At 41.5% G+C, this 59,180-nt stretch overlaps 4 protein-coding genes across 4 annotated transcripts; 1 reads left to right on the top strand and 3 right to left on the bottom strand.

Annotated features, from left to right (window-relative positions):
• Positions 1–12,619: 12,619 nt before the first annotated feature.
• LOC141656305 (uncharacterized) lies at positions 12,620–19,092 on the bottom strand. The gene is made up of 2 exons (XM_074463145.1): positions 16,582–19,092; positions 12,620–12,993 (listed from the first exon to the last, which is right to left on the bottom strand). The coding sequence occupies exon 1, from the start codon at positions 19,010–19,012 to the stop codon at positions 16,886–16,888; it is 2,127 nt and encodes a 708-aa protein (XP_074319246.1). The 5' UTR covers positions 19,013–19,092; the 3' UTR covers positions 12,620–12,993; positions 16,582–16,885.
• On the bottom strand, positions 16,157–16,863 carry LOC141657925 (uncharacterized). The gene is made up of 2 exons (XM_074465317.1): positions 16,261–16,863; positions 16,157–16,171 (listed from the first exon to the last, which is right to left on the bottom strand). Exons 1-2 carry the CDS (start codon positions 16,861–16,863, stop codon positions 16,157–16,159), a joined length of 618 nt encoding a protein of 205 aa, XP_074321418.1.
• A 2,464-nt stretch (positions 19,093–21,556) lies between the features above and the next one.
• Positions 21,557–23,111, top strand: LOC141655771 (uncharacterized). Its single transcript, XM_074462829.1, has 2 exons — positions 21,557–21,696; positions 21,921–23,111. Exons 1-2 carry the CDS (start codon positions 21,622–21,624, stop codon positions 23,085–23,087), a joined length of 1,242 nt encoding a protein of 413 aa, XP_074318930.1. The 5' UTR covers positions 21,557–21,621; the 3' UTR covers positions 23,088–23,111.
• A 13,678-nt stretch (positions 23,112–36,789) lies between these two features.
• LOC141655772 (F-box protein CPR1-like) lies at positions 36,790–38,099 on the bottom strand. Its single transcript, XM_074462830.1, has 2 exons — positions 37,947–38,099; positions 36,790–37,706 (listed from the first exon to the last, which is right to left on the bottom strand). The coding sequence occupies exons 1-2, from the start codon at positions 38,034–38,036 to the stop codon at positions 36,882–36,884; spliced, it is 915 nt and encodes a 304-aa protein (XP_074318931.1). The 5' UTR covers positions 38,037–38,099; the 3' UTR covers positions 36,790–36,881.
• Positions 38,100–59,180: the final 21,081 nt, after the last annotated feature.

Genomic DNA, 59,180 nt, shown 5'->3' on the forward strand with positions numbered 1-59,180 from the left:
TTCGTGGTCATTGACGGTTCATCCGCCTATAACGTCCTCATAGGCCGAGACACCCTGAGCGCGGCTGACGCGGTGATGTCCATCCGGGCTCTGACATTGATGTATGTCTCGGACCGGGGGGAAGCGCATAAACTCATCTCGAAGAACGAGAACGATGAGCTCGTGAATATCCAAGTATCCGCCAGAGGGTGCAACCTGCAATCCTTCAAAACGGCGAAGAAATCAGAAAAGGGGAAGAGCCCATCCTTACGGCAGGATGGCGAACCCAAGGATACCACCGTCGGCATGGTAGAGGGAGCGGAGACCGAGGAGGTAGAGATTGACCCAGGCCGCACCGTGACTATCGGTGTCGACCTGGAACCAAAGTTCAGAGCCGCTCTCCTAGATCTGCTGAGGGAAAACAAAGACGTCTTCGCCTACTCAGCGGCCGAGATGCCAGGCGTGAGCCGGGAGGTAATCATTCACAAGCTAAACGTACTCCCCACCGCTCGCCCTGTCAAGCAAAGGATGAGAAACTCCTCAGCCGAGAAAGATGACGCCATCAAAGCCGAGGTAGATAAATTACTAGAAGCGGGCTTTATTATGCCTTGTACTTATCCTGAGTGGTTAGCCAACGTCGTGATGGTAAAGAAGTCATCGGGGGCATGGAGAATGTGCGTAGATTTTACCAACCTTAATAAAGCATGCCCCAAGGATTGTTACCCTTTGCCTCGGATAGATAGCTTAATCGACGCCACGGCAGGCTACACCATGCTGAGCCTGCTAGACGCCTTCTCGGGATATCACCAGGTATTCATGGATGAGGAGGACATGCCTAAATGCGCATTCATCACCGCGAACGGCACATACATGTACAAAATGATGCCGTTTGGTTTGAAAAACGCCGGTGCAACGTACACCAGACTGGTGGACAAAGTATTCCAAAGTCAAAAAGGGCGAAACATCGAGGCTTACGTCGACGACGCTATTGTGAAAAGCAAGTCTGACAGCGAGCACTTGGCCGACTTACGGGAAACATTTTGTTCACTAAGGAAATACAAGATGAAGCTCAACCCAATGAAGTGCAACTTCGGTGTCCGGGCAGGTAAATTCCTCGGTGTACTCGTCAGTGCCAGAGGCATTGATGCCAATCCAGATAAAGTCCAAGCAATCTTAAATCTGCCGGAACCAAGGAACCGAAAAGAGGTTATGATACTGACCGGGAGAATGGCGGCTCTCGCCCGTTTCATCTCTCGATCAGCCTACAAGAGCACCCCATTCTTCAAAGTGTTAAAAGGGAATAAAGACTTCAGCTGGGGGGAGGAACAGAGCACAGCTTTCAAACAACTAAAAGCTCATCTTCAGACTCTCCCGACTCTGTCCAGGCCGATGCTAGGGGAGACGCTATACCTATACATAGCAGTTACCTCGGCCACGGTCAGCGCCGTGATCATCAGGGAAGAAGACAAGCAGCAACACCCAATCTACTTTGTCAGCCACACATTGTTGCCCGCCGAAAGAAACTACCCGCTTGTTGAAAAAGCAGCCTTTGCTGTCGTCATCGCCGCAAGGAAGTTAAAACCCTACTTCGATGCCCATCCCGTGACGGTCCTAACCGACCAGCCATTGGAGAAAGCACTGGAAAAATTTGAACAATCCGGCAGACTCGTCAAGTGGGCGGTGGAGCTATCCGGCTTCGGCATTGAATACAAACCAAGGCCTTCGATAAAGGGGCAAGCACTTGCAGATTTCCTGGCCGAGTGCACATATCAAGAGGAGATACACCCCGGTGTATGGGAGGTATTCACCGACGGGTCCTCCACAACAAACAGCGCAGGCGCCGGCATCCTTATCATCAGCCCAAACGGGGACGAGTTTGAGTACGCTTTGAAATTCACCTTCCCGGCCTCAAACAACGAATCCGAATACGAAGCAGTGATAACGGGGGTCGAACTAGCCAGGGCCGCCGGAGCAGAACACATTGTGTTGAAGACAGACTCACTGTTGGTTACCAACCAAATCAGAGGAGAGTTCGAGGCGCGAGACGATGGGATGGTAAGATACCTGGAAAGGGTAAAAGCCGACACAGCAAAATTGAAGTTTTTCAAAATTCAGTGCATCCCCAGGTCCGAGAACAACCGGGCCGACGCTCTCTCCAAACTTGCCAGCTCAACCATCAAGAACATCAGCCGAACCGTGCTGGTAGATATCAGGAATACGAAGAGTATCACCGAGGACGTCGGCATGATGGGCAACGTAGAGACCGAGACAACGTGGATGACTCCGATAATGAAATACAAGCTCACAAGTGAGTTGCCGGATAACCGCAATCTCTCGGCTAAGCTCAAAAGGATCGCCGCCAGGTACTTGGTATTCGAAGGGGAACTATACAGAAGGTCCGTAATAAGACCACTCTTGAAATGTGTCGGTCCAACCGACGCAGAGCTAATACTGACAGAGATTCATGAGGGCATTTGCGGACACCACATGGGGGCAAGAACGCTAGCCCACAAAGCTCTCCGAGCCGGCTACTTCTGGCCCACCATGCTTCAGGACTCCAGAACGAAGACCAAGAAATGCGCAAACTGCCAGATGCATGCCCCGGTGATACACGCTCCTTCCCGAGACCTGCAACCGGTGCTTAGCCCCCTACCTTTCGCACAGTGGGGGATGGACATGCTAGGGCCATTTCCAACGGCCTCCGGAGGAAGGAAGTTCTTGATCGTCGCCGTTGATTACTTCACCAAATGGGTTGAAGCTGTAGCAGTACCGGCGAAGACCACAGCGGCCGTCAGAAAGGTAATCTGGGAAAATGTTATAACCCGTTTCGGATTACCCCAAGTCATGGTGTTCGACCACGGCCGAGAATTTTGGAGTGACCTGATAATGAACTGGTTAGAAGAGCTTGGCATCAAGTATGCATACTCCTCCGTCTGCCACCCACAGAGCAACGGACAGGCGGAGGCAGCCAATAAAACGATCCTCAACGGTTTGAAGAAGACAGTGGAAGACCTTAAAGGAAGGTGGGCCGATGAACTACCCGGCGTCCTGTGGTCCCTACGGACCACGGAGAAAGAAGCAACGGGGTACTCCCCTTTTCACTTAGTCTATGGATCCGAAGCAGTCCTACCAATTGAAGCGACGGTGCCAACATTCAGAACGGCTACCTTTAACCCGGTCGAAAATGAGGAAGGCCTTAAAGCCTCCCTAGATCTGCTCGAAGAAAGCCGAGATACAGCACGCCTCAACTTGGCAGTATACCAAAACCGTATGAGAAGAGCCTACAACCGAAGAGTCCACAAAAGGGACTTAAAAGTAGGAGACCTAGTCCTAAGAAAGTCGGCCGCCACCAACAAAGGAAACATTCATGGTAAACTGACGGCCAACTGGGAGGGTCCCTACAAGGTGGTTGAAGAAATGAGGCCGGGTACATACCGGCTGACAGACATGGAGGGTGTGCCTTTGATGAGCCATTGGAACACCGACAACTTAAGAAAGTACTTTGTATAGCGGCGGAGGTGTCCAAACCCAATGTGGACACCCCAACGCGTGATCTTAAATGAAGAAACAACCAAGTTTTCCATCCAAGCGCTTGTCCCCTCCATAGTTGCCACCCAAAGAGAAGAATTGCTATCGAGCCATAACCCCGTTACCTTGGCAATTGGCCGAGAGCGACGGGGATACAATGACCGGTACGCTAGAAGAATTGCTACCGAGCCATAACCCCGTTACCTTGGCAATTGGCCGAGAGCGACGGGGACACAATGACCGGTACGCTAGAAGAATTGCTACCGAGCCAAAACCCCGTTACCTTGGCAATTGGCCGAGAGCGACGGGGATACAATGACCGGTACGCTAGAAGAATTGCTATCGAGCCATAACCCCGTTACCTTGGCAATTGGCCGAGAGCGACGGGGATACAATGACCGGTACGCTAGAAGAATTGCTACCGAGCCAAAACCCCGTTACCTTGGCAATTGGCCGAGAGCGACGGGGACACAATGACCGGTACGCTAGAAGAATTGCTACCGAGCCAAAACCCCGTTACCTTGGCAATTGGCCGAGAGCGACGGGGATACAATGACCGGTACGCTAGAAGAATTGCTATCGAGCCATAACCCCGTTACCTTGGCAATTGGCCGAGAGCGACGGGGATACAATGACCGGTACGCTAGAAGAATTGCTACCGAGCCAAAACCCCGTTACCTTGGCAATTGGCCGAGAGCGACGGGGACACAATGACCGGTACGCTAGAAGAATTGCTATCGAGCCATAACCCCGTTACCTTGGCAATTGGCCGAGAGCGACGGGGATACAATGACTGGTACGCTAGAAGAATTGCTATCGAGCCATAACCCCATTACCTTGGCAATTGGCCGAGAGCGACGGGGACACAATGACCGGTACGCTAGAAGAATCGCTGTCGAGCCATAACCCCAGTCACCTCGGCAATTGGCCAAGGGCGACGGGGACGCATCGGTCAGTACATAAAAGACGTTACTCAGTTGAGATATGCATTCAAACCGCCTCGGCCATACCAAAGGTAAAAACGAAGGCACTCAATTAATAACGCAAAAGGACAAACAAAGGTGGTTGATCAATGCCTCGGCCAAGCCAAAGGCCAAAAGGATAAACTTTGTTAAAAGAGTTAAAAGAGGAATACAGACGACGACCGTCCCCATAAGGGCAAGCCTAAACACAACCTACCAAGAAAGTTTTTTTACATACAAGGAAAGAAAAGCAAAAATTACAAGCATATCAATTGAAGCGCCAAAAGATGGCAGGGAGGAAAGGCTCAATAGTTGGCCCCCGAACAGCTAAGGCTATCCGAGACGCCGGGTGAGTCTGGTGACGACCGTCCGTCTCCCTATGCCTGATGCTGCCCTCCATCAGAGGCAGCAGCGTCTACGGTGGCCGGCTCAAAAGAAGGCCCGACATTCTCAGCCTCCTTTTCGGCCTCCTTTACCTCATAGTCCACCTTGGACAACGCTATCTGAGCCGCCTTCTCCGCCTCCGCCTTCTCTGCAGCCGCTGCTTCCGCAGCATCAGCCATTTCATCCAGGAGCTGGTCATATTTATCCCACGGGAAGGAGCCGTCGGTGACGAGCGTTCTGATTGCCTCCTTGGCCGCCTCCTCGGCCTGGTCCCGGAATTGGACACACATTTTAGGGAGGAGATCGTCTTGAAGCATTTCAATATCCTTCTCTTTTTGAGCAAGGATAGCCTGTGTGTCCCTGAGCACCTCCGCCTGCTTTCGGAATAGATCCTCCCACTCGTCCCTTTTGGCAACCACAGCATCGTAGGCATCCTTATACCTGTCCCGCTCCTCCATCATCTTGGCCGTGGCACCATCAGCCTCCTCAACTTTGGCCCTCTCGGCCTTCAGCAGCTTCTCAGCCTCCTCCGCACGCTTCTCGGCAATACGAAGATCCAACTTAGCCTTCCCGGCTTCCCCTTTCGCAGCAGAGAAATCAAGCTTGAGCTTTGCAATCAGTGGCCCAGATTGGGCCGCGGCCTTTTCCTGCTCCATGATGAGGGAGGCGGCTAGACGGCTCCATTTCCCCAACCTCTTGTATATTCTCTCACCCTCCGCCACGAGCTCGGAAGGAGTAGCCTTCTGGGGTGTGGAGTCAACGGTGACATTCCTGTCACCCGCCTTCTCAGTCGCCTCCTCAGGCTGCTTCCCTGCTTGCCGTTCAGTGAGAACGCCGGCTGCCGATGATGGATCTACAAAAAATTTACACAGGGCATCCATGTCACCGTGCATTGACACATCAGAAAGTCTGTCATCAGGAACGTCCAATGAACCGGCTAAATCCGAACCACAAGTTAGATCCGTACCGGTTTGGACCCTCTTATGTGGAGGGCTGGTGGAGGCAGGTTTCTCCCCGGCAACGTTGGAAGCAGGCGGTGGATCTTTCCTCTTCTTCGGAGAAGGGACCTTAGCAACGGTCACCTCCCCCTCAGTAATAGTGATGACCTCCGCATGATCCTTTTGGACCACTGGGGTCGAAGAGGGAGTTGGGGTCGAAGCGGGAGTTGGCGTTGATACAGCCGCCGACTTGGACGCTGCCTTCTTCGATCTCCTCGGCACGCCTCCGAGAACCCGTGCTTGGGCCGTCTCCCGATCCAACCCCCTCGTCTGCTTTTCCATGATTTCGTTGGGGGCTAGCCTGCGATCTTTCGAATCAGCCGTAGGACGCCGCTGGACAACCTTCCCGTCCTTATCAAGCCCTAGCCTCTTCAAATCCTTCTCAGACAGATCCCGCCCAAACCGATCTGCAAGAAATCAAACAAGGGTTACATAAAGGAAGTAAAACAAGGCTCTGAAAAAGGAACATAACAAGCAAAGGTGGGCCTCACACCGACCCCACTCACCCCAGCTGAGGGCCGGTATGAGGCCGACGCGGCATAACAGCTCATCCTGAAGAATAATCTGAGTCGGGGGAAGCCATCCCTCCTCAGCATCAAATAGCCGCATTGTCCGCTCCTCATCCGAGGTAAGAGAGACAAACGAAGCGTCCATCTTAACCTTGCTACCCCGGGAGACGTGTTTCTCATACTCTTCCCAGGTCTCACACCGTAAGTAAACGGGACTCTGGAAGGACCGAGGCAAGGGGTAGTCCTCCGGCACTTGGACGTACACCCATCGCCCCTGCCAGTCCTTGCAAGAAGTAAGCTTGTTCACAGAGACATAGCCTGGCTCCGTCTGTACGCTGTACCACCCCACCTTGCCAGATTTTGACGGCCGAAGACTGTGGAGGCGACGAAACAAGTTAACTGATGAGACCTCCCCCCTAAAGAGACAGATCCATACAAAGCTGACTATCGTCCTCATGACCAACGGATGCAGTTGGGCCACGGCAACGTTCATAGCTTTGATGATGGCCATGACGTGTTCATTCAAAGGAAACCGGAGCCCATACTCCAGATGCCTAATATACACGCCGATATGACCCGGGGGAGGACAGCAGACCGCCTGACCCTCCGTAGGGATAACAATTTTATACCCCTCACCGAAGAAGAAATGATCTCCGAAAAGAGTCTCTCCGGAGCTGCTTGCGAATTTATTTGTAAACGCACGGTCGAGGCCAGTCGTGCAAGCCTCACCATGATCCAAGATAGTCGTCCTTCCACCATCAACGGGAGCCCTCTCAACATCATCATCATTAACAACATCAGCATCATCCTCATCCTCCAACCCCTCCACGAGGGGCAAATCAGCTACGGGAGAAGGAGACCTAGGGCCCCAGTGTCTTAACGGGACGGCCTCTAGCATCCCCTCCTCGTCGAGACGCGGCGGGGAACCCCCCGGCGCAGAAGCACTAGTCCCGGCATCAACAGAAGACATGTTCACAACAAATCACTAACGAAATAAAAGAAAATTTGTTTGATTACCTTGAAGAAATACACTCGCCGGATCGAAGACCGAAGATTTGAAGAAAAGAAAGCCCTTGAAAGTTTAGAGAGATGAAGATTTTGGGAGAAAATTTTCGAAAATTTGAGGAAATAAAAGTAATGGCCAAAATCACGGAATAAACTGCCCTATTTATAGGGAAAAGCCCACAAAGAGGGACCAATCAGGGCACAGCCCATGAAGCGTCAACCAATCAGCGAACAGACACGTGTCAGACATGCAACCACGGAATGTCAATCGTTGCAACAGTTGAATGTCAATCAATGCTACAGTGACCAAGCGTATTCAACACGCCCATTCACATCTCTTCACCTGTTCATCTCCCTCAACAAATTCCTAGGTACCTGCTCTCCGCCGGCCACATGATCGACCAAGCCAGGAAGCACCGGCCGGGGGCAATCAAAAACAACCGGCACTCCCAACCCCGATCTCGGCCACCGTCACTTCCTTTTCCACATCGGATGCCCTTTACACATCCATGTGGAGGGGGGATATGGTAGGCCTACGAATGATCAAGCCGATGCATCAGAAGAAGCCGATACAGAAAATTTTTGCAAATTACTTGCGCAGAATATACGCTCAACATACATCGGAGCCCATACCACGGCATAGACTACGCTGGGGGCAAATTGATGGGGCATATTCTGCACCGCTGACCAAGTCAACATATTGAGCAAAGTCAAGGGTATCCACAGCAAAGTCAACGACTCAGACAGTCTAGCCGATGGAGCTCATCGGCCTGTCACCTGAGTCTCGGCCTGGCAACCAGCCAGCCGGGGCACATATCCGCGTACTCATATCCAAGACCCCTCGGCCTGCCTGCCATAGGTCCATCGGCCGAGGGTGAAACGGTCTTTTCACCTGCTAGCCACTTGGCCACTTGGCCACTACGTGACAAAAGGTAAAAGGTCTATAAATACTCCTCAACCTTCATTGAGGAAAGGATCCACAAATTGACCTAATAACCACTATTCATCTGGTAATATCTTCCTTATCTCTCTACAATACACCCTTAGCCAAGTTACAACAACTTCTCTCTAAGTTTACTGACTTGAGCGTCGGAGTGAGTACGCTCGGCCAAAGCCGAGCCCTCAGTTTGTTCATCGTTTCAGGAGACCGCAAGGAGGATTCAAGTAAGGACATCATTCTACTAGCTACGAGTGGAATCAAATATCTGCTCTGGAATTATACCCGGAACAATATTGTTCCTACAGGCATCCGTTTTACTAGTACAATGGATATTATAGTACAGATGACATGTCTCACTTTTATGAAAAAAAAGATTGTACATCAGATGTATTACATCATACTTAATGACTTTTTGAGTTTTTATGTATTTTTTTCAAGTACTATAGATTTATAAATTACATTTTAGTTTTATGACGTCAAAAATCAAATTTTTTTGAGTTTATATGTAATTTTTTTGAGTTATAATGTAACTTTTTGAGATTAAAGTTTAAGTAAATAAACTCAAAAATTTTAGAATAAAACTCAAAAAGTTTATCTTAATGCTCACAATCTATACCATCTGATGTACTAAGGCCTTGTTTGGTTGCCCTTTCAATTCATGGGAAAATAAAAATCCCATGAATTGTAAAAAGTGGTGGATGTTTGGTTGCCAATTTTTTGGCAAAATGTAGGCATTCAATTTTCCAAGGAGTTTTGAATGCCTACATAATGGTGGAATTGAATGACCTAGCCCCCCCTAGGTAGTTCACAATTCCTGTGGAATTCAACTCCCGCATGCGCAACCAAACGACTTTTCCGAATTCATGTGAATTCGTATACAGGAAAATAATTCACATGAATTGGATATTCCGGTGTCGATTAAATTCCTAGATGAACCAAACGAGGCCTAAATCAAATGTATAATCCACTTAATGCACTTTTATGTCTCATCTTGTATCACATACTCATAAGATCTTGGCACATCACACTTTAAATAATAAAAATGATAATATTATATCTTAAAGTGCTAATGTGTCATTATCAGAAGTAATGAGACACAAGATGAGACATGAAATGAGACTTCTTAAATAAGAATCCGTGATTAAGGAATACTAGTTTTCAACCCGTGCAAAATTGCACGGGTATGAACTTATAATCACTGAAATCACGGTAAATATTTAAAAATTGTTAAGTAATATACATGGATATTTTATTTTGTATTTTTTTTATATATTGATAATAGAATAAAACGCGTGCTAAATTTGCAAGGGATTGAAACTTGCACATGTTTTAAATATGTGATATAAACCCACAAATTCGGTGTTGTAACATGAAACACAGTATATAGTATATAATATATAATACTCCCTCCAATTTCCTATTATCTTCCCTCTTTCCTTTTTCACACAAGTTTGATTATCTTCCCTCTTTCCTTTTTTGGTAAGTTTCATTCATTTTTTATTAATTTATCTCTCCTAAAAAATCAACAACTCTCATTACTTTATCTATTCTTTATTTATCATTCATTCTTTATTATTTTCTCCCACCTATAAATTTCACAACTTATAATACTTTATTCTACTTTATTCCTTCTTTCTTCCCCTTTCTTAATTTTTGTGCCCAAAAGAAAGGGGAAGATATAAGGAAATAGGAGGGAGTATATAATATATAATATATAATAAATACAATATATGGAAAATAATAAAAAGCAAACAATATAAATATCGCTATAAAATGGAAATAGTTATCAAATTTGAAAAGGGTTTACAATCAAATTGAAGAAACATAATTGTAGAATTAACGAAAATAGTCCAATATCATTCCAAATGTTGGAAAATTTCATGGTAGACTACATTAGTTGTTGTATTTGAATAATTAAATCAGTACGTTTTGAACAATTTCGCAAATAAAATCAGAACAGACGTTATTTTTTAATTAATTACGTAGTTTTCTCCGCGGGACCCGTATTTCCGGAATTTAAAAAAAATTAAAAAAACCTTGCTATGATGACGTGGCTGCACAGAAATCCTTTAAATGTTCTTGTTTTTATTAAGATAAGATGGGATACGTATTTTATTTCATCTACTTTCAATACAGTAGGCACACTTTCATCATCAACTGAGCCCATCTACGAGCTCATTCGTCAAGTATGTATGTACGCCGCAGAGGCCGACTGAATTAACCTATTTTTATTCATTCAAAGTTTCACCAAATCCGTTTGAAGAAAACTGTTAAGATTATAGAAGGAGGGAATGCATAAAGGAATTGTATTGATAATCGTTGTTGTGTTACATCGATATGGTGAGATATTTATAATACCTCCCAACCTAATGAAACCCTAACCCTAATATGACCAACCCTAATGGTAGCCGGGCCTATTATAAGCCCAATCTCCTAATACCCTCCCGCAATCGTAAATGCAGTACATAATACGAACTTTACGATTGGAAAAATACAAAGAAAAAATATAAAAAGAAAATGTCATCTATTCTTCATCATCATTAAAGATCTCCATCTCCGCAAGGTTGGTAAACGAGTATAATACTCGCTAGAAAATTTCTCGAACAAGAACGTTAATTTTTTCGGACTTGTCGAAAGTATGAGTCAATTTGCAGGAACCCTAATCGAACCCGACAAATATCAATAAAACGGAGAATTATCCGTTAATTTTAAGATCTGGAGCGAATTTAAAGATCACTAATTAAAATGTCAAAGAAAAAGAATGAGCATTTACGAGTGGCTCAAATATTGTCAAACTTCTCGTCAAAAAACATCCATAAAATCTAGCTTGGTCCATGCTTTCTCACCCACAACTTGCTCCGCTATTTTTTTTTTGATATTTTAATATTTGGAAAAAGAATATTAATATCACAAATTGTTCTATAGGACCGTCTTATAACATAAGACCAGCCTATAATCCAAAAGCCCAAATAATTAACTTATAATTCACCTTTTTAATCAAATAACCAAAAGCCCCAAAAAAGTAATTAATAAACTTGTAAAAAAAATATTTTATTTTGATAACCTAAAATTTTATATTAATAACTTGTATATTTAAATATGTTAGTTTTTATCATAAAATATCGTGTCGTTAAAATATAAATTAAATTAAGTTTTATCTTTGGGCTTCTCTTCTTTTGGGCCAGTCCTATGCTATAGGACGGTCCTATAGGAGAGTTGTTGTATTAATATTGGAATTTTTGTTTTTGATTGAAAAATCCCACCGGTGGGCGCCATGAATTTTCGCCCACCGGCAAGATAGCGGAAGCGATTTTAAGAGTCCTCTTAGGAAAGAGGCTCTGATACCATGTTAAGATTATAGAAGGAGGGAATGCATAAAGGAATTGTATTGATAATCGTTGTTGTGTTACATCGATATGGTGAGGTATTTAATACCTCCCAACCTAATGAAACCCTAACCCTAATATGTCCAACCCTAATGGTAAACGGGCCTATTATAAGCCCAATCTCCTAATAAAACAAAATCATCCGCAAATAAAAGGTGTGAAATTCCGAGGTTGTACGATCATAGTACAATCTTACGGTTTTAAACCTAAGTCATGGCTAGCGATTCCTCGGTGAAATCAAGGTTGGTACATAGGGGTAAACATAGGCTTGCCTTCGTGCAATTTCTTGACATTTTAAGCTTTCTAACATCAGCAGCCCAATAAAAATCAATCTCTAATATAATCACTCTCGTATGATCCAAACCCCAAATTTGTTCAAAATTTTAAGCTTCCTAATTTGGTGTTCTTCCTAAAAAATGTATTATAAATACAATACAAACACATTAATTCCTACATCTGTTCTTCCCCAAATTGAATGAAAACAAAACAAAATCAAAAGTTTTAAAAACTCACAAGCTTTTCGATCTTCATTAATGAAAATGAGTGTTGATTTTGCAAAACCCTAACTGAATTTGTTTTTTTTTTTGGTGAACAACGGAATTTAATTGTTGTGCAACTATTTAATCATTATTATCATCATATCAAATTAGTCTCGTGTAAAACGATTTGACCAGACGCACTATTGTTGGCAAATAGGCAAATATCGTCTTTATTAATTATCTGTTGTTTTTTTCCGTATTGTACGAGGGATTTCAAACATAAATAACTATTGATTTTGAATCGGATTTTCTATCTTGCGCGACGAAACAAGCACAAGTAGTAAACATTCGAGAATGCGCTCGCTCCAGTGGAATTAGGTGCAAGATCGATCAAATGGAGTTAAACGATCCTCAGTTCATCACCAATAGTGTCAAGTACTACAAGTCTATAAGAATGACAAAACGTTAATTATAATAATAAGTTATAAAATACTCGAACACAATACGAGTACATAGGAAATTGGAATTTAATAAATACGGAGTTTTTTTTTTTTTTGGATCAAACGGACATAAATTAATTAAAAGGAAAACCAGTTCAAGAAGTATACATCAAGGGGGCGGGTCGGGGGGAAGCGGCTCAATGGCCGAAACAAAGTCTTTAGTGCACAAATTACTAACAAAAGAAGGGGCTAGGTCCCAGGTAAAACATCCATTACAAGAGGTAGTATCATTTAAAGAAAACTTGGCAAGAGAATCCGCAACTTCATTAGCCGATCTCTTCTCAAACATAAGCTTCAAATGGGGAGAGTCTTCCAAAAGATCCCTACACTCAAGGACAATGTTAGTAATAGGCCCACATAGTGGGGTACTACTCAAGATGTTAGTGACCGCAATAAGACAATCAGAGGCAATAATACACTTATCCAAGGATTGGGCGCAAAACCGGAGTCCCTCCCGAATGGCAAGGATCTCACAAACAAAGGGGTTAGGGCCAAACAGACGCGACGACCAACCCTTGACCCACGACCCAACATCATTCCTGACAACACACCCAATACCAGCTAAAGAAGAGGAAGGGGAGAAGGCCGCATCAACGTTGACCTTAAGCCAACTATGCGGAGGGAGAGCCCAGCTACACGGGTAGCAAAAGGCAGAGGGAGGGGCACAAACGGGGACGGCCGGGCTGGAATTGGCCACGGTCCAGGCAGCAGAAAGGGCGGATGTGGAGTCACAGAAAACATGACAAGGGGTGAGCGAGGGGGTCGAGAACAGGAAGTCGCATCTTCTGGTCCAAAGACGCCAAAGAAGGAAAGAGAAGTTAGTGGGCCAAGAGGGGTTAGAAGAAGTACAGTTCGAATGGATCCAAGGCTGGAGGTCAAGGGAAAAGAAGGAGGGTAAGACATCAAATTGGGCCCAAACAGATGAGGCGAAACTACAATCGCGAAGGAGATGAAGAGTCGATTCCTCGAGAGAAGGGCTAGAGCAGATGGAGCAGGAATGAGATAGGATAATACCGCGATGGAAGAGGTTAAGATTTTGGGGAAGTTTATCCCACCAAGTAAGCCAGAGGAAGAATTTGATTTTTGGTAGGGTCGGGAGGTCCCAGAGCCACCCCAGATCAGGTGTGACACAGGGCGGGCAGGGGGTTTGGCTGGTAAGGGAGGAGTACATGGAACCAATAGAAAATTTATTTTTGGGGGCGAGAGAGGTAGTTAAGATGTCCAACCGACCAGGGGAGGGGAGGGGTATGGCTGAAATGGAGTTAATGATAGCACAGGGAAAGACAAAGTCAAGGTTCTCAAAGCTCCACGAGCCATTGGAGATAATGGAGCAAAGATTGGCATTACAAGAATATTTATTAAGGGGGCCATGAATGACACTCCTTAAAGGCCCAAGAGAAGACCACCTATCAGTCCAGAGAGAGATAGAAGTCCCATCTCCAATGGACCAAATGAGGTGGCTTTGGAGGAGAGGGGCACCAATGCCCACGTTTTTCCAAATGTGGGACCCGGTTCTAAAAGAAGTCAGGCGGGGGAAATAGTATTTACTACACAAGGCTCTAGAGGCAAGGGAAGATTTTTCATAAAGGATTTTCCAAGTCAGTTTGGCTGAGTAAGCATCATTGAGGGGACGGGCAGCTTTAATCCCAAGACCACCCAAAATCAAAGGTTTGGTAACCAGATCCCAGTTAGAAAGGTGAAGCTTTCGTGAGGAAGTGCCCGACCAGAGAAAGGTGCGAACACATTTATCAATTTCAGCAAGGGTTAGGGCAGGGAGGCGAATACACTGCATGATATGAGAGGGGATAGCGTTTAAAGTAGACTTAATGAGGCAAAGTCTGCCCGCCTTGGAAAGGAAGCGGGTTTTCCAATTTGCTAACTTGGACTGGATGTTATCTAAGATAAACCGGAGATCAGCCTTCTTGGGCTTGGTTCCTTTAAGGGGAAAACCAAGGTAATTACCGAGGTTGGAGGTTGTCTTGATTCCGAGGGAAGTCTCAAACATGTTAATATTCTCCACAGAAGTGTGTTTAGAAAAAATGAGTTTGCTTTTAGAACAGTTAATTTTCTGTCCCGAGGAGGAGCAGAAGCTCAGGAGAGTGTCTTGGAGGGCGCAGAGGTTGTTTTCAGAAGCACGCCCAAACAGCAGAATGTCATCCGCAAAAAGAAGGTGAGAGAAAGAAGCACCCCCCTTGCCAAGAGGAAACGGGGTCGGTCAAGATCGAGCAGGATCGATGGATGAGGGTGGAGAGAGCCTCCATACAAATAATGAAGAGGTAAGGGGAGAGGGGGTCCCCTTGTCTAATGCCTCTAGAGGGGGAGAAACTAGGCAGAAGCGACCCATTGAAGGAGACATGGGTGGAGGGGGAGGAGATGCAGCTCATGATAAGGGAGATCGTGTCTCCATCAATATGAGCCTTAGAGAGGCAAGAGAGGATAAAGTCCCATTCAAGACGATCAAAGGCTTTTTCAAGGTCAAGTTTGAGGGCGAACCAACCTGTTTTGTTCTTAGAAGTGTGCATAGAGTGAAGAATTTCAGTAGCAACGATATAGTTAGTATCCGTTCCCCTTCCGGGGATAGAACTACCTTGGTTGGGAGAAATTATCTTGTGCATCAAGGGTTTCAGACGGTTGACAATGATTTTTGTGACAGTTTTATAAGTGGTGTTACAAAGGCTGATTGGCCGGAAATTTGTAATGGTTTGGGGGGAGGGGATTTTAGGGATAAGAGTAATGGTTGTTTTATTAATTGCTCCCGGCATACACTTGGTGAGGAAAATGGATTGGGTAAATTGGACAAAGTCGCCTTTGATGATGTGCCAACAATTTTTGAAAAAACCCGCATGAAACCCATCGGGCCCCGGGGCTTTCTTAGAGCCAAGAGAAAAGAGAGCAATGCGGATCTCATCTTCAGAGGGGACAAAGAAGGACGTAAGGGGAGGGTGATGACTCGGTAAGACACGGGTAGCAAAGGATTTTTCAGAGGTGTAGAGTTTGGCGAAGAAATTTGTGATGTGAGTAGAGAGGTTGTCATGACCGGAAATGGTAAGGCCGACATCGTCGACTAAAGAAAGGATCCTGTTGAAACTGCGACGTAAGGTGACAGTTTTTTGGAAGAAGGACGTGTTTCTATCACCATCCACCAACCAATTTATGCGAGAGCGATCTTTCCAAAAGGAGTGTTCCAAATTAAGAATGTGGTTCAGCTCATTGAGGAGTGAATCATTGAGATTATTGAGGAAAGTCGAGTTGGGGTAGCGGCAGAGGTCACGTTGGACTCCAAGCAGACGGCCATTAAGGGATTTTTTGCTTTTGAAAATGTTACCAAAGGCATTAGCAGCCCAGTTCCCCAGGACCACACTAAGTGAAAAAAGCTTGATGGGGACACAGTCGGAGGAGGAGGACCACGTGAGGTCAACGAGTGGGAGAAAGTTAGGGTCGGTGGCCCAAAAGGATTCGAATTTAAAGGCTTTAGGTTGATGGCAATCACTCAGAGAAGACCTAAGAATAATTGGGCAATGGTCAGAAGAGAGGCGGGTGAGGTGGGAATTATGGGAGTTGGGGTAATGGTCAAGCCACGATTGATTAACCCAAACCCGGTCAAGGCGCTCAAAAATTGGGTGAATACGTCTTTTATTAGTCCAGGTAAATTTGGGGCCAGAGAAACCAAGATCAATCAGGTTACAGTCATTCATAGTCGATTTGAACAGGTTTACTCTATTCCATTTAATACCACAACCTCCTAATTTTTCTAAGGGTCCAGTAACCTCATTAAAATCACCAATGCACACCCAAGGATGGTTAAGATTCACTGACAAAGCTTTTAACTCGTTCCACAAGTTAACTCTACGTTTAAATTTGGGGTTGGCATAAACAGCGGAAAGAAAAAAAACAAGTTTAGAAGACCGAACCTGAGCCACCACATTAACCATCTGATCGGCCTTGCCAACAAGAGTGATATCTACATCCAAAGAATTCCACAACAAGATAATACCGCCAGTAAAACCCGCAGGGTCGAGGATTTCCCAAGAATCAAAATGAAGACCACGCACAATAGCCAAAGAATTAGGGGAGCTGACACGGGTTTCAGAGAGAATGACGATGTGAGGTTTATGGGCATTCACAAGATAGGAGAGATGGGTGGTAAAGGACGGGCGGGCAATGCCACGACAATTCCAATAAAGGATATTCATGTTGGGAGGAAGAGGAAGAGAGTTAACAGGCCCTGCCAGAGCCTCTGGATTTCCCGCGTCCCCCTCCGCGTCCAATTCTCTGCCTAGGAGGGTGCTGGAGACCTTGATGTTTGACCCCGTCAGAGACAATAAGACTTCTCTGCGATCCCAATCGAGGGCAACCCAGCTTACCCAAATGTTCAGTTGATTCAATGGGATTGCTGTTCTGAAAATCTTCACCGTATTGGAGAAGCTTGCAACTAGGAGGTCTTTCTCTAAAGAGGTCAACAGTGAGACTGTCCTCAATCGAGGCAAAATGGGAGTGGGGTCCGACAGGAACTCCAGGGCTTCTGGCAGCACGGGAGCAAGGGGGGAGTGGTCTTTGTGGTTTACAAACCATTTCAGGAAGCAAAGGAGAACATGGGGCAGATTCAAGAGGTCGGTTAAATCTGGAAGATGAGCTGGGGCGATGAATCTGTTGGGTCTCCGGGAAGTGAGTAGGCTTAAGGACAGGCAATGTGGAGGAGGCTGGAACGGATTGGCAAGGATGGCTCGCAGGACAGGTGCGGGTACTCGAAGCGAGACGAGGAGGGGTTCGAACATGAAGATAGTTTGGTTTACTGGTACCTCTGGCAGAGTGAGGGGTGGGGGTTGGGAGGAGGCCTTTATTGGAGCCTCGGGGTGGAGGAGGAGAACGAATAAGGGTGAGGGAAAGGTCTGATCGTGGTTTTGATGGAACAGAAGTTGTGGTGGGTGGTAGGTGGATGGGAAGCAGCAGCGGAGGAGAATGTGGTCTGTCATTTTGGGTTGGCATGGGATTTTTTTTGAAGATTTTTTCTTTGCTGGTAGTATGGGTTAATGTTAGGGGAATGATAAAAAAAGGGAAGGGAAGGGGTAGGGTAGGCTGATAGAGGTAAGGATTAAAATATTGAAGGTCGAAAAGTAACTTGAGTTTCACGGGCAGGGACAAGGGAGTACTAAGAATTATTTTTGAATGGTCAGGGTGAGTTGGTGGAGTGGGAAATAAAGTGGTAAGAATTATTTTTGAATGGTCAGGGTGAGTTGGTGGCGTGGGAAATAAAGTGGTCTTTGGCACATTTTTTGGAAAGAAAAAGGGGAATTTGCTTTTTCCTGGGAATGGTACCATGGTCCAGCTTTTGTCAGAAGACTCTTGACTAGTGGGAAAGGGAGCCTCAGGAACACTACCAGAGCCAGCATGAGGGGGACCACACTTAACCTCGTTAGTAACCCCGCATGCCCCATTGCATCGACTTTGACAAATAAAACAGAAAATTTGCTTTTCGGCAAGTCGAACCTCTTGGCAGAAGGAACCAATCCAAACTCTAGTTGGGGGAGGTTGAGAGTGGTCCAAATGAACGGACAACCGCGCAAATCGCGCATTATTGTTACTCAAGCCATTCGGATCAAACTTGATAAACCCGCCTAAAGCATTTCCGACAGCCTGAAGAATGTCGGTGCGGTGGTATTCAATAGGCAACTCAGGGAGAATAACCCAAGTAGGGACAAAGTTGATTTTCGCTGATGATGGTTGAAAATTGGGGCACCAAGGTTGGATATGGACATAGTGACCAAGAACAAACCATGGCCCGTTGCTCCTGATATTCTGAAGATCAGACACGTTTTCAATTTTACATGAGTAAAACCCACGTCCCAACCCAATCAACCGGACATGATTTTTGCACTTCCACAAAGAGCGAAGGGACGATGATAGGTGAATAGAATCAATCGATTTTCCAGTGAGCTTGATAATTAAAGTGTTTTCCCATGTTGTTTTTATGGAATTAACAATCACCGGAGGGAGAACAATTCTGGGTTCAACACGATTTTGGGGAAAAATCGGGTCTTTTGATTTGGGGGCAGAGGAGGAGAAGACGGGGTTTTTTTGTAGTTGTGGGTGAGGGATAGAATTAATTAGGGCAGTACGGTAAGAAACCGCCGCCGGTGGCTGGGTTAGTGGTGGAGAGGAGGTGGTTGGCAAGGGTGGGTTAAGGTTTGGAGGGGCGATTCGATGGCTAGTGTGCGCGGTGTTCCTCAAATGACTCGTGGTGGCGGTCGGAATTCTGGGGATGGTGACAGGGACCCTTGGTGGCCAGGGAGAAGGTGGTGGTGGTGGGTCGGGGTGGTTCATCGGGGGTATTGTTTTGGGCATTTTCCTTACTTTATCTCTCTAACTCACATCTCTCTAAGTTCTTGTTTTTTTATAAATACGGAGTTAAGGCCAGCAATTCTACGGTGAAACAAAAGTTGGTACATGATGTAAAACGGTGGCAGTACGATACGACATCTTGACTACAAAAAACACAAAGCTTTCGTTGGCCAGATTATAACGAATCAACCAGGAGGACCTCTTGCTTACACCACAATAAAAGCATAATTCTCCATTAATCAAGCTTACAGGCTTTATAGGCAGGTCTTCATAGGTCGTCCATTTACCATTACTAACCTTGCTAACCATTGCTCCAATATCGATCATGCCAATTTCAGTCCACTCACTAGATTTTACGTCTGTCAATTTTAGAAGCTTCCATATACTATGCTTAGTGTCGACTTCGACCATTATGCCTAGAGCATTTCCCATACTTATAAAATAGATTTCATAAAGGTCCCCATCAAAAACTGACCTATCTACGTTGTTCGAATAAGAAATCAAATATAGGGTTTCTGTATCGATATCCATGGCCAAAAAAGGGAAAGTACTTCTACACCAATACATAATTCCTGCGATAAGGAGCGGCCCACAAATCTCAAGTGGACCAGTCAGGGGTATACGTCTCCAAGCTTTATCAATACCGATAGTAAACACACTTACATCATAACTAGTTGGATGCTCACAAGCGCACAAATGCACCATTTTATACTGACCAGAGGAATTAACTGCGAAACTACACAAAGAAGTACTTGAAAGGGCGGATCGCACCACATGAACAAGGACAGAAGGCAGACGAATGATTCGTTTACTAAGAGGATTCGCAAGATAAAACTTTTGTGAATCCCGATAATCAAAAAGCAAGACTAAGCCATTAGATGAACCGTTAATCATGGCCGGGAAGGGTAATTCGATTTTTGTTACGTCTTTATCAAAATAATATACCTTATGGCGTCTCTCAAACTTCTTACGTTTCTCAAGGAAAGATTGTATGATGAAAGAGGCAGAAGTAGCAGTAGTAGTAGTAGGCATTTGGCAATGCGCTCTAATAAAAAAAGGGTCGCTAATTATATCGTACCACTGCTTGCACACGTATCTCATAACGTCCTGTAGGACGTTAGCAGGAAGAAAACGTAGGATGTTAAATATGACCTCTCTAGGAAGGTAGATAACACGAGTACGTCGTCTTTCTCTGTCTCGTTTTCGCTTGTTGGGAGCAGAAACTTTGTTTTTCACTTTGTCGTCTACTCTCGGCTCCTGAAAAGTTATAAGCTATAAATAAAATCTTTACGTTTGATTAAAATACTCCTAATACAAGAATAAAAACGAGAAGAATCTTTTCTTAATGAAGCTTCGTAGTCTGTTTCGTCGAGCAATTCTAAGGCTTAAAACAACTATAAACGTAACATGAATTTTGATGATGGAATAAAGAGAGAACTAAATATAAAAAGTAAAATACAAAAATAATGATGTACCTGAGAAAGAGAAGAATGAGAATTGTGACGAATCGTACGTGGAACTCCGGTATCCATCGTCGATTTTCTTCGAATTAGTCTTATGTACGAAAATTGCAAAACCCTAACAGTGTAAACCGTCCCCAAATTTGGTACGTTAATTAATGGTGGGACAACTATTTAATCATCATATATATAAATATATAAATAATAATAAGTTTCCTAAAAAACGGTCTCTCACTACATTAATGAGAGAGACAAATCTTAAATCATACGGAGTAATTTTTTTTTGTAGGAGTATCCTACAAAGTCACAACTTTCCCTTAATTCCTTATACTATTATGGAAATAATTATGATTGGTGGATCCATAGTAGAAATCCCCGGGATTTCGAGACATCGCAAACCGAAGGTTTTCTTTTTTTTTCGTGTTCTAATTCAACCTTGACTACTAGAAACTCCTTCGGTTTCAATAAATAATTAATATTAAGACTACTCAAATAAAACTGAACTAAAATAAATAAACCTGAACTTAATAAAAATATACGTAAAATTTTTTGACTGGAAAAAATAAATAAGAAATTTTTATTTTATTTTGGCCTAAAAATTGAATAGACAAACGTATAAAAAAAATCTGTCTCGGGATCTCGGGTCTTTCTACTGGATCCGTCTCTTTAAAGTTTTTATGATGATTATAATCCCATAATATGGTTACTAGTTTAGATCCCGCGCAATGAAGGCGCGGTATTTATAGAATTTTTATTTTTAGAAAAACAAAAAAATAACTATAATACTAATCCAAAAAATTGAGTAATGTCATGAAATGTGTATAGTTTTAAACAAAATTAATGAAATTGTTTATAAATTTTTTATTAGCATATATTTTAGGTACAGTTTAGCACACAAAGAACGAATTTTTTTGTCACAACAAATTTAGAAATGAATTTTAAATAAAGGATTATATCAAAATAGGAAAATAAATAAGAGATTTTATAAAAATAGGAAATGTGTTTTAGACCGGAAAACTTGAAATTTTAGGTTAAATATATGGGGGATCAAGGAAAGTTATGATTATAATCCCATTAAACCAAAACGCCTTATAAAAGTTGGCGAGGGTTTACGCTGTTAAGGTTCTGCAATTACAGTACGTAAGAAAATCGATGATGAAGACTGGAGTTCCACCTACACATCGCTATCCTTCTCGCTCGAAACTTGGTCGCCACAATTCATCTCAGGTACTTCGTTAATTTTGTACTCCGTATTTAATTTTCTCTTTTCGAGAAATTTATGAAACTTAGGAGCTCTTTTTAATACGAATAAATTCTTGTCGTTTTTATTCTTGTATGAGGAGTATTTTAATTAAACGTAAAAAAAAAAAGAAAATTATTTAATGAAAGGGAGTAATTCGTAGCACAACTCTGTTTCGTGTGTTCCATTGTTACACCTTATAATTTTTCAGGAGCCAAAAGTGGAGGACAAGGCGAAAGACAGAGTTTTTGTTCCTAAAGAGGTCATATTTAACATCCTACTGTTTCTTCCTGCTAAACTCCTACATGACGTTGTGAGATACGTGTGCAAGCAGTGGTACGATATAATTACAGACTCGTTTTTTGTTAGAGCGCATTGCCAAATGCCTACGACTACTAATTCCGACTCTTTCATCGTACAAGCTCCCTATACGAGACATAATATGTATTTTGTTGTTCATGAAGACGTTGCTAAATCAGTCATGCTAACAAAAATACAATTACCCTTCCGAGGCATGATTCAGGGTTCATGTAATGGCTTAGTCTTGTTTTGTGATAATTGGGATACAAGCCGAAAGGTTCATCTTATGAATCCTCTTAGGAAACTAATAGTAAATATGCCTCCCGTCATACCTGTGGTGTTGGGGTACCTTTTCTATACAACGTATGGTTTTGCAGTTAATTCCTCCGGTCAGTATAAAGTGGTGCATATTTCCTTCTATATCTCCCCTACTTATAGTTGTGAAATGAGTGTGTTTACTATCGGGGTTGATAAATCTTGGAGACCGCGGCCTATTGATCTTCAACATCTTCTAGGTACACCCCTGAACTACGGAGACATGCCTTGTCCACTTTGGAATCCCGGGCTACTTATTGCAAGATTTCTGTATTGGTGTAGTACTTCATTCGTATATTCTTTGGCTATGGATGTCGATACAGAAACCCTTTATTTGATTACTTGGCCAGCGAGCGTAGATAGGGAACGTTTTAATAGGTACTTTATAAGTATGGGGACAGCTCTAGGATTAATGGCCCAAGACGACTCTAATCCTGCTATATGGAAGCTTTTAAAATTGACAGACATAAAATCTAGTGAGTGGACTGAAATTTCCAAGATCGATATTGGAGCAATAGTTAACAAGGTTACTAAAGGTAAATGGACGATGACCTATGGAGTCGTGGCTATAAAGCCTGTAAGCTTGATTCATGGAGAATTATGCTTTTATTGTGGTGTTATTAGCACGAAGTGGTCCAGGTTCGTTCGTTATAATCTGGCCAACGAAAGCCTTGTGTCTTCCAGAGTCAACATATCGTGTAATGGAGCCTCTAGTGTTCATCATGTACAAACTTTTGTTTCACCGAAGAATTGCTACCCTTGACTCCTTTAAATAGCCACGGAATACTCGTTTGTCCCAATGAATAGTTTACACTTGCTTTATTTTGTGAGGTGGAAAATAGAGCAAGTACATATTATTGACTGAGACGGAGACTATAGTTAATTATTATTATTAAGAAACTAATCCGTATTAGTTATGAAATTCTTATGTACTCGTATTGTTTTCCGTCTATTTATAATGTTTTGTCATTGTTATAGTACTAGATCTTGCACCTATTTCCACACAGAGCAGATCCTCCGTCCCATCTGGTGTTCCATTACTTTTTATAGTGACACATTAGCACTTTAAGATATAATATTATCATTTTTATTATTTAAGTGTGATGTGTCAAGTTCTTTAAGAGGATGAGACATAAGAGTGGGACAAGTGATCTCTACTGATCTCCACGGGTTGTTTTCTTATGTGTGCAAATTTGTAGAAATCATTTTCATCTACTTATGCTAATTAGTTAAGCTTAGTTCAATTCAGCCGAATTTAACCACGATCTCCTAGCAACACCTTCGTTTCCATTATTAAATAAGGGACGTGCTAAATCCCGCACATCATTTTACTCAATCCCGCACTTAATTCCACCTTATTCCAAAACTACCCCTCTCATTTCTCCCCATCATCAAACGAGAAACAAGAGAGAGAAAGAAGAGAAGTAAAAAAACCCCAAATATCAATCTCACTGGCACCCTCCTCCCTCACCGCCCGTCGGCACCCTCCTCCCTCACCGCCTGTCCCTGCGCCGGCGACCACCACACCGCATTCTTATCCACGCGACGACCATCACTTCACGCCCTTGTCCTCGCGCCGACATCCCCTTCCCCGCAGCCGACCACCCTCCCCGCAGCCGACCACCCCTCCCTTGTGGAATGTCGAGCAACTCGTAGAAATCCATGCCGGATTTCTTAGCTGCCCGAAAGAGAACCTGTTCTATAAGGTGTTGTGCAGGGTCCCCTTCTGGTGTCGCTTCCATGAAGAACTGAACTTCAGAGACTGCTTCTTCGTTTGTGAAGTATTGATAAAGTCCGTCTGAGGATCCTTTACAGGCTGAATCTGAGATATTCTCCGAGTTTACTGCTTTCGGGTTTACTGCTTTCGAGTTTACTGCTTTCGGGTTTACTGCTTCTTCGTTTGTGAAGTATTGATAAAGTCCGTCTGAGGGTCCCCGTCTGAAGTATTCTCCGAGTTTACTGCTTTCGGGTCGCTCAGGGACTTTGCTGAGATCCTTTACAGGCTGAATCTGAGATATGGAGCATTATTTGGAGCATTATTTGCAGAAATTGGAGCATTATTTGGTTGGTGTTGCAGGGAAGTGTAGAAATTTGATATATGCATCAGAAGAACAAGTCTTTACAACGCTGAATCTCGCTGAATCGATTTTTGCTAAGCTAGATATCCAACATTTTATTCCTCCTTGCTGATATTGATTTTATTCCAATTCAACTACTGATATTGTAATCAGCTGTTTGTCTACTGGTTTGCCTTGCTGTTTGTAATCAGCTGTGATGTTGGTGCCTAATGTGTGGGTATGATAAGGAAGGAAGGGTGGAGATTAAATGGTCAGATAATTTGTCATTATTTGCTCCATTGTTTCTGCCTTATTACACATAAACGAGCAAACAATTCAACTACTGATATTGTATCATTTGGGTTGCTGTTTCGTCTTTCACTTCTCTTGATGAAAGACTACAATATAAGACATGAGCATAAGACGGAATTATGAAACGTAATCATGTAATGTAATTAATAATGTAAAACTTGATGAAGACAAGAGTCATAAACAAATAGCTAAAAGTGCCCACTTAAAAATATGAGTACGAGTTCGAAACAGTTTTCACTAAAATTCATTATGTGGAAGATGATATGGTTTTTGCTGGAGAAGCTTCTCCAAATTGTGGTCCTTGAGATTGAAAAGATATTATTTTTTGCTCAATTTGCTTGAAGTCGGGAACTCTACTCTTATCAGCATGATGTCTCCAAAGCGGGTGCATGGTTGGCAATGGTGACCCATTTCTAAGACGCACCTAGAAAAGGGATTAACAAACTTGTTAGGGAACTTCATATAACACATTAATTAAGAAATATAATGAATTCGAACATACCCATATAAAGTGTCTGCCATAACTTATAAATACAATGGAAATTATTTGTTTCGGCCCCTGTGATATTGCACTCGTTCGCGTCACTGGTAAGCATGTAAAACTATTCGTAGGTGACAAACATGTGAAAATTGCATCATAGCAATTAGCTATGATGAATCCCATATCGGCATCCATCCAATGTATCACTGGTGCATCTTCATCTCTTTTCCACCATGAAATTCTCTTAATCAATTTAGCGAACTCCATTTCGCCTCCATATAATCTTATATAAATATGTCTATTTTTTTCTAACTCATCCACCATATCACGTCTAACTGTTGGCCACTTATGTTCATCACCATAAATCTCTTGAGCAATCGCCGATACCCACGATTCCCATCGCTATCGACATTCACCCAATCAATTATCCATTGTACCATGAAATTAGGAACCGCATTTGGACAAGGAAAAAGTGACGTATGTTTGGTTCCCTGTCGAATTTAGCAATTAAATTAAGCAATTGAATTTAGTACAATTTTAAACAAAACATTTATTAAATAGTATTTACTTACTTGTGGAGACGACATATAATGTGGTATGTTTAAATCAGGAATGTCTTTTGAAACATTAGTAGCTGCGGCCGTGGGTCTAGTGACCTGCAGATTTATAAAAGGTAGCTAAGCAAACTACGATAACAATATAATGGTATATTTTATGCCCGATACGCTCTAAGAGCATCCGCAAAGGTGGGGAGGTGCCTCCCCATATGTACTCTCTCTCCTCAAATGGGGAGCCTCATTATTGCACACACCTCCCCTTAATTAGAGGCTCCACCATTTGTAGGGGAGGTTCCCATATGAAAAAGTGGGCCAAGTTCTATTAAAAAGTGGACCAAATATATCCATGTGAGATCTTGTTTGATTCGTCTTTACGAGTACATTAAAAATATCGAACTTTTATAATTTTTGCAAATACGTAGCTAACGATATTTACCGCGTAAAACACGCGTTGACAAACATGAAAAAGTAAAGTGGTAAAGTGGAGTTGAAATGGGGAACCCCATTGTTGCAGAGATGTAGTTATGAAATGGGGAGGTTAAATGGAAAAGTTAGTGGAAAATTAGGTGGACGAATAAGAAAAGGAAAGAGAAAATATGGGGAGCCCCATTGTTGCGGATGCTCTAAGGCCGTGGCTTCTCTTTTGCTTTAGCATCTCAAGTCAGTGTCTGTCTATAAAGCTGCAAAGGCTATTTGTTCCTTGTTGAGTTCTATAAGATTAGTAGCATAGGTTGCTTACATGTGGACAATTCATAGGTTGTGGTATATTTAGATCGGGTACTCTTTGTTATTCAGTTTTTTTTTTCAAAGGGCAAATATGGAAAATTAGGGTAAAATGTGTAGGACTTAGCAAACAGGTGTGCGGGATTTAGCATATACGTTAAATAATTAACCATTATGCTTTTTTTTTTTAAAAAAAAAAACCTACTGAATAAGACGGATAAAGTATTCAGTCAATAAGTTTCCGATTTAGAGCCAATATACATAGAACATTCGTGAATCGTGATGCGCTCTAACAAAAATTGGGTCGCTAACTATATCGTCCCAGTTCCCGCTGCTTGATGCAGGACTTCAGCTGGAAGAAGAATTAGGATGTTAAATGTCACCTCTTTAGGAAGATTGATAAAACTTCTACATACGAAGTATGTGTTTATTTTTCACTTCGTTTTCGCTTTCAGGGAACAAATTATTTGTCTTTCACCTTGTCGTCCAGTCTCGCCTCCAAAAAAATCAAAAACTGTAACAAGTGAGCAGACAAAACAAAATAATTATGCTAAGAATTACTCAAAATAATTATGCTAAGAATTACTTACTCTAGTTTAATAAATTTTTTGTGTTTAATTAAAATACGGCTCATACAAGAATCTAATCTAACACCTTTATAAAATATGAGAGCACCCATGTTACTATTCATTAATGAATAGTAATTTGCCTAATGAATAGTGCTTCGTAAACGGGTTGGGCTGGGTATGTTATTCGGTTTTGGGCTCCTATAGGTCTGACTTGTGAATTCTCCTCTTAATGGCATAGTGGGCCGTTTTTAATATCTCAGCATCCCAACTATGTCTCAATGTCTAACTCTCCATCATCTTTAACCCAACACCTTGCCTCTTCATACCCCTCCACTCACACCTCATCAGTTGCTAAGAAAATAAAGCGTAATTATCTTCATTCGCATCACCTTCGATGGCCTGCTTTCAACGAAGGACTGTGATTATGACCATGTTGACTGAATTAACACCGTTTTATAGTATGTTATTGTATAGGTCATGAATGGAGTGCTTGATTCTATCCATTACTTTTCGATAATCATAACAGTAATTTAAGCCCTTTCTAAACACTTGATGTGCCAGCAACGCGGAGGATAAACCCAAATATTTTGAGCAAAATGATTACCAAGAATTAAATATTTTCTAAAACTTGTCAACAAGATGTCCAAATTTCAAGTAAACAAGTTCAAGGTTAGACGTGGACGAAAGTGAAGATATAAAAAGAGGTGATTTTTGAGTTTTATTACATCGCGAGAGTTTAGGTTGAGAAAAAAATTGTAATCAGCTAAATTCCATACAAAGTGAGCTAAATTGTCGATAAAAATAATCACCAAAAGCAATAAGTAACACAAATTCTAACATAAGACGGAGATATCCGTCTTAAGCTTAAGACGGGTCAAGTATACTTATGTGAGATGAATAAAACAAAGGCATAATGCATAGGGAGATCCAAAATATTTATCTCATTCAAACAAGTGGTGATTACTTAAACCGTTTTATTCTTAGGACATATATATCCGTCATATACGTCTTAAGAGAGGCTTAATGAGTAAATAATTGCGACAAATTTTCACAAAGAATATCTTAACAAATTGTACATAATTAATACATCATGATCATTAAGTAAGAAGCAATTCTCTTGAGTAGTAAATAACTTCTCTAAACATTATAAAAGTGTAGATGTTGGGTAAACATGACGGATAAAGCAACGAATTCATATTAAAATAAATAAATAAATAAAATGAGCAATATGAAGGAATTGAGAGAAATTTAAAGAAGGAATAGTTAGAAAATAATACTAATTAACCTATACCGTACCCGCTTGAAATCTATATATGATGTTATATGCCCTAAACCACCCTATTCTGAAGCAATCAACTCACAATATCTATCATAATTGGTTTGATTATGTAACACCAAATCATCGAATGCGAGCTATAAGAGGAAAATGAGTGAGAAAAGGATGGGCAAGAGAAAGAGGAAAGGAAAGATAAGAATGAATAGTTCGAGGATAAAGTGGAGGAGGAGTATTATGAGAGAAAGTGAAGGAGAATTGAGAAAGAGGGGGGAGAAGGACGTGTTTGAGGATGCAAGGACGTCTTAGAGAGAGAGAGAGGGAATGAGAGAGAAGTAGGGGAAAGAGGAGGAGGAGGAGGAGGAAGGGGAAAGAGAAAAAGGACAAGTAGTACGAGAAGAAAAGGGAGGAGGAGGAGGAGTAATAATAAGAAAAATGATTATAATGAGAAATTTAAAAAATTATAAGAAAACTCCACTTAAAAAATCTAATTAGTAAACGTATTGATTTTAGTTTTCATTAATGTATCAATTAATAATCAGGATGTCATTTTCTTCTAATAATCATAGAGAGGCTAAACATAAGAGGCCGAGAAACATGAAAATAAAAGGGGAAGGAGGAATAAGAAAGGAAGCAAGGAGGATGAGAAGAAGGGTGAGGATCAGGTTTAGGAGGCGACAACACTAAAGAGAAAAAAATAGGGCAAAAGAAACGAACGAGGGGAAGAGGATGAGGAATGGAGGGAAGATAAGGAGGAAGGGTTAAGGGAAGTAGGAGAAATAGTAGGAAGAGAAGAGAAAGAAGGATAATACGGACAAGGGAAAGGGTGAAGGTCGAGGAAGTGAACAGTACAAGGGGAGAGAATCGGATGTAAGGAAAGGGAAATGGAAAATGTGAACGGTTAGAGGAAAGAAAAGGAGGAAGAGAAAGGGAGGAGAAAAAAATGAATATATGGAGCAGTAGAACAAAAATGATTAGAGTAATAATACGAGAGTAAGTGGAGGAGGAGGGAAACTGGAGGATATATAAGAGGAGGATAAGAGGCATGAAAGGTATAAGGGAGGAGGAAGAGGAAAGGGATGAAGATCGAGAGAGAATAAGGGGAAAGAAGAGGAGGTAGAGAGAGAAAAATGGATGGATGCGAACGATAAGAGGAAGGGGAATAAGGAAGGTGGGGAGGAGAAATGGGAAGATATGGAGGAGCAGTACGAGGAAAAATGGGAAGAAACGTAATATAAGAGCACGTGGAAGAGGAGAGGAAGCGGAGTATATATAAGAGGATGATGGGGGTCAAGGAAGGTTTATGAGAGGATGAAGGAGAAAGTTAAGGAGGAGGACTAGAGGATGAAAGTGGGTGGTGGCTTAGGATGCAACGAAGTTGGCGAGAAAACGGAGAGAGAAATAGAAGGATGAGGGAAAGAACGAGGGCGAGGGAGATAAGGCGGGAAAAAATGAGGAGAATGAGTATGAAGGGTGAGGGGAGAAGGCTGAGTAGTATGAGTGTAAAGGGAGAAGGAGAAGAGGTGTTTGAGGACGTGAGGATGTTGGAGAGAAAACGGAGAGGGAAAAAGGATGAGCAGTGAAAGGGAGAGGAATTGGAGAGGGAGAGGAATTTGGAAAAGAGGGAAATTAGGAAGGGGTAAGGAGGGAAGGGTTAAGGGGAGGAGAGGGAAGGGTTAAGGGGTGGAAAGGAAGGAGGAGGAATGATTATAACGAAAATAAACATTATAAAAAAATTCAACCCAAAAAAAGAATTTCCAAATGAACTGTTTCTAGGCATGTTAGCGTGGCATGAGACTAAGCGTGTTGTGTTTTCGTTACTCAACGTTCATTTTGTCTTTTCGCATTGTTATCGTTTTCTTTTGGTTTGATTGCCATGAAAAAACCCAAACTATAAATAAATCCAACATTAATTTGCACATAAAACCTCAACAATCAATATACCTCGGTAATTTAACATTGACGGTGGCAGTACGCTTATCGAATGATCCTTACGCAATATAATAATGCAAAAGAATACTAAAGCATTTACTATATCTAAGAATAGCCACATTGAATATGAATATAGCTTTCCCGAAATTAGGATAGAAACAAGAAGCAAATGGAAAACATTAAGCAACTTAACAATCTAATCAATTATAGTATGGTATTAATACCCTCAGAAAATTACACACAAAATTTTAAAGTTGGATTTAAAAATACAAAAACAAGAGAATTTGTACTTATAATTGTAAAGCAAAGTATATACACCCTCTATCCCGGTGATATGTTTACACTTTCTTTATTTTATAAGGGAGAAATAAAGCAAGTATAAACATATCACTGGGACGAAGGGAGGAAAATGCTAAAACAAATCAAAAGACGCTACTATGCTTAAGCAAACGTCAATAATTAAAATATCTTGGGGTACCGCGCGCTTGCGCACGCCGTGCAACCAACTAGTAAAAACAAAAGAGAGAATCTACTCGTATCGAAAAGGGCTCGCAATTCTACGGCTTAACTATAAACATTAACTTTTGATAGTGGAAAAGAAAAAATAAATTAATTACAAAATCGAAGTACCTATAAAGAACACAAATTTTCATTGAAGACGGCACATACCTCTTTCAATATGCAAGTGGCATTATTTATAAGGACTAGGGTGCTCCATTTCCCTCTTATCTGCCCTCCCACTTTACGAGGGACACTATCCGTCTTCAACTTGTGACGGATAATGTCCGTCACAAGCAAGACTTATTGGATAAAGAAAACAAGAATTGTGAGGACAAAGATTCCATTGAGTAGGTAGCCATGCGTAGTAAGTGGTCCATCGTCGATTTCTGTCCAATTAGTCTTTATGTACTCCACTATTTTACATACTAAAACTGCAAAACCCTAACAGAGTAATTTCTAAATAATATAATGCGAGTTTGGGAAGTACGGAGTGTACGCTTGCATAATTATTTACGGGATTACGGTTTAGTTTTCGTTTGAATAACTATGACGGGAAATGAAGGATGAGAAGGAAATTTAAACAGGAAATTTTCCATCTTTTGCATCTAAGAAATTATAACAAACTACACAAAATACTTCTATATTACGTCTCTGATTTTTGTGCAAAAATCAGAGGGCACCGTTTTATCTCAGTAGAAAATTTGCTTCCACTCAGGCACTAAAAGGGGTCGAATTATTATTCTATTAGGAATTCGGGGTCGATTCGGTGCGTTAATTATTGTCAAATCTGGTTCGTGTAATACAATTTCCTAACAGTGTTAACTCATCATTCACTAATAATGTCAAGTATTATAAGTCTATAACAATGACACAACGTTATAAATACTCGAAAAACAATACGAGTACATAATAAGAATTTCATAAATAATACGGAGTAGTAAAATAAAAAGGTTACAAGTTTGTTAATAATTACGTCAAAAATTCTTGGGTGAAACCAAGGTTGGTACATGATGAAATCCAGAGGTAGCATGGCAAGGTATGTCGACTTCGATAGACACAAAGCTTTCGTTGGCCAGATTATAACGAATTATCCAACACGACTTCGTGTTGACACCACAATAATGAAAGCATAACTCTCCATGAATCAAGCTAACAAGCTTAGGGTAGTAACCATAGGTCCATTTACCATTACTAACCTTGCTAATTATTGCTCCAATATCGATCATGTCGATTTCAGCAGTCCACTCACTAGATTTTACGTCTGTCAACCTTAGAAGCTTATATATACCACGCTTATGTTAGATATTGTATATGCACGAAAAAGGAATTGACAATAATAATACCGCACCGAATCGCCGCACCGAATCGACTCCTGCTTTCCTAATAGAACAATTCGACCCTTACTTTAGTGCCTGGGTTGTATCGAACTTTCTATTGAGATAAGACGGTGCCCTCTGATTTTTGGCACAAAAATCAGAGACGTAATATAGAAATATTTTGTGTTGAATGTTATACGTTCTTTGATGCAAGTAGAAGATTATGTTTTTTACTCTAACTTTTTCTTCTCATCCCTTTGTCTATTTATAATGACAAAACAGGGTACAGGGAGATGTATTTCTGAAGAGTTACAACTCTTGTAAATTCGGATACAAATAATTAAAATCCGAGTAGTGAGACCCCTTTCATAGTTATTCGAACCGAAAACTATACCGTAATCCCGCAAATAATTAAGCGAGTGTACACTCCGTACTTCCCGAACTCGCATTACATTATTTAGAGATTACCCATCTATGAACCAATCTTAATTACGCCAAATGAACCGGTAATTACTCTTAAATCACCAACAATCCTCCCCCATTTAAGCGTAATACAGATTAAACAGCTAACAAACATACCAATTTATGCATAAATGGAAATGTCACGAAGATTGAATTTCCACTTAGTGAAATTACACATTCCAAATATTCGAGTATCGGGGTGTGACTACGCATTGAACCCTTTCTACCCATTTTGAATACATGAAGATAACTCACACATAAACTAATTTACTTCTAAAAATTACATAAACCGACACTTATTTACAAGCCTAGTGTCCCATATCTATTCATGAACATTTGAGGAGCCAAACTCAATCTCCTTTGAAGCGGCTGAACTTCATGTTCATATAGGTTGATCTTTTCATCGTGTCCTTGCAAACACACTTTTTCAAAAGATCAACCTTACAACATGCAAGTCTAAGCACACACCTCGGGATATAAATTATTGTGTGCTTCAATCTCTTAACAATAGGCCTTCCACATTGAATTCAGCCTCTAACGTTGTATTAGAAGGGAATTGGGTATCCTATCGCCAAAGATCTTATACGAGTTTTAGTTTCATCCCGTCAACCGACTTTATAACCGGTCAAGTCCTTAGTTGACCCTTTATGCAAAGTGATCAACTAAAACTGAGATCTCACAAAAGACAACCAATATCAATTCCCATTTATGATAGTCTATAAACCGTGTTATAACAAACACCCCGGTGCGCACCGTTATTCACTATCAAAATTATATGAATGAAATTGGTCAAATACTTAAGGAAAATCGTAGATTATTTTCTTCAGCTACTTAGCCTTTTAACCGGCTATGCTAACACTACGCATACCAATTCCAATGTCAAACTCATAATGCAAATTCGATTTTGGAAATCCATATACTCATGGTACCTTCCCAAGTAAAATACACTACCACTAGTAGAAAATCACCTTCTACATTTGGTACTTCAATTTGCAAAATACTATCCCTCTAAAACCGAAAGAAAATGACATAGGACAAACCATCATAATTCATGGTTTAGTTTATACATTGTCACACTTGCTTAATCCCTTGCCAAAGATGAGTACTAGCTATACTAGTATACTTACTCAACTTGTCAAACCGCAATAATTAAGCCCTTGTGAAAACCCGAGTAATAGCTCCACTTTCATATTTGAATAAAAGCGTCATACTCGACCATTATTGAGAGTAATAATCATACTCTCACCCTTGATCTTAATACCAAGGATCATATTTCCTCCCCCATGTCCTTCATAGAAGAACACGATGACAGAGACACCTTTTACAAGGTAAATAATCTTTGCTTTGTGTCAAAGACCAACTTGTCAATAATCCTACAACACATGACAACTCCATAACCGGATTGTCAATAATTGAATATTCAATGCTATTGATTTACCTCTTACATGATAAACCACCATGACCCCATAATCTTATCATGGTTATCACAAACCATCATTTATATGGTAAATAAATCAATTAAATAATCAAACTTTAAAATGCTTTACACAAGATATTAACATGTTAAACAATCATACAAAACAGTTAGCACACTAACAACATTATTAAATAACCGATCACCACATGTTAAATAATCGATCAAGTATTTATTCATCTAAACACTTATTTCCATAAACATTATTATGGTCATGTATGTTCATCTCACATAATACCCAATGTAAGAAATAACATAATTTAAACGACCTTCTCATATGATACACTTATATTTCTAACAAGCCACATATGTGAACCATATGTTACCACTCAATATACATAATTCTGTGTATTACATTCAAGAGAGCATGTCATGATGACACTCATCTACAACACAATCATTTCATAAGACAATGCACAATAACTGCATCACAAAGGCATGATCATTATCATTAAATCAATTGATCAACAAATAAATATGTCAACAAACATTCTCAACATGGCATACATCATAGAAGATCGATCAAAAAACAACTTCTATAAAATTTTGATAGTTATACCCATAACATTAAACTTGCCCGAAATAAGACACAAATTTACATAACAATGAGACGGAAATTGACACAAAATGTGTCTCCAACCTAAGATGTCTCAAGTTACCATAAAACGGGAAACATAACAACATCCAAAGAATCAATAAACTATGCTATTAAGTTATACAAACACCCGTATAATGTCTCTTAATTTCGCATGGCCGTGTATAAAATCCAAAACAAGTTTATTAATAATATGAATGACATTCACACCCAACCAATTTCGTTATTATGGAGTACAGTTACATGGTAAAATGATAAAATAAATGAACTAAAACTCAATACTCACAACATGTGGGTGTAACAACAGAATATAGTCCATGCTTTCATGCATTTCAATACCCACCAAATTAGCATGGTGTCAAACATGATTGTGTGATAATATAATCCTTAATAATCACAAAGCATCATATTGTAAAACATCATCATGCTATTATCACCATCAATAAGGACAAATAAACATTGAAAATGCACAACATAATCCATCCATGAAACCTTCATTTCAGGCATAGTATACCATACTTCATTCATGATGATTATTGCATTTATGTGAGAAACAAAGTTCATATATACTAATAAATTGACATGTTCTTATTAATAGTGGACAGAGAACTAAATCAAGACATTATGTACACACCAATCAGTTTCCATCATATTTCTCATGTTGCATATACAATTTACTCATCCAAGATTAGTACGACTTTGACTTTGTCATTAACAGAGACAGTTATAAAGACTATTCAATCAAGGGTGAATAAATCCGACAAAACAGCGAGAGTTACCACACTATTAGACCACTAATTAGCCTTCACGCCGATCAAAAAAAAAATTCATTACATATATACAAGATATATAATGTTAAAGTGAATACACTGGCTAATATCAACCACACTTTATGTTGCCATTTTATATAAAACCAAGTTGTATCAATATCTTCATCATCATCAATACTGATCAATTGATGGTATACAAGCAAAGAAACTGAAAAATACTTTTAACTTTTAAATACTTTATTATATTCATGATATAAGTATTGTAGAAATTAATCATTATGCAACAATCAACTTGTAACTATAATCTCATGATTAGTCAAAGTTTCAACAAAAAAATAATGTGCAATTCATAAAATTACAAATACTAAGTGCTAGTATTACCAATAAAACATATCGCAATTTGTGATAATCATCGTGCATTATAAGATGGTATCACAAAATAAAGGCGCACACACTGACACACATGGCAAGCATAATTTTATTATTAATCATAGATATCAGAGATACGAAAGAAAAAACTTATCTCGCGATGCCTTTACAGTTAGATGCCCGAACTAAATTCCGTTTGCTTGATACGCACACTCACTCTTTTAAAAGACCTCGCGTATTTAAAGCATTCCAGATTTTGAACCCATGTATCAAACTTATAAAAAATTGGTCTTCCTAATCTACTCCATCGATTCACCACTAAATTTTTGGAATTTACAAAATTGCAATCATTGCAACATATTCCAAATTTTGACACCATCTCGTTTACTGGTCACAATACAATATAACCAGATTTCACTTATTTGGTTGTTATACCACACGCTTGATGCCACTGTGCAATAAATTTCAAGACCCAATCTTCTTATCACTCTGTACCGAGGATAAGAAGTACTCACACGCACAACATCAATAAAATGTAGATAAGAAATGCATCTTCATATGCCTCTTCTGAAATTAACACCGCCATTATTGTCATTCCTTAACATTCGTCTTGAAAGATTTTGAGAATTGTTCTATTAGATTGTTAGATATTGTATATGCACGAAAAAGGAATTGACAATAATAATACCGCACCGAATCGACTCCTGCTTTCCTAATAGAACAATTCGACCCTTACTTTAGTGCCTGGGTTGTATCGAACTTTCTATTGAGATAAGACGGTGCCCTCTGATTTTTGGCACAAAAATCAGAGACGTAATATAGAAATATTTTGTGTTGAATGTTATACGTTCTTTGATGCAAGTAGAAGATTATGTTTTTTACTCTAACTTTTTCTTCTCATCCCTTTGTCTATTTATAATGACAAAACAGGGTACAGGGAGATGTATTTCTGAAGAGTTACAACTCTTCAGAAATTCCGGATACAAATAATTAAAATCCGAGTAGTGAGACCCCTTTCATAGTTATTCGAACCGAAAACTATACCGTAATCCCGCAAATAATTAAGCGAGTGTACACTCCGTACTTTCCGAACTCGCATTACATTATTTAGAGATTACCCATCTATGAACCAATCTTAATTACGCCAAATGAACCGGTAATTACTCTTAAATCACCAACAGCTTATTGACTTTAGCCATTAAGCCTAGTGCAGTTCCCATACTTATAAATTGGCCTTCATCAAACTTTGTATTTGGGTCGGTTGGCCATGAAATCTGATAAAGGGTTTCTGTATCGACATCCATGGCGATAGAAACGGCTTGAATATTACACCAATACATAAATCCTGCGATAAGGATCCCACAACTATTAATTGTATGAAATGTGTTTCCGAAGGTCAGGGGTATACCTTGATGATCTTGAACCTCGATACATGATCTCCAAGCTTTATCAACACCGATAGTAAACATACTCATTTTATATCCCTGATGGTAGTCAAGGAAGGAAAAACGACCCACTTTATACTGACCAGAGGAATTAACTGCAAAACCATATGATATACCAGGAGCGACAGGTGGCAGACTATGTATTAGTTTCGTAACAGGATTCATCACATGAACCATTCGTTTATCTCGATAATCAGAAAGCAAGATGAAGCCATTACATGAACCTTGAATTTTGGCCTTGAACGGTAAATGGATTTCTGTTACCTTGACGGATTTAGCACCGTCTTGGTCAGCACAATATACGCTATCTTGATTAAGGTAAGATTGTACGAGGTAAGAGGCGGTAGTAGTAGTAGTAGTCGTCGTCATTTGGTAATGCGCTCTAACAAAAGACGGGTCACTAACTATATCGTACCATTGCTTGCACACGTATCTGACAACCTCGTACAAGAGTTTAGCGGGAAGAAAACGTAGGATGTCAAATATTACTTCTCTAGGAAGGTCGTTAATAACTTTGTCTTTCGCCTTGTGGTCCACTCTTGGCTCCTGAAAAATTACTCCCTCTAATTAAATAAATTCTTTACGTTTGATTAAAATACTCCCAATACAAGAATAATAAAAACGAGAAGAATCTTTTCGTAATGAAAAAGGCTCCTAAGTTTCATAATCTGTTTCGTCGAGCAATTCTAAGGCTTAAAACAACTACTGTATAAACGTAACATGAATTTTGATGATGGAAAAGAGAGAACTAAATATAAAAAGTAAAATACAAAAATAATGAAGTACCTGAGAAAGAGAAGAATGAGAATTGTGACGATGACGACCAAGTTTCGAGAGAGTTGGATAGCGATTCGTAGGTGGAACTCCGGTCTCCATCGTCGATTTTCTTTGAATTAGTCTTATGTACAGAAATTGCAAAACCCTAACAGTGTAAACCGTCCCTAAATTTGTTACGGTAATTAATGGGGTGACAACTATTTAATGAGAGACAACCCATAAATCATAATTTTTTTTTTTTGTAGAGTATCATACAAAGTCTAACTTTCCCTTAATTCCTTATTCCTTATACTATTACGGAAAGGAAAATGAGATAGCGAGACATTGCAAAACAAAGGTTTTTTACGTGTGTTTATCCAATTTTTAGGTCGACATAAAATAAAAATCATATTTTTATTTTAAAAAAAAAAGTAGGTAATATTAGTATTTTCCTCAGCAGAAAATTATATTTTTTATTAAGTTTATCTCAGCAGAAATGTAGGTAATAACATGTTAGAAAAACCCTTATTATATATATTTCCCAAATTTAGTGAGGGTTTACGCTGTTAGGGTTTTGCAATTATAATACTCCGTACTACGTTTTACATAAGACTAATTCCAAGAAAATCGACGATGGAGACTGGAGTTCCACCTACACATCGGTATCCTTCTCGCTGCAAAATTGGTCGCCACAATTCTCATTCTTCTCTTTCTCTGGTACTTCGTTAATTTTGTACTCGGTATTTAATTTTCTCTTTTCCTGAAATTTATTAAACTTAGGAGCTCTTTTTATTTTATTTTTTGGTTAATCGAAGCACGCACTTAGTCGCATTACAATAAAGGGGAGTGGGGATTCGAACGTGGGATGTAATGTCCACAATACCTCCGTCTTAACCACTAGAATAAGACATCTTTAGTAGGAGCTCTTTTTATACGAATAGATTCTTGTCGTTTTTATTCTTGTATGAGGAGTATTTTAATCAAACGTAAAAGAAAAAAGAACAAATTTATTAATGAGAGGGAGTATTTTAATTAAACGTAAAAGAAAAAAATTTTATTAATGAGAGGGAGTATTTTAATCAATCGTAAAAGAAAAATCATTTTTCAGGAGCCAAGAGTGGAGGACAAGGCGAAAGACAGAGTTTTTGTTCCCTGCAAGCGAAAACGAAAAGAAAAAGAAGCACATACAAGTATTAACTACCTTCCTAAAGAGGTCATATTTAACATCCTACTGTTTCTTCCTGCTAAATTCCTGCATGACGTTGTGAGATACGTGTGCAAGCAGTGGTGCGATACAGTTACTGACTCGTTTTTTATTAGAGCGCATTGCCAAATGCCTACTACTACTTCTGCCTCTTTCATCATACAATGTCGCGATAAGAGAAATAAGGTATATCGTGCTGTTGAAGCTGATGCTAAATCAATCAAGCTAACAAAAATACAATTACTCCTCCCGTCTATGAAGATTGAGGGTTCTTGTAATGGATTAGTCTTGATTTGTGATACTCGGGGTATGGTTCGTCTTGTGAATCCTCTTAGGAAACTAATAGTAAATCTGCCTCCCGTCGTTCATGTGGTGTTGGGGTACCCTTCCAATAGAATGTATAGTGTTGCAGTTAATTCCTCCGGTCAGTATAAAGTAGTGCATATTTCCTACTATGATTTCAGTGCGACATTTGAAATGAGTATGTTTACTATCGGTGTTGATAAAGCTTGGAGATCTATCGATGTTCAGAATCAAGGTATACCCTTGAACTACATAGACATGACTATTCCACTTAAGAGTCATGGGCTCCTTATCGCAGGATTTCTATATTGGTGTAGTACTACTTCCCTTTATTCTTTGGCCATGGATGTCGATTCAGAAACCCTTTATTTGATAACTTGGCCAGCGAGCGTAGATAGGGTACTTTCAAATAGGTACTTTATAAGTATGGGAACTGCTCTAGGCTTAATGGCCGAAGTTGACCATAAGCGTGCTATATGGAAGCTTCTAAAATTAACAAACGTAAAATCTAGTAAGTGGACTGAAATTGACATGATCGATATTGGAGCAATGATTAGCAAGGTTAATAATGGTAAATGGAAGACTTATGAAGACGTGCCTATAAAGCCTGTAAGCTTGATTCATGGAGAGTTATGGTTTTATTATGGCGTTGTTGGCTCGAAATCGTCCCGAATGGTTCGTTATAATCTGGCCAACAAAAGCTTTGTGTCTTTAGGAGTCAACATATCGTGTGATGCTACCTCTAGTTTTCATCATGTACCAACTTTTGTTTCAACGAAGAATTGCTATTCTCGACGCCTTTAAAACTTGAAAATCTCATTTAATACTTTCCTTTTTTGGTTTATTATCCTATGCCTAATGGGCATAGGTTAGAAAAACCCTTATTAAAATACTCCGTATTATTTATGAAATTCGTATATATGTTATTTATAACATTCTGTCATTGTTATAGTACTACATCTTGCAGCTATTTCCACAGGTTGTTCTTCTTATTAGTCAACTAGTTGAGATCCCGTGTTAAAGCACAATATTTGTGAGGGTTAAATACTTAAATTAATTGAGCTTGTAAATGAGAGTTCATTACACATAAATAATATTGATTCATTCAACTGTACAAAAGAGTTTTTTCTGTTAAGGCTCCGTTTGGCACGACACTTCAGGTAGCTTATTTGACCAAAGTAGCTTATTTGACCAAAATTTCAGCTACCTGATTTTTTTGCAAGTGTTTGGCAAGTAGCTTATTTGGTCAAATAAGGTACCTGAAATGAAATGCTACGTGAGGTAGCATTTGAGAAATCAGGTACCTGAAATGACTTATTTTCCATTTTGTACCCCTTTATTCTATAATATTAAATAATTTTCATATCCTTTTACGTCATTTTACCAAAATCAGCTACATTTTCAGCTAGTTTGCCAAACACATTTTTATATAACCAGTTACCTTATCAGCTCCTAATTTTCAGCTACCTTATCGATTACCTTTTCGAGTTTGATTAGCTTTTCGGATTTTCAAATTTTACCTTTTCGGTTTCAAATTACCTTTTCAGGTTGTTTTGCCAAACAGAGCCTTAAATGTGCCAGTAACACTAAGTATTTTTAAAAGATAAAAGAATACTAGTTCGATAATAATGATGCTCGTAATTTCGATTTTTAATTAAAAGGAGTCGAGGCTAGGGATTCTTGGGTGAAAGCAAAGTGGATGCAACATTGGACTAGTTAACCAAGACAACTTGTGTTTGGTCGTCGAAAAATCTCTTACACAGCCTGCGGAATTAGGTGCAAAATCAATCGGTTGGGGTTAACCCATCATCACCAATTCACCACTAGTGTCGAGTATTATAACAATGATCGAACGAGTAATTTCATGAATAATAGTTTTGCATACATAAAACGGTCCAAGTTTGTTAATAATTACAAAAGTAAATAATAATCAAGTTTTTTAGATCGTCGGTGAAACCAAAGTTGGTACATGATGAAAACAAGAGGCAGCATTATACGGTGCCTTGACCTCGAAAGACACAAAGCTTTCGTTGGCCAGATTATAACGAATCAACCTGGAGGACTTCGTGCTAATAACACCACAATAAAAGCATAACTCTCCATGAATCAAGCTTATAGGCTTTATTGGAACGTATTCATAGGTCGTCCATTTAGCATTAGGAGCCTTGTTAACCATTGCTCCAATATCAATCATGTCGATTTCAGTCCACTCACTAGATTTTACGTCTGTCAACCTTAGAAGCTTCCATATACCACGCTTACAGTCAACTTTGACCATTAAGCCTAAAGCAGTTCCCATACTTATAAAGTAGCTATCACACAATGACCTATATAAGCTCTTTGGCCAAGAAATCGGATAAAGGGTTTCTGTATCGACATCCATGGCCAAATAAACGGTATTATAACTATTACACCAATACAAAAATCTTGCGATAAGGAGCCCACGACTCTCAAGTGTATTAATCATGTCTACGAAGTTCAGGGGTATGCTTGTGCGGGTTAAACGCAATAGATAAAGACAAAAATCGAAGGGAGTGATAAATTAAGTGTCTTTATCAATCATATGAGTTATTTGATCCGTTACAAGTTTAATATCGTCTTCCTCGAAGTAATGCACCTCACATAAGAAAACAGCCTGTGGAATTAGGTGCAAAAGATCGATCAAGTGGAGTTAAGTAGTTAACCCTTCATCACGGCTAGTATATATCGAGTGCTAAAATAATGACTAATCGACGTAAATACTTGGAACACATCACGAGCAACATATATAGAAATTTCATAAATAGTTTTATAAAGATAGAAGAGTACTGTATAAGTTTGTTACGGGGTAATAATTACGTAGGCATCGTCTATTCAAGTTTTGATGAAGTTAACCGTAGCATTTTTCGGGGTGAAACTAAAGTTGGTACATGATGAATACAAGAGATATGCCAAAGCGGTACCTTGACATCGAAAGACATAAAGCTTCCGTCGGCTAGATTATAACGAATCATCCAAGTGAACGCCAAATCGACACGAGTATAGAAACATAACTCGTCACCAATCAAGCTAATCGGCTGTATAGGCAGGTACATGGAGTCACAGGTCCATTTACCATTACTAACCTTGCTAATTATGGCTCCAATATTGATCGTGTCGATTTCAGTCCATTCACTAGATTTTACGTCTGTCAATCTAAGAAGCTTCCATATAATACGGTCATTAATTTCACCCATTAAGCCTAGAGCAGTTCCCATATTTATAAAGTAGTTGTCACAAAATTCCCCACTTAAGTCCTCTGGCGGCCATGAAATCAGATAAAGGGTTTCTGTATCGACATCCATGGCCAAAGAAACGGAATTACAACTACCCCAATACAGAAATCCTGCAACAAGGAGCCCACCGGTCTCAAGTGTTTGAGTCATGTCTATGTAGTTCAAGGATATACCTTGATGATCTTGAACATTGATATGTCTCCAAGCTTTATCAACGCCGATAGTAAACACGCTCATTTCAAGTCTATTTGGCTTATAGAGGGAAAGTTGCACCACTTTATACTGACCAGACGAATTAACTGCAAAACTATACGATATATTGTAAACTTCCCGCAGAACCACATGAACGACAGGTGGCAGACTAACTATTAGTTTCCTATGAGGATTCATAATATAAACCTTTAGTAAATCCCAATTATCACAAAACAAGACTAAACCATTACATGAACCCTGGATCATGACCGGGAATGGTAATCGTATTTTTGTTATAACACCGTCTTGGTCAGCACAATACACCTTATGTCTCTTAATGTGATTTTGTATGATGAAATAGGCAGAAGTAGTAGTAGTAGTAGGCATTTGGCAATGCGTACTAACAAAAAAGGGGTCGTTGATTATATCGTACCACTGCTTGCAGACGTATCTCACAACCTCCTGCAGGAGGTTAGCGGGAAGAAGAAGAAAGATGTCAAATAGTACCTCTCTAGGAAGGTAGATAATACTCTCATGTATTTGTTTTTCTTTTCGTTTCCGTTTGCAGGTAACAAAAACATTGTCTTTCGCCTTGTCGTCCACTCTCGGCTCCTGGAAAATTATAAGGTGTAAACAATGGAGCACACGAAATAAAATCACTCCCTCCGCAGTTAATGTATTATACAACCGGTTGTATATACTACGTATTTAGTGTTGTGTAGCTTTGTTACAAAGTTGTTGAGCTCTATTAACAAAATTATCGACTAATGATACAAAGTTACTGAGTTTAACAGAATAATTGTTAAGCTTAATAACTTCGTAACATAACTCAATAACTTGTAAAATAACTCAACAACTTTGTGTGAGAGCTCGATAACTTTGACGCGGTTGTACATGGTTATTATACAACTAGTTGTAGGATAGTATTTGTGCTCCCCTACAAGAATTATAAAAAAGGAAGTGCTAGGGCGACACCGGGTGTTACCGAGTTTCGGTAACACCCTAATAAAATAATAGTAAAAAATTAAAAATTAAATTATACTTTTCATTTTTGCGCCAATATCGTAGGGATAAAACCGTAATTCACAATCTATTATATTAACAAAATGAAATATAAAAGATATTTTGTACTAATTATAACTAAATTATATCTATACAACATACATATCGTAACAAACACATCTCTATCTTCATCATCAAATCATAGGTCTACCGATTAACAAAAAAAAAAAATTCTATTGTCAAACGTAAAACGACAAATACCTTATGAAAATTTTTTACTAAATTCAAGTTGTTCCGGGTGTAATTCCAGAGCAGTTATTAGTTACCACCCGTGGCTTGTAGAATAATGTCTTGAGTTGAACCCTTCTTGCTTCTATCGTCCCTCGCGGCCTCTCCTGCAACAATGAACGAACTGAGGGCTTGGCTGTGTGCCAAGCGTACTCACTCCGACGCTCAAGTCAGTAAACTTAAAGGATTAAGCTGTATTACTTGGCTAGATACGTATTGTAGAGAGATAAGGGAGATATTACCAAATGAATAGTGTATTTAGGTTTTTTGTTGTGTGTCCTCTCCTCAATGAAGGTTGAGGAGTATTTATAGACTTTCACCTTTTGTCACGTAGTGGCCAAGTGGCCAAGTGGCTAGCAGGTGGAAAGACTGATCTACCCCTCGGCCGAGGGACCTATGGCAGGCCGGCGGACAATGTTGACTCACCGCCGAGGGGTCTTGGATATGAGTACGCGGATGTGTGTCCCGGCTGTCAGGCTGTCATGCCGAGACCCAGGTGATAGGCCGATGGGATGCATCGGCTAGGCTTTCTAAGTCGTTGACTTGCTGTGGATATCTTTGACCTTGCTCAGTTTGTTGACTTGGTCAGCGGTGCAGAATATGCCCCATCAATTTGCCCCCAGCGTAGTCTATGCCGTGGTATGGGCTCCGATGTACGTTGAGCATATATTCTGCACAAGTATTTTTAGAGAATTCTTCTGTATCGGCTTCTTCTTCTGCATCGGCGTGGCTCTTGTTAGGCCGTACCGTATACCATATCCCCCCTCCACATGGATGCGTAAAGGGCATCCGATGTGGAAAAGAACATGACGCTGGCCGAGACCAGTGCTAAGAGTGCCGGTTGATTTTGATTGCCCCCGGCCGGTGCTCCCTGGCTTGGTTGATCAAGTGGCCGGCGGAGACCAGATACCTAGGAGTTTGTTGAGGAAAATGAACAGTCGCAGAGATGTGAATGGGCGTGTTGAAGACGCTTGGTCACTGTTGCATTGATTGACGTTTAACTGTTGCGACGATTGACATTCCGTGGTTGCATGCTCGACACGTGTCTGCTCGCTGATTGGCTGTCGCTTCATGGGCTGTGCTCTGATTGGTCCTTCTTCATGGGCTTTTCTCTATAAATAGGGCAGTTATTCCGTGATTTTGGCCTCCATTTTATTTTCGAAAATTTTTCTCCAAAATCTTCATCTCTCCAAACTTTCAAGGGTTGTCTTTGTCTTCTTAATCTTCGGAGTATTTGATCCGGCGAGTGTTTTTCTTTAAGGTAAACAAGCAAACTTTTTATTTTTCTTGCTAGTAATTTGTTGTGAATCATGTCTTCTGCTGATGTTGGACCTAGTAAACCTGCGTCGGGGGGCCCTAGGTCTCCTTCTCCTGAAATTGATCCTCAAATTCTGGAGGAATGGGAGGATTCTGACTCTTTTGGCGATCTTGGTGATGATTTTGGTGATGATGTGGAAAGGTCTCGTCCTAGTGAGGGGAGACAGTACGTCATGGATCACGGCTATGTCTGTAAGATCCGTCTTGACCGTGCTTGGTCCCGTAAGCTTGCCCGTTGTTCCGGCGGGAAACTTTTCGAGGATCACTTTTTCTTTGGTAGGGGATACGAAATTGTTATCCCTGAGGAGGGTCAGGCCGTGTGTTGTCCTCCGCCGGGCTGTACTGGCGTATACATGCGGCATTTGGAGTATGGGCTCCGGTTTCCGCTGAATGGGTACGTTGTGGCCATAATTAAAGCTATGAACGTTGCCGTTGCCCAACTGCACCCGCTGGCCATGAGGACCATAATTGGTTTTGTCTGGCTTTGTCTTTTTAAGGGAGAGGCTCCGACGGTGAATTTATTCCGCCGACTTCATCATCTTAAACCGTCACTCCCTGGCCGCGTCGGATGGTACAGTGTGCAGACGGAACAGGGTTATGGCTCTGTTGACAAACTTTCTTCTTGCAAGGACTGGCAAGGTCGGTGGGTGTACGTTAAAGTGCCGGATGACTATCCGCTGCCCCGCTCCTTCCAGCACCAGGTTAATTTGCGGTGTGAGACTAGGGCGGAGCATGACAGATGGGTCACTCGGAAGCATCTTAAAATGGATGCCAGCAGGGTCCATCTGAAGGAGGACGAGAGGCTGGCGATGAGGCTCTTCGAGGTGGACAAGAGTGGGATGCCGAAAAGATGGATTCCCCCGACGCAGATCATTCTTCAGGACGAGCCGCTTTGCTATGTCGGCCTCATACCGGCCCTAGCGCAGGGTGAGTGGGGTCGGTGTGAGGCCCATCACCGCTCTCAATGTTCCTGTTTTCTCGGACCTCGACTTATTTCCTCTACTTGACTCTTTGTTTCTTTTTGCAGACCACTTTGGACCGGACCTATCTGAGGATCTTCTTCGGAGAATGGGGCTGCACAAAGATAAAACCGTTGCTAACTTGCATCCCAAGGCTCTAGCCCATGATCGCAGGACGTCGCCGAATGACCTTATGGAACAGCGGCTGAAGGCCTTGAGCAAGGAGGAGGCGCAGGCGAGGGTTGTTAGCGGCGTAGTGCGTCGGACGCGGAAAACGGCGTCGACACCGGTTCCCACTCCCATCCCCTCCCCTAAGAAGGTGGAGATTGTCGATATTCCCGATGAGGGGGATTCTGACGCAGAGGGATCTCCCCTTATCTGTAAGAGGAAAAGGACAGCCTCTACCGCTGGCAAGGGAGTGCCTTCTCCGGTCAAGAAGGCCAAACATGGTATCCGTCTATCCTGTGGCTCATATTTAGTCGAAATATCTTGATGTTGATGCCTTTATTGAATTTTTGCAGACCAACCACTGCCGGCTTTCGCTCCCATTGGTCAGCAAGTGGAGGGGATTTCTGCGCAGGCCGGTGATCGGGGCGTCACCGTCAATTCTTCATCTCAGAAGGTTTCCTTCTCCCAGCCGCAGGCTGGTGGTCAAAGTGCCACCACCGTTCCTCCCCCCCAGAAGGCTTCCGTCTCCCAGCTCATAGAGGAAGGCACGAAGCTGATTAAGGAGCTGGCGAGGTGGAACGTGGTTACCGGGGCTCGCCTCATGGAGCAGGAGAGGGCCATTGCTCGAGCTGTTTCCGAGCGTAATGCCGCTAAGCAGGTGGCTGCGTCGGCGAAGCTGGATCTCCTCAATGAGCAGAGGCTTAGGGGAGATGCTGAGAAGGCGCTCTTGGCTGAGAAAAAACTCCGGGAGGACGCTGAAAAGGAGGTCCTTGTTGAGAGAGCCAAAGCCGAGGCTGCGGCGGCCGAGGCTGCGAAGCTGCTGGAGAAATGTAGCCTTGCTCAGAGGCGTGCTGACCTCTGTCTCCAGCAGAGGGATGAATACAGGGGTCTGTTTAAGGCCCAGGCGGAGATGGTTCGGGGCAAAGAGGCCATCATCAAGCAAAAGGAGGTGGACATCAATATGCTCCAAACCGTCATGCTCCCCAAACTGTGCGCCGAGTTCCGGGACTTGGCCGAAGATGCTGCTAGGGAAGTTATCGGGGAGCTTTTCCCTCTTGATGGTTCCTTCCCGTGGGGCAGGTTCGACGTGCTGCTTGATGACAAGCTCGAGGCTAAGGAGAAAGCCGCGGTGGAGAAGGCCCAGGAGGCGGCGAAGGCGAAGATGGAGGGGGAGGCGGCCGCGGAGAAAGCAGCTCTTGCTGAGAAGGCTAGGGTGGCTAAGGAAGAAGCTGAAAGGATGAGGGCAGCTGAGGATGCCGAGGCCAAGGCTGAGGCTGCTAGAAAAGCTGCTGGGTTGCCTACTGGGGAAGATGCGGCTGCCGATACTGATGGCAGGCAGCAACAGGCTTAGGAGAGCAAGTTTATAGCAGATCTGTTTCAGCTCCTCACTACCATGCGCTGCTTGATGAGAGCAAGTTTACAGCAGATCTGCTTCGGCTGCTCGAGGGCCAATTACTCAGCCCTTCCTCCCCGCTATCTCTTGGTATATGAACATAATTGTAGCTTTTGCTTTTTGTACAACTTTAGTAGGTTGTGTTTCGGCTTGTCCCTGGGGGGACGGCTGTCATCTGTATTCTTTTTACTTGTAATCTTGTAACTTATCTTCTAATACTAGATCGTTTCTTTCGCCTTCGGCCTGGCCGAGGTCTTTATCTCATCTTTGTCAGTTATCTTCCCGTATTCCTAATTGAGCGCCCCTTTTGTTTTCACCTCGGCTTGGCCGGGGCCGTTTTAGAGTGCGTATCTCAACTGTGTTTCAACGCCTCCAAGACACTTCGAATGCTTTTGCGAGTGTAATGTGCGATGGCTCTTGTTGGATTGACCGTGGGAGCCGGCGTTGGTTTCTTGACGGAGACTGCCGCTCTTGTCGATATGACAGTGTGAGCCGGCGTCTGTTTCTTGATAGCGTGTTACGTGGCGTCTACCACTTGGAGTGACTGCGACGGCGTCTACCTCTTGGGGTGACTGCCGTGGCGTCTACTACTTGGGGTGACTGCGACGGCGCTGTAGTTCTTCATAACGACTGCCGCTCTTGTCGTTATGACAGTGTGAGCCGGCGTCTGTTTCTTGATAGCGTGTTACGTGGCGTCTACCACTTGGAGTGACTGCGACGGTGTCTACCTCTTGGGGTGACTGCCGTGGCGTCTACTACTTGGGGTGACTGCGACGGCGCTGTAGTTCTTCATAACGACTGCCGCTCTTGTCGTTATGACAAAGTGTGAGCGCGTCTGTTTCTTGATAGCGTGTTACGTGGCGTCTACCACTTGGAGTGACTGCGACGGCGTCTACCTCTTGGGGTGACTGCCGTGGCGTCTACTACTTGGGGTGACTGCGCGGCGCATTTGTAGTTCTTCATAACGTTGCCGCTCTTGTCGTTATGACAGTGTGAGCGAGCGTCATTTCTTGATAGCGTGTTACGTGGCGTCTACCACTTGGAGTGAGCTGGACGGCGCGTCTACCTCTTGGGGTGACTGCCGTGGCGTCTACTACTTGGGGTGACTGCGACGGCGCTGTAGTTCTTCATAACGACTGCCGCTCTTGTCGTTATGACAGTGTGAGCCGGCGTCTGTTTCTTGATAGCGTGTTACGTGGCGTCTACCACTTGGAGTGACTGCGACGGCGTCTACCTCTTGGGGTGACTGCCGTGGCGTCTACTACTTGGGGTGACTGCGACGGCGCTGTAGTTCTTCATAACGATTGCCGCTCTTGTCGTTATGACGAGTGTGAGAGCGGCGTCTGTTTCTTGATAGCGTGTTACGTGGCGTCTACCACTTGGAGTGACTGCGACGGCGTCTACCTCTTGGGGTGCTCGCCGTGGCGTCTACTACTTGGGGTGACTGCGACGGCGCTGTAGTTCTTCATAACGATTGCCGCTCTTGTCGTTATGACAAAGTGTGAGCGGCGTCTACATTTCTTGATAGCGTGTTACGTGGCGTCTACCACTTGGAGTGACTGCGACGGCGTCTACCTCTTGGGGTGACTGCCGTGGCGTCTACTACTTGGGGTGACTGCGACGGCGCTGTAGTTCTTCATAACGACTGCCGCTCTTGTCGTTATGACAGTGTGAGCCGGCGTCTGTTTCTTGATAGCGTGTTACGTGGCGTCTACCACTTGGAGTGACTGCGACGGCGTCTACCTCTTGGGGTGACTGCCGTGGCGTCTACTACTTGGGGTGACTGCGACGGCGCTGTAGTTCTTCATAACGACTGCCGCTCTTGTCGTTATGACAGTGTGAGCCGGCGTCTGTTTCTTGATAGATAACTGACGGGAAAATTTTTGCTTTGATGGAAGGCTTAGATGGTTTTTCATTGAGTGAAAACATGCGTTGGGGTGTCCACAGCTATTTCGGACACCTCCGCGGCTTCATAAATTTCTACGAGATTACCGATGCCCTAATGGCTCATCACAGGCACACCTCCCCAGTCAGCCGCTAGTTGTATCCATTTGGTCGCCCTCCTGTTGTAAGGACGGACTTTTCCCTTTTTCGGACTTTCTCGCCTCTTTGAGGGATTGCATGTTGCATCCTCGGGCAGCTATCTGGATGTTGATCACCTCATCCTTCTCGTCTTTGGAGACGAGCTTATGCGCTTCCCCCCGGTCCGAGACATACATCAATGTTAGAGCCCGGATGGACATCACCGCGTCGGCCTCGCTCAGGGTGACTCGGCCTATGAGAACGTTGTAGGCGGACGAGCCGTCAATGACCACGAACTCGGCTAGGACGTTTTTGGCCGCGTTCTTTTCGCCGAACGTCACCGGGAGTCTGATTGATCCCAGTGGTACCAGGCCGGCCCCAGAGAAGCTGTATAGGGGGTTGGTGCAGGGGCTCAAGTCCTTGATCTTCAGGCCGAGGCCGAGAAAGCACTCTCTAAACATGATGTTCGTGTATGCGCCTGTGTCAATCAGGCACCTCTTGACCAGGTGGTTGGATATGTCCAATTTGACTACAAGCGGGTCGCTGTGAGGGGCGATGACCCCTTCGTAGTCCTTTTTCCCAATAGTCATGTTGGGGATGTTTGTAGAGGGGATCCCTGAGTTGGGCACAAAGTTTATGGCCTGATATAGCTCGTTTAGGTGTCGTTTGTGCCCATGAGCGGACCCTCCGTTCTCGTTGCCCCCGATGACAACGTGAATCACTCCTATTCGCTCGAAGACGGACTTCTTATCTGAACTGCCGGCATCAGTCTTTTGGCCTTTTGCAACATACTTGCCGAGGCTCCCCTTCCGGATCAGTTCCTCTATGGCATTCTTCAGATGGCGGCAGTCGTTGGTTAAATGGCCGGTGTGGCCGTGGTACTCACAGTACTGGCTCGTGTCACCGTCACTTTTTGGCTTGGGGGGTCTCTCCCACTTCTGGCCCTCGTTTTTGCTCAGGGCGAAGACCTCGGCGGCTGATACGACGAGGGGGGTTTTTTCACTGTACCGCCTCTGGTGGTACGTTCCTGAATTCCACCCGACGCCCGCCGAGTCCTGTCTCCGGTCGGATCTGTCCGACCGCGACCTATTATTCTCACGGCGTCTTCCATCGGACCGTGAACCGTTGTTGTCGCGGCGTCCTTCGTCCTGACTGTCCTGCCTGTGACTCTTCTTTTCTGAGTGCTCGGCTTCGCTGGGATCTACCCAGGTCTTGTGATAGTCTTCCACCTTGATGGCTTGGTCGGCCAACTTCCTGGCGGCGTCCAAGCCTAGGCCTCCGCTCTTGATGAGTTCGTTTTTTAGGGCTCCCCTTGGGAGGCCCTTCATCAGCGCGAAGGCCGCCAGCTCGGGATTAATTTCCCGTATCTGCTGGACCTTTCCATCAAACCTCTTTACATAGCTTCGGAGAGACTCGCCCCCCTCCTGTCTGATAGTCAGGAGGTCAGACGTCTCTACGGCCCTTCTCTTATTGCAGGAGTACTGGGCTAGGAAAGCGCCCTTCAGGTCGGCGTAATAGTACACCGAGCCATCGGGAAGCCCTTTGTACCAGCTCTGAGCCATCCCATGCAAAGTTGTTGGGAAAATTCGGCACCAGACCTCATCGGGCTGCTCCCACACCGACATGTAAGACTCGAAAGCCTCAGCGTGGTCGGCCGGATCACTGTCTCCCTTGTATGACAGAGGTGGCAGCTTGAGCTTGGTCGGCACCGGGACTTCTAGGACGTATGCGTTGAGGGGCTGCCTGACCACGTGTCGGACGACACGTGGCGATCGGCTCCTCGCATCCCTATCCTGGCTCCTCCCCCCGTAGCGGGAGGGGCTCCTTCTTCGACTACGACTTCTTCTCCAACTCTGCTGAGTCGGACTTCTCTGGCTTCTTTGGGGTATGCCTCGTTCGTGCGGCGGGGACGTTGTCCTCCCGCGAGTGCGGGAAGGACTTAGGTCTACCGCGCCCACTTTGGGCTCCCCCGGCGTCCTGACTGGGTCAGCTTCTCCTAGTGCTCCGTTCAAATTTCTCGGAGTCATGTTTTGGGCCCTGGTCTCCTGGACGGTTTCTGCCGCTCTTGTCGGCGTGACAGTGTGAGCGGGCGTATTACTGATTAGGTCTAGGAGCATTTTCAGCCTTGCTACGTCAACCACATGTCCCATGATGGTGACCTGGTTGGCTGGCACCGGTGCGTCGGGTATTATTGGCATCCCGAACTCTGGTTGGATTACCCCGCCGGTGGAGGGCTGCATGACTCCGGAGTTGTTGAAAGCGTCATCTTGGTAGAACGCGGTTTCGTCGGTGACGACTGCGTCTTGCTGTTTTGACATTTTCTTAGCTTTTTGGGGTGGGTTTTTATTATTATTATTTTTTGTTTGGGAATGAATGTGACTAGCTTCTAGTGTCTCTTCCCACAGACGGCGCCAATTGTTCCGGGTGTAATTCCAGAGCAGTTATTAGTTACCACCCGTGGCTTGTAGAATAATGTCTTGAGTTGAACCCTTCTTGCTTCTATCGTCCCTCGCGGCCTCTCCTGCAACAATGAACGAACTGAGGGCTTGGCTGTGTGCCAAGCGTACTCACTCCGACGCTCAAGTCAGTAAACTTAAAGGATTAAGCTGTATTACTTGGCTAGATACGTATTGTAGAGAGATAAGGGAGATATTACCAAATGAATAGTGTATTTAGGTTTTTTGTTGTGTGTCCTCTCTTCAATGAAGGTTGAGGAGTATTTATAGACTTTCACCTTTTGTCACGTAGTGGCCAAGTGGCCAAGTGGCTAGCAGGTGGAAAGACTGATCTACCCCTCGGCCGAGGGACCTATGGCAGGCCGGCGGACAATGTTGACTCACCGCCGAGGGGTCTTGGATATGAGTACGCGGATGTGTGTCCCGGCTGTCAGGCTGTCATGCCGAGACCCAGGTGATAGGCCGATGGGATGCATCGGCTAGGCTTTCTAAGTCGTTGACTTGCTGTGGATATCTTTGACCTTGCTCAGTTTGTTGACTTGGTCAGCGGTGCAGAATATGCCCCATCACAAGTAATTGTTAAGGTATGTTCAATTGCACAAACGAAAGATAAAATAAAAATTATTCATTAAATTTGTTGTGTTTTAATTCACAAAAGGAAGAAGACATTAACTTTGATTTTGGTGGGAGACAAAATTCACAAATCGGACGCTTCAAGTAAACAAGGTTGTTTGGCATTTATATGGAAGAACAAATTACGACTTTGCAAACAATTGGTCTCCCTTGTGACGGGTCACCATTTGTGGCGGATATTTTGTGAGTTAAAATGGTAACAAAATGGGTTAGTGGAGAAAGGGGACCACATGAATAGTGTTGCAGAGAGAGAAAAAGTGGGTACTTTGTGAGGTAAAATGGTATCCGTCACTCCAGAGTGACGGATATGTGCCGTCACAAATGAGATTTTGTGCTTTGCAAATACCCGTCATTCATTACTCAGTAATTTAGATTGGTTGTTAAACAGAATCTTTTAATTTTTTTTAAATTTATTATTTATTATCATTATTGTTGAATTAGTCCATTAATGTTAAGTTCCTAAACCACCCTTTAGCACTAATTAGTTTAAAATTTGAATTTAGATGGAGGGAAACTAAAATGCATAGTTAAATTACAATAATGCCCCGGGTGTCGCTCAATTTAAGTAACACCCGGTGTCGCCATCTCATTTTCCTTATAAAAACAACAAAAATCGATTCGTACTGAAAAGGGCTCCTAATTTTTTTAAATTTTTGTTTCATTAAGCAATGAATTCGATCTTGTTGATGGAAAAGAAAAAAGAAAATACAAAAATAATGAAGTACCTGAGAAAGAGAAGAATGAGAATTGTGACGACAACCAAGGAGTTGTTTGGTTGCCTCTTAAAAACATGGGAACTTGAAAATCCCATGAATTGGGATTTTAGCCACTTGTTTGGTTGCCTTTTTTTAACTAAAATGGAGGAATTGGAACTTCCTACATGAACTTAATTCCCACATGATGTAGGAATTGGCTTACCTAGCCCCCCCTTGGTCATTCCCAATGCCTACATGCATTATATTTGAGAATTACTATTCTACCCTCGTTCAAACCATTTATTTATTTTTTATATTTTAGAGTAATTAATGTTATGAAGGATAAAACAGTATTTATTATCAAAAATCATGGGAATTAAGGTGCTCCAACCAAACAACATATAGGAACTTAATTCATGGGAAATGTGAATTACTTAATGGCAACCAAACAAGTTTAGGTTATTTCCCATGAATTACATATAGGAACTCAATTCATGTGAATTGTAACTTACTACATGAATTAAATTCCTACATGAACCAAACGACTCCCAAGTTTCCAGCGAATTGGATAGCCATGCGTTGGTGGAACTCGAGTCTCCATCGTCGATTTTCTTCGGATTAGTCTTATGTAAAACATTTTAAATACTATAATTGCAAAATCGCAACTCTGCAAACCCTTACGGCTTACCAGTTACCAAATTTGATACGGTGTGCAACTCTTCAATTGTCATATTAAAGCACTATATATTGTTGCCAAATTTTTTTACGAGTATCTTACCACATTCCCCATAATATGGAAATAATAGTTATTGGCGGATCTATAGAAATACCCGGATCCTGAAACATCAAAAATCGATTTGTTTTCGAGTGGCGGAGTCAGGAATTTAAGTTAGCGCCTTAGCGGGGGCGAAAATTTTCAGCGGGGGCGAAACGGTAATATTATAAGGGAGCCTTAAAAAAAGTCAAAAATTTTAACTAAAAATTTCGAAACTTTTAAACGCCAGCGGGGGCGACCGCCCCTGCTAGCCCCTCCCTGGCTCCACCACTTGAGTTTCGAGTGTCTATCCAATTTATAGGAGAAAAAAATTACGGCATATACACATTTTTTCTGAGCATATTAACATTTATAAATATAGTTTTTGAGCAATATTATATTTTTTTAGTGTAATGTTTTAGTAAATGTGGTCAAAACTTTATACTACAGCAGAACTCAAAAACTTTAAAATAAAACTCATAAAATAAATAATAAGAGGTACTACCTTAAATGTATAGTCTATGAACTAAATTTATAGGCCAAAATAAAATAAAGATTGTACTTTTATGTAATAGTAGTCTTAATATTTTCCACTACCATAAAATTATATTTTTATTAAGTTCATTTTAGTTCAGATTTTAATTAAGTTTTATAATAAAATAATTATATTTTTATTAAGTTCATTTTAGTTCAGATTTTAATTAAGTTTTCATTTTACTTGGGTATGGTTCGTTTTGTGAATCCTCTTAGGAAACTAATAGTAAATCTGCCTCCCGCCGTTCATGTGGTGTTGGGGTACCCTTCCAATAGAATGTATAGTGTTGCCGTTAATTCCTCCGGTCAGTATAAAGTAGTGCATATTTCCTACTATAATTTCAATGCAACATTTGAAATGAGTATGTTTACTATCGGTGTTGATAAAGCTTGGAGATCTATCGATGTTCAGGATCATCAAGGTATACCCTTGAACTACATAGACATGACTATTCCACTTAAGAGTCACGGGCTCCTTATCGCAGGATTTCTATATTGGTGTAGTACTACTTCCCTTTATTCTTTGGCCATAGATGTCGATACAGAAACCCTTTATTTTATTACTTGTCCAGCGAGCGTAAATGGGTTATTTTCAAATAGGTACTTTATAAGTATGGGAACTGCTCTAGGCTTAATGGCCGAAGTTGACCATAAGCGTGCTATATGGAAGCTTCTAAAATTAACAGACGTAAAATCTAGTAAGTGGACTGAAGTTGACATGATTGATATTGGAGCAATGATTAGCAAGGTTAATAATGGTAAATGGAGTACTTATGAAGACGTGCGTATAAAGCCTGTAAGCTTGATTCATGGAGAGTTATGGTTTTATTATGGTGTTGTTGGCTCGAAATCGTCCCAAATGGTTCGTTATAATCTGGCCAACGAAAGCTTTGTGTCTTTAGGAGTCAACATATCGTGTGATGCTACCTCTACTTTTCTTCATGTACCAACTTTTGTTTCACCAAAGAATTGCTATTCTCGACTCCTTTAAAACTTGAATCGTCATGAAATAATTTATTATTATTATTATTATTATTATTATTAAGGGTTTTTCTATCATGTGCCCACTAGGCACATGTTAAGAAAACCAAAAATGGAAATAATTAATGTTATTTTCATGGAAAATTGAAATAAATACCCACCTTTACCTTTTACCCATAAAAATAGCATTAAATATAATAGTTGAGGTTCAACCAAAACCCATGATGGTTGAACCGACGTAATGCACCACAAATAACTTACTCTGGAATCACCATTTACATTCACAAAAGAAAACAGCCTGTGGAATTTGGTGCAAAAGATCGATCAAGTGGATGAATTAAGTAGTTAACCCTTCATCACGGCTAGTATATATCGAGTACTAAAATAATGACTAATCGACGTAAATACTTGAACACATCACGAGCAACATATATAGAAATTTCATAAATAGTTTTATAAAGATAGAAGAGTACTGTATAAGTTTGTTACGGAGTAATAATTACAAAGGCATCGTCTATTCAAGTTTTGATGAAGTTAAGCGTAGCGTTTTTCGTGGTGAACCTAAAGTTGGTACATGATGAATATAAGAGGCATAAATATACGGCACCTTGACATCGTAAGACATAAAGCTTCCGTCGACCAGATTATAACGAATCATCCAAGAGAACGCCGCATCGACGCGAGTATAGAAACATAACTCTTCACCAATCAAGCTAATCGGCTTTATAGGCATGTATATTTTGGAGTCACAATAATTCCATTTACCATTACTAACCTTGCTAATTATTGCTCCAATATTGATCGTGTTGATTTCAGTCCATTCACTAGATTTTACGTCTGTCAATCTAAGAAGCTTCCATATACCACGCTTACGGTCAATTTCACCCATTAAGCCTAGAGCAGTTCCCATATTTATAAAGTAGTTGTCACAAAATTCCCATGTTAATTCCTCTGGCGGCCATGAAATCACATAAAGCGTTTCTGTATCGACATCCATGGCCAAAGAAACGTAATTACGACTACCCCAATATAGAAATCCTGCAACAAGGAGCCCACCAGTATTAAATGTTTGAGTCATGTCTATGTAATCGATATGTCTCCAAGCTTTATCAACGCCGATAGTAAACACGCTCATTTCAAGTCTATCTGTCTTATAGAGGGAAAGTTGCACCACTTTATACTGACCAGACGAATTGACTGCAAAACTATATGATACTGTATTGTAAACTTCCCGCAGAACCACAGGAACGACAGGTGGTAGACTAACTATAAGTTTCCTAAGAGGATTCATAATATAAACCTTTAGTAAATCCCAAGTATCACAAAACAAGACTAAACCATTACATGAACCCTTGATCATGACCGGGAACGGTAATTTTATTTTTGTTATAACACCGTCTTGGTCAGCACAATACACCTTATGTCTTTTAATGTGATTTTGTATGATGAAATAGGCAGAAGTAGTAGTAGTAGTAGTAGGCATTTGGCAATGCGCTCTAACAAAAAAGGGGTCGTTGATTATATCGTACCATTGCTTGCAGACGTATCTCACAACCTCCTGCAGGAGGTTAGCAGGAAGAAGAAGAAAGATGTCAAATAATACCTCTCTAGGAAGGTAGATAATACTCTCATGTCTTTGTTTTTCTTTTCGTTTCCGTTTCCGTTTGCAGGTATCAAAAACATTGTCTTTCGCCTTGTCGTCCACTCTCGGCTCCTGGAAAATTATACAGTTAATGTATTATACAATTGGTTGTATATACAACTTATTCAATGTAGTTGAGCTTTGTTATAAAGTTATCGAGCTCTACTGATAAAATTATCGAGGTATAATACAAAATTATTGAGCTTAACAGACTAATTATTAACCTCAATAACTTCGTTAAATTAGATCAATAACTTGTAAAATAGCTCAACAACTTTGTGTTAGAGCTCAACAACTTTGAGACAGTTATACAATGCTACTATATATAAGTGGTTGTAGGATAATATTTGTGAAAATTATAAGGTATAAACAATGGAGCACACGAAACAAAATTACTCCCTTAGTTTCAAGAATAAAAACTAGAAAAATCGATTCGTACTGAAAAGGGCTCCTAATTTTGTTAAATTTCGGTTTCAATAAGCAATTCTAAGGCTTAAAGCTATAAACGTAACATGAACTCTTGTTGATGGAAAAGAACAAACAAATTACAAAAATAATGAAGTACCTGAGAAAGAGAAGAATGAGAATTTTGACGACAACCAAGTTTCCAGCGAGTTGGATAGCGATGCGTCGGTGGAACTCGAGTTTCCATCGTCGATTTTCTTTGAATTAGTCTTATGTAAAACGATTTTAAATACTATAATTGCAAAATCGCAACACTGCAAACCCTTACCAGTTACCAAATTTGATACGGTGTGTAACTCTTCAATTGTCATAATAAAGCACTATATATTGGTGCCAATTTTGTTTACGAGTATCTTACAACTTTCCCCATAATATGGAAATAATAGTTATTGGCGGATCTATAGAAATACCCGGATCCTGAAACATCAAAAATCGATTTGTTTTCGGAGTGTCTATCCAATTTATAGGAGAAAAAAGATTACGGCATATACACATTTTTTCTGAGCATATTACCATTTATAAGTATAGTTTTTGAGCAATATTATATTTTTTTAGTGTAATATTTTAGTAAATGTGGTCAAAAACTTTATAATACAACAGAACTCAAAAACTTTAAAATAAAACTCATAAAATAAACAATAAGAGGTACTACCTTAGATGTATAGTCTATGAACTGAATTTATAGGCCAAAATAAAATAAAGATTATACTTTCATGTAATAGTAGTCTTAATATTTTCCACAACCATAAAATTATATTTTTATTAAGTTCATTTTAGTTCAGATTTTAATTAAGTTTTATAATAAAATAATCCAACTCGGTTAAATTTTATTTATTTATTTAGGGGGCGTTTGGTTAGAGAAAGGAAAAGGGAAAGGAAATTAGAAAGGGTAAGAGGGGGAAAGGTAAGGGATTACCTAAAACTTAACTAGTTATTTGGTTACATCAAGAAAATGAAGTGTGGTGGATTGTGGTTTATTTTGGTGTGCGGGTGGTAGTTTAG

This window comes from Silene latifolia, chromosome 5, assembly GCF_048544455.1.
Source record: "Silene latifolia isolate original U9 population chromosome 5, ASM4854445v1, whole genome shotgun sequence".
In the NCBI taxonomy this organism is placed as follows: Eukaryota; Viridiplantae; Streptophyta; class Magnoliopsida; order Caryophyllales; family Caryophyllaceae; genus Silene; species Silene latifolia.

Excerpts from the sequence above, each read along its gene's own strand:
- LOC141655771 (XM_074462829.1), top strand. The coding sequence starts at position 21,622 with ATGATGAAGACTGGAGTTCCACCTACACATCGCTATCCTTCTCGCTCG. Across the intron at positions 21,697-21,920 it reads GTCGCCACAATTCATCTCAG|GAGCCAAAAGTGGAGGACAA; the intron begins GTACTTCGTTAA and ends ATAATTTTTCAG.
- LOC141657925 (XM_074465317.1), bottom strand. The coding sequence starts at position 16,863 with ATGAATATCCTTTATTGGAATTGTCGTGGCATTGCCCGCCCGTCCTTT.
- LOC141655772 (XM_074462830.1), bottom strand. The coding sequence starts at position 38,036 with ATGGAGACCGGAGTTCCACCTACGAATCGCTATCCAACTCTCTCGAAA. Across the intron at positions 37,707-37,946 it reads CTCATTCTTCTCTTTCTCAG|GAGCCAAGAGTGGACCACAA; the intron begins GTACTTCATTAT and ends GTAATTTTTCAG.
- LOC141656305 (XM_074463145.1), bottom strand. The coding sequence starts at position 19,012 with ATGCCCAAAACAATACCCCCGATGAACCACCCCGACCCACCACCACCA.